General features: G+C 37.3%; 1 protein-coding gene across 1 annotated transcript; it reads right to left on the bottom strand.

Moving 5' to 3' along the window:
* Nucleotides 1-23,282: 23,282 nt before the first annotated feature.
* Nucleotides 23,283-57,609, bottom strand: ZBTB10 (zinc finger and BTB domain containing 10; the record flags this gene model as incomplete). The annotated part of the gene is made up of 6 exons (XM_082858868.1): nucleotides 23,283-28,227; nucleotides 28,504-28,676; nucleotides 28,872-29,048; nucleotides 34,067-34,165; nucleotides 45,155-46,043; nucleotides 56,626-57,609. The coding sequence occupies 6 exons, from the start codon at nucleotides 57,607-57,609 to the stop codon at nucleotides 27,922-27,924; spliced, it is 2,628 nt and encodes an 875-aa protein (XP_082714994.1). The 3' UTR covers nucleotides 23,283-27,921.
* Nucleotides 57,610-72,089: the final 14,480 nt, after the last annotated feature.

The following is a 72,089-nucleotide window of genomic DNA, read 5'->3' as shown; positions in this document are numbered from 1 at the left end:
AGTTTTCATCCTTTGCTGTACTTGGACTAGAGCAATGTTTTTCAAACTGCTTGTTAAGATCAACTAGTAAGTTGTGAAATCAACTTTATGAGTCACAAATGACATTTTAAAATGAAATAGAATAGAACAAATAGAGGGAATAGAATAGAATAGGATGGAATGGAATAGAATGGAACGGAAAGGAAGAGAAAAGAAAATATTAGTGAATTGCAAGTAGTAGAGTAAAGCAATATTTCATAATACTTTTTCTCAGTTGTATATATACATGTACATGCCTATTCTAAACTTCCATTTAAAATATTTCTTATGTGTGTCAGGGTCAAAAAATTGGAAAACTACTTCCCTAGTAGCCTGTGCAGGATATCATTAATGGAACTTCGAAAGGTAGACAGTCGTGAGAGAAATTGGGTTACGGTAAAGATCAGCAAAGTTTGAGCTGCTTATTTCTTTATTATTTTTGGTTATCATTTGGTATTTTTGGCAGCATTAAAGTCTTCTAAACAAGTTAATCTTCAACTCAGAGCCACAGTTCACTTCGAAACATCCATAAATACTTTTTGAAATAGGGGATGGATAAATCAACTATCCATATAGAATGTATTACTGTACCAATGTCTCAAAAACACACTACACAGGGCTCAATGTGGAAATAACGTGCATTACTTTTTTGAGTGAAAAAATAAAGTTTAATACATTTCAGATATACATATATCTGACACTTATTTGATTCTCAATTCTCTAAAAATGTTCTCAGGGTTGGGTCTGCCTTTACATTTTCTTCATCCATTAGCAGTTTCTTATATAAAATCTCATTTTATTTTTATATTATTTAATATAATCTAATTTCCTAGCTATACTTCTAATCAGATTGAGCCAGTGACCTTCACTGCAGCCTGTTCACTTTGATTCTCTTTGACCATGACCCCGTAGTTAGAAGTTATGTTAGGGACTTCCCTGGAGGCGCAGTGGTTAAGAATCTGTCTGCCGTTGCAGGAGACATGGGTTCGAGTCCTGGTCTGGGAAAATCCCACATGCCGCAGAGCAACTCAGCCCGTGTGCCCCAACTACTGAGCCTGCGCGCCTAGAGCCCGTGCTCTGCAACAAGAGAAGCCAACGGAACGAGAGACCCATGCTCCGCAATGAAGAGTAGCCCCCGCTCTCCACAAGTAGAGAAAGCCCGCGCGCAGCAGCAAAGACCCAACGCAGCCAATAAATAAATTTATTAAAAAAACAAACAAACTAAAACACCAAATCAAACAAAGATATCCTGCTAGTAGGTCTCCCAGCTTCCAGGCTCCATCCCACATCAAGCTGTTCTCTGTATTGCTATCTGTTGAATTCATGAATGAACTATACTGATAGGGAAAGTCCGGTTGTCACATATTAATATTCTGCTTATGGAAAATACATTCTTTTAATATTTCCTAAATCCAGATTGCATCTAGGAGAAAAGATGGCAGGTCTTGAAGCAGTCAAGACAGAGAATCAGACCAGACAGCTAACTCGAAACACTTTCAGACATGTAGGAGAGCAGTTTTGTGAGGTTTTCTCAAAGCTTACAGTAATTGTAAAGGGAAAACAAGGAATGAACACTGACCTCAGGTGTGATGAGATGTCTGTCTTTGGAACTATTTAAGTGCAAGCCACGTGATTATTGTTTGAGATGTGAGGGACAGAACGCCAGCACTGGGAGGTGAAGGGTGAACCCACAGCTCTGAGGCCCTTTTATTTCCTAGAATCTGTTTCTAGACGTTCTCCCAAAACACACAAACAGGCAAAAGGCTTTTCAACTCCCTGGCACTACTAAGGGCAGAGTTATCTGTTAAAGACATGAAGGCATTCAGGGAGCCCTCTGACAGCCACTGATTTTTACAGATGGTTAAAGTGACTCTCAGGGAAACACAGACAGCAGGGTTTTTGCCTTTACTGTTTTTCTTCTTGTGCTTTTAGAGACCTGTACAAGAAAAAAAGATTGAACTCTGTAAGCTTTGTATATGAAAGCCTCATAAAAATATTCCAGGGAGGGGGGAAAATGGGGAGTTGTTTAATGGGTACAGAGCTTCAGATTTGCAAGGTGATAAAGTTCTAGAGATCTGTTTCACAATGTTTTCTCACTTAACACTACTGAGTGCGTAACACTACTTTAAAAAGGCTAAGACGGTAAATTTTATGTTGTCTTTTTTACCACAGTAAAACAATATCTTACTGTGTGTGTTTTTAAAAGTACTATTTAAGTAGGAAAATTAGATTAAAAATTTCATTACTCTTCAACGGTCCCTAGAATCAACAAGGGATCACAAATCAAACCAGAGGGTTTCGAAGTTCTGTGCCATATGGCCGACATCCTAACAGTAATAATAGTTATGAGAACCCAGGCACCCAGGACCTTTAACGGTATTATCCAAGCTGCTGCCTGGGTGCAAAATACTATTAGTCACCTCACTCAATAAACAGACAGAGCTGGATGTAGCCCAGGGGCTAGTGTGCAATTTTCATGAGTGCTTAGTGCCAAATAACGAAGAGCTGTGAGCCAGAAAAGGAACTTGGTAAAATTTATAATATATAAAGGGATATGGCATAGTTAGTGATAATATGATGACCCCTTTTGCCACTCAAAGTAGAGTTAAAAGAGATTAATGTAAATTAGAAATTTTACCCCATTAAGTTGAAGTGCACCATGACACTTGGAAAGTTAATTTTCACAGCGTGTGATTAAACGAGATGATACGTGTAGAAAACATCCCGCCCAGAGCCAGACACAGAGCACAGATTTTTGTCTCTTCTATTTTATAATGTACCTAGAACAGTGCTTGGCATATAGTAGACACTCAACGCCTATTTGTTGAATAAATGAATAGTAAGGACTTAGTAAACGTTAGCTAACGATGTCTTAGATTTCCAACATGAAAGAAAAAAAGCACTCTCTGTGGAAGATGTGACCAAGCTGACAAAACTGGGACAAATTGCAGCTCAAGATATTGTGCAGAAGGAAACTTTCTAAAAATTCAGATGCAGTAAGAAAGACAGTGAAACCTATGAAAGATGATAGAGAAGAAGCAGCTTTTGGAAACCTGAGAACATGACAATAGGTGGTCATACACTATGTTGATGGATAATACTCTCACACTTAAGCCTGCAGTTTTCAGACTTTCCCTTTTCTCTTAGTGCCTCAATTTATTCAATATTCATTTGATACACATTTAATGAGTGCCAGGTGCTGTGCTTGCCCTAGAGATATGAACACGTGTAAAACCTAGATCCTGTCATTTAAGGAGCTCACAGTGAGGGGGGAATGCAGACACACAACTAAATGTCATAGTGTGGTAACATAACACAACGTAAGGGAGCCACATAGAAGGGTGAGATTCACGTTGTCAGCTGGTGTGAGGAATGGAAGGGGTAGAAGCTTAGGCAACGGTCCTGACCTGAGGGCATCAGAATCCCCTGGAGGGCCTGTTACAGCCCACATTACAGGGCCACCCTCCTGCGCCCCGCCCCCCAGACGACCCAGTGGATTCTCAGTGGGCCCCAAGAGTTTGCATTATCTAACAGGTTTCAGGTGATGATGCCTTCTCTGAAAATCACTGGCTTAGGGTAATTAAATTTAGTTGGCATTTAAACCAGGGCAGGGAAAACAAGATGTTTGGCTTTTTTTAGTTACAACAGCTGATTCAGGAATCAAGGAACCCAGACAGCCAACTTAGAGATCACAGTTCTGCCTGTGCTTTCTTGATCGTGAGAAGCACCTCAACCATTATCCTTTCTTGTGACAGTGTTTGGAAAAGGAGCTACAGTAGAGGCTTTTAGAAGTACCACTTCTGCAGTGAGAAAATACTATTTGTTGTCAATAAAACAGAAAAGAGGGGCAGGGCAGGCTGGTGGGGCCTCTTGGCTCCTGGAGGAGAGGGTGATAATCTGAATCTAAGAGCAGACAGTGTCCTGAGATATGCCATCTGATGACACAGTACTGGGTTATGGTGTTTTCCTGCCAGTCTGCCGGTGCCAGGACTCGGCCACTGAGAGGTCTGAGGAGACGGAGGTCCCCTCTCCATCTCATACTGGTGCAGAGTGGGACTCAGTCCAGTGTGATGGAGAGTGTCAAAGGTCATGTTTTATTGTTTAGCAGCATCACTCCACTCCGTACCCCCCCGCGGCCACCCCGAGAACTCTTACTTGGACCGGAGAGCGATGAGGCCACAGGAGGGGTTGGAAACCACTGTCTAATATTGAGCTCAGAAAAAAACAGAAATGCCAGAATCTGAGAGACACCTCAGGAAAGTTCCAGGAAAGATACCAGAAAAACCACAAGCTTGAAGGACTTCAGGGAGAAGAGCTGGAGGCAGACAAACCTGGGCTTGAATTCAGCCCTGCTCTTTATTTCCTGGGAGTCTGGAAAATTTGCTTAAATACTCAGCCTGAGTTTTCTTTATTTGTGATTGTTGGACATTGAGGTTGTTTTTATTTTTCACCATTGTGTAAAATACTGCAATCAATATCTGTACATCCTTGGATTAATCTATGATAATTTAGAAGAGATTCCTAGAAGCTGCATCACATCAAAAGTATGAATTTGATGCATGTGTTTAAATTGCTTTCCTGACAGTTTTCAGCGTTTTATGTATATTGACAGTATATGGGAGCGCTGGTTTCCCAGCATCCTAGATATCATGGGGTAGTTAATAAAAAAAAAATCTTAATTTCGTTGATTTTACATAAAAATATGCATCTTATTGTGTTATGTGGCAATGCTGTAATCACTAATGAAGCTGGGTATTTTTCACAGTTTATTGGCCATTTATATTTTCCTTCTTTTGTGAATTACCAGTTTATGGCCCATACCCATTTTTCTATTAGTCTGTTTGTATTTTCCTGATCAGTTTTTTTTTTTTTTTTGCGGTACGCGGGCCTCTCACTGTTGTGGCCTCTCCCGTTGCGGAGCACAGGCTTCGGACACGCAGGCTCAGCGGCCATGGCTCATGGGCCCAGCCGCTCCGCAGCATGTGGGATCTTCCCAGACCGGGGCACGAACCCGTGTCCCCTGCATCGGCAGGCGGACTCTCAACCACTGCGCCATCAGGGAAGCCCTTCCTTATCGTTTTATAAGAATTCTTTATACACGAAGAAGAGTTCATTTTTATCTGTCATAAGTTTGCAATCTTTGCCTTTTTATTTTTTATGATGGCCTTTTATATTTAGAAGCTTTTAGGTTTATGTGAATGGAATAATTTCTGATGCTCTTTGAAATTATTTATGGCATGTATTCCTAATGATTTGGGGGAAAAATGCATTTATATGTACACATAATTACTTTGGACCCTTATCCATGGAGGGTTAGATGTACAGATATTAGGTATATGGAGTACAGAAAAGCCAGAAATGAAGTCACTCATATATTGAGTTATAGGATTTAATGTTTAATGTAGAGACATATATACAAATCGACACAATTCTTAATTTTTTTAGTGATTTCAGATTTTGAATATGCTTTTATATGTATGTATCAGGTATTTTGGTGTTTAAATATTTAAATAAAACATTTCTTCACAGAGATGATGTAATGTACTTTTGCCTGGAACTAGCAAATGCACAATATATCGACAAATATTACATGCTTATATTTATTCAAGCTACCGCAACAAGGGAAATATGAATGAAGACTAAGAAATTTATGAAAATTTTTTCCAATGCCAGATAGGATGCTTATGTGTAGAGGGAATGATATTAAATACAAATGAGATAACTAAAATTAGACACATGTAGCACTGTGTCTACTATTTCCTTTTCCTTATTCTCTTTTTTCTTCCCTCTGGCTCAAGCAATCAGAACTGAGTAAATAATGTGTTGTTTGATATATTTTTTTAATGTGGTATGAATCCTATGAAGAGGATCCAGAAAAGCACAAAAAAACAGCATAGACAAATTAGTCCATCTCCAGGCCTAAATGTAGTGCTGCAGCTCAGCAGTCCTGACCAGTGGGCTCCTTGCATAAATCATTCCCAGGTTGACCGTCAACACATTGAGAAGAGGATTAAAAGGTTAGAAAGGAAAGCTTCAGAAAAGGTGAAGTCTGGGTTAAAGGGACTAAGGCTTCAGAATTGGCTCAGACCTGCTATTTAATTTCATTCCGCCTAAGGCAAATGATTCTACAAACACAGATGACATATAGCTAATAGTATTTGTTATTTGAGTGCTTGATAATGGAGCAGTAGAAAATAAATTTTTTTTTTTAGTCTTGCACTTTTTTCATTGTATAGGTCCAAGACTCATCTGTCACATGGATCCCATAAAGGAAAAGGGGTCATGGAGAATATTTTTCCTTATTCTCAGGTTAAAGAACCTGACGTTTTAACCAAGAAAAAGGAGCATGATAACTTGAGGATATGAAAGGCTATCAGTTTTCCTTCCCACCCCACAGAGGGCTGAGAAAATGAGGGACTGAGAAAGTGAGGAATAATGTCCTGGGTCTATGGACTGTTGAATTTGTACATAGACCAATACTAAAATAACTAAATAAATAAAAAGGAAAATCTAGGGAAATATTAAGATATACCAGCCCTATCTCATTTTAAAAACGATCTCCCTAGTTTGCAGAGAGTGGCCCAAGGAAGGACACCAACGGCACTGCTTGAAATGTATACCCACCTGTCACTGAGCCCAGGAGATGGGCTGCTGTGATTGGCCAGGTGCAGAGCTGGGGGTACGGAGGAAATGTTCTGGGGAACCAAGCTCAGGGGTTACCGTAATGCACCGCAGAAAGACGAAAGACAGAAGCAGAGCTGTGACGAGGTTTTTTTTTTTTTTTTTAAAGTCAAAAATTTTTAATTGAAGTGTAACACATACAGAAAAGCACACAAATTTTAACCCTGGTATAGTTTGATGAATGTTTACAAAGTGGAAACACCCATATAACTATCACCAAGATCAAGAAATGAAACATAAGGTTTGAATTTTGTATAAGTTCACTTAGGCCTTGATTGGCTTCATCTGAGTCCCTTTCAGGGCCGATTTCTATATATGCTAACTCAATAAATGTTTCCTCAAAATGGATAAATCATAATCACCAGTGCTTGTAATCAAAGAATTAGTTCAATCCTCTAAATAATAAATACAGAAATCTTTTGATTTTCATTATTTTTCTCTCATTCTAAGAAATATTCCTTAAAAAAAAAAGAAAAAAAGAAAAAGGATATGAAATGACCCTCAGAAACTTTATGTCTTCCCACCATTTATCAATCACCTGCCTGCTTTCAGTTCCCGTGTTTTGGCATTTTCTTCATCTCCTTACTTTCTGCAGTGCTATTGAATAAAGCCAATGGCTTAATAATTATTTTTCTATATTTTGCTGTATTTTTACTTTTATGTTTTTACTCAGAAATAAAGTTATTAGAATTATATCGAATAATATCTATTGCGGTATGTTTTAGTAAAAGGTAATAGTTCTATGGGTTTTTTTTCCCAAATACAGTCATACCTTGGAAATATTGCAGGTTCTGTTCCAGACCGTCACAATAAACAAATATGAATATCATAATAAAGTGGGTGGCGTTAATTTTGTGGTTTCCCAGTTTGTATAAAAGTTATATTTACACTATTCTGTAGTCTATTAAGTGTGTAATGGCATTATGTCTTAAAAAACAGTGTACATACCTTAATTTAAAGCTACTTTATTGCTAAAAAATGATAACCATCATCTGAGCCTTCAGCAAGTAAATAGTAGTAACATCAAAGATCACCATCACAGATCACTGTAACAAACATAGTAATAATGAAAGTGTTTGAATTATTTCAAGAATTATCAAAATGTGACGGAGAAACTTGAAGTGAGCAAATTCTGTTGGAAGAATGGCACTGATAGATTTGCTTGACGCCAGGTTGCTACGAACCTTCAATTTGTAAAATATGTAGTATCTGTGAAGTGCAATAAGACGAGGTATGCCTGTAATTATTTTCTGTGTAATATATGTTCATGTTAAAATTTTGAAAATAACAAAGGAAAGTATAAAGAAACTGAAAATCATTAATCCCACCACACAGGGATAACCACTTCAAACTTTATGATTTTCCAGATTTTTTTTCTGTGAATATATACTTCTCTTCTGCTTCACAAAATTCATAACTTCTGTCAGTTATGTATACTGCTTTTTTCTCACTTCAAAATCTTAACGGCTTTGCACTTCTAATTAGAAAACACACAATGAGGAATGTAAGTGAAATTAAACGTACCCGCTACTCAGTAGTATTTCACCTTGAGCAGACGGCAAAGGGTATAGAATCAGAGGAACTCTGCAGAATCAAAAATCATTTAAAAAAAAACAAAAAGGCACTGTGAAGTTCTAACGGCCAACTCCTAGATGCAAACCAATAGAGCTCATCTGGTGACTATAAATCTCAATTAGGAGAATAGCTAAAGAACTCCATGGATCTTTCAGATTGAAATTTTAGCCAGTTCCTCCACAAGCAACATATGGATCATCCATTGTGTGTTACAGTTCTACAGAGAAGCTATACAACTTCTGAATTAAGTTTAATCTCTTATGGGAAATTAATGAGACCATTTAAGAAATCATTTAAGATCGGAGCTAATAATTGAGATAGCAATCTGAGATTAATCTCTAGGAAAAGGGGCTCTCTTCCACAGCTCCTGGGTTTCTCTGCAATTGATAAACACGAAGCATGGTTTCGAAGGTAACTGAATCTGTTCAAAAGTGAAGTTAATTTTGAACATGATAAATTCAGGCATCAAGACTTGTAACAGGGAAGAGAATGTGGTTGTAAAATTGTTATCTGAATTGTTGGGGCTGAAATGAAGGCAAAAGCATACTAAACTTAAATCCTCTGACATAGATTTCTTGTAAATAAATCTCCATGCGATCTTACAAACAGCTTGGAGACTGGTTTACTTTAAGAGAAATATGGAAAGGAAAATAGGAGATTACTTTAATACATTTGAATTGGAGACGGTAGAAACCATAAAGAAAATAAAAATGATTTATTTGACTATGTTAAAAATGGTCTATACATTTACATTTAAAAATCTACAAAGCAAAAAGGTAAGATACCAGATAAATGAAACAATGTTTAAAAGTTTTTGTATGTTTATTGTATCACAAAGAAACAGACTTTTCACTGAGGGGTTTTTTGAATGTAATTAAGTTTGTTGGGCTTAATTTATTCTGAGCCTTTGACCATATTGGCCAACCAACTTGTTTCTGGTTGGGAGACATGGATCTTGTAGAGGTAGGCCTTTGCAACTACATCAAATAACTCTAACAAGGTTTTTACTGAATACCAAAAATTATACTTCATCAGGGTGGCAAATAAATTACAAGGATGCAGGCTAGCACTGCTCAAGGGCACTCATGGCTTGAAAGACTCACAAATGTAGGTTTAAATTCTGATCCTGCACTTGCTGGCTGGCAGGTTATTTACCTTTCTGACCCATAGTTTTTAATCTGTGAAATGGACATAAATACCTACCACACAAAGGTTTATATGATGATTAAATAAGGTAAGGTATATTAGGCCCTTGAGAGAGTACGTGGCAAACAAAACATTTCTAAATACACGGCCACTACTAAAATGCAATATTTCTTTGTGGCAGTCAATTAAGGAACAAACTATAAAAAAGGAGCATATATAATGAAGCTTAGGAGTATGGCTTCCACAGGACAACACTAAGGTAAAGTCTTCAGTACCAAGTCAATTTCGTCTCAGTAAAAGTATAAAAGCAATGGGAAATTTTTACAAGAAAAGGAAGAAATAGAATTTATCAAATACACTAGTGCATTCAGTGAACATGTTCAGTTTCTAGAAAAAGTGAAATTGTTGTTATTCTAAAATAGAAATGAAGGCCTCTGAATTTTATGATCTTAGGTTTGGGACAGAAACAGCAAGCTAAGTCAGAGGTATGAGTTTTTGCTTTATTCCTTAGGGATTCTCCATCAAGAGAACATTTTCCAAGAAGGTTAGCATCTAATTGAAAGAAATTTAGGTGTGACACTGATAGACTTTATAGCAGGAGATGAAAGCTGTGAAGGGAAGCATTCAGCTAGAGAAGGAGACTGAAGACTGCAGCCCACATCTGACCGGCCACCTGTTTCTGTAGGACCGGCAAGCTAAGAGGCGGGAGAAAGCTTTTACATTTTTAAATGGCTGAAAAAATATTTTTTCATGACATATTAAAATTAGATGAAATCAAATTTCAGTGTGCATAAATAAAATTTTAGTGGAACGTAGCTACACTCATTAGTTTAAGTATTGTCTACGGCTGCTTTCCCGCTACAATGGCAGAGTTCAGTAGTTGTGATAGAGACCTTCTGCGTGGCCCACAAAACCAAAAATATTTACTATCTGACCCTTTGCAGAAGAAGTTGGCTGACCACCGAACTTGAGATAAGCTGACCCAGAAAGCAATGTAGATGGATATTTTAATGATTTTGAAGTGGAGAAGGTCTTTCTAAGCACACAATCAAATACAATGCAGTTGTTAAAATGATGTAGACCCATATGTTTATTAAACATAAAAAGATGTTACTATATTTTTAAATGAAAAAGGGGCAGATTATAAACAGAGTACATAATATGACCACATTTTAAAAAATATAGAAATAGATCAACCAATTGATTGATGGATTGGAGATTGGAAAAGGTTGATAGTCTACAGATTTTGCCACCTGTAGGTATGAACACGGAACCACCAGACTGTTGCCATTTGTAAATCACTGACATGGTTATTTATCAGCGTATGTCCCTGAAAACCAGTCCAGGATATAGACATATCTGCATAAACATTATTTGGAAGAATATACAATACATGTTAACATTTATTTGGTAACACTGTGGGTAATTTTCATGTCTTTTTTTATTTACTCACACTTTTCTATATTTTTATATTTCTTAAACTAACAACATTATTACTCTTATAATCAGGAAAAAATACTGTATGTTTATTTGGAAAGAGAAATAAAGCAAAGGAGAAGAAATCAACCAGCGAATCAACTAAATAGCACCATTTCCATAAATTGTAAAAGAGAAATGATGTTTGTTTCCTAAAATAATAAGAAATGCTTTGATTCTTAATTTTTATTATATAATTTTCCGACTAAAATACGTGCTTATCAAAGAAAATTTGGAAAATATAGTAAAACATAAAAAAACTTCCTAAAGATTAAGATATTGGTATATTTATTTTTTACACAAAATTGGACACATTGTCCATTGTTTGTAGTTTGTCTTTATTTCTTAATATTTAGATAAGGTGATATGCTATTATATTACCAATGTTCTTTGAAAGCGTTATTAATGGGTAATAATAGTTAATAATAATTAACTAATAATTAATAGTGAGCATCTACCATAATTTATTTATTCCTACATTCTTGGAAATATAGGGTTTTTAAAAAAAATTCTTTTCTCCTATAAATAACACTTTGAAAAAGAAACTTGTCTAAAAATCATCTCTGCTGTGGCTTAGTTTTCTGGGAGTGCATTTTGGGGGCATGAACGTTTTTAAAACGACTCTTGAAACATATTACTTAGTTGCTTTCCAGAGAGCCTCTTCCAATAGTCCCAATCATCTCAACTTACTTCATACCTGCCAATTTAAGGTATTATAATTTTTAAAAATAAATCATCCATTTTCTAGAATGTTTTAATTTCTATTTGAAAACTAGTTACACTGACTTATTTTTGTATGTTTGTTTGCCGTATAAATGACATTTTGATGGCAAGCGCTATTATCATAGAACTATACTGATGACAGTTATCTAATAAATTATGGGCCAGAAATTTTATTGAAAGTTTTAAAAAAAGGTTTTTTTTAACAATAGCTTTTTAAAGAAGAACTTTATCTATGACTCTTTTTCTGCATAATTTTTTTTCCCAAAAAAGTGGCGGCGTTCTATTTGTCTACAAGATGAAAGTATTCTGATCTTACAGTATTTTAATTTCAGTTGGTAAAGTGGTATAGAGTTTTTAGTATTCATATTAAGCCTAGATCATAACCATTCTTCTATTAAATCATTAAGGATAAAAAGAACTATATTCAGTTTATAGCTCATGGTATTTGCCATTGATCCATATGTTTGTAAATTAACATTCAAAAGGATTTTTTTATTTCTGTGGAATATTGTTCATGCAGTTAGTATGTGGTAGCATCAGGTAACTGCAGTGGCATGTTTGTTTACTTTTTTAAAAAAGTTTAACTTTTAATGTTTAGGCTTAGATGCTTTCATACACAGTGAGTTAGAAATATCAAGGGGAAAAAGTTTTGCAAAGAAACACACATAACTAACCTTTCTCACCAAACCTTAACTGCTACCAATCACCATTGAATATAACCCTGGTATCATTTCCAGTCTTAATTATAATGTTTTTTTATAATGCTTTCTACATTACAGAAAAGCATGATAATGCCTTCTACATTTCTGTACATCTTATCTTAGTATCACACAGTTCTTAGGTCAGTTTTTCTATCTCTACTTCATGTGGGCTACTAATACTAACTAAAACTCTTCCATGTAATTGAATCAACGGCTTTGGTTGTCTTTTTTTTTTTTTTTTAGCAAGCCCTGATCACCTAGGAATAGGACAACTTACAACTGGTTATTCTCTCATCTGACAAAAGTAAAAACCAGGAGAAAAAAGGCATGTGGAGCTCACCGTACACTGCAACTGTAGAATAACTTCCTAGTTAGTAGCACTACCCAAGTGTCACTGAACCCACTCACTGTGATTCACTCGCCTGCAATTTCTAGTTTTACAAATAATTGGAAAGAGAATGTATCAGAAATAGCTTTTAGGGAGAAATTTTTATTTATGTAGAGAACATTTTAAGACATATTCAAATATTTTTATGAACAAGGATTTAATGGGTTCCACGATAATCGTCACATGAAGACCATTCCAATACACTAATGTGTAATAATTTCACAGAAGGGATGTCTATCCATTTAAGGAAATCTAGATTTCAATAACAGTGAACAACAAAAAATGACAAGTTTTTTGTGCATTGAAAATTATAAATTACTTGCTACTAACTCTCCATATATATATACTGTATTGGAAAAATTGGTTGGAACTGACAGGTAATTTCATAGCAAGTTCCTAAATATAGTCTTGGACCACTTCGATGTGTCTTGAGCAGGAAGTACTATGAGTCATTTTAAAAACGTAAAAGGAAAAAGTTTAATTGCACATAGCTTCCCCTGGTAAGATAGGGCACAGCACAGCAACTACTGGTTACCTCCTGGCGAGAACAACTGAAAAATCAGCTGGGGGTTGGGCACGTGTGTTTCTTTTTTAAATGTTTGGGCATCCACCCAGCCCTGTAGCTACGACATTCCTGGGCAGGGTATGCTGGTAGTGGAAATATTGATGGGTATCCAAACGACTGAATTCTCCACTCTACAATACGGAAACTGGCGGACTTTGCCTCAAACATAAGTCCTCCACCCTCTTCCTCACCACCTCCACCCCACATCTAACATATTAGGTTAAGAATATAAATTACTTTAGGTCTTTCTTCCAGCAGGCACTCAAAGAGAAGCTTAAAAAACCTTAACTATCCTAATTTTGAGTGTTGTATATAGTGTTTATAGTTATCAACTTATAAATTTATACAAATTACAAGCATATAAATAGAAAAACAAATAGCCTCTATTAGAAGTTGGCAAGAATGAGGATGGTACAGTTAGGGATTTTTGTTTATCAAAATTAGCTTCACCGTGAAAAATTACATCTAGGATCAAAGATAATTTGGTGTTTTTCTACTACCAATATCCAAACCAGCAATTGGCAACACTTTTAGACTTAGGGGAGAGTTCCTGATCAGAAGTGTGAGGTCACAGATATCTCATCTCATCTTAAAGTAGGGTAAGAAGATGGGTCTCGTCTTGAATGCCAACACCAATGGATTAGGAGTGACTGCCCATAGCACCTTATGGAGAAGGATTCTAAGGCTGTGTTGGTGATCAGGGAGAAACACTGTTTTCAGCCATTAGCTCTGTCTGCCTTAAGCGTGGGAGCACAGGGCGGTGGCACACTTACCTTGTATTTACCATTCCTGACTTAAGACATTAATTGGCGCACCCAGATTTGAATCAGAGTCTGTCGCTTAGTAGCTGTGATCACTTGGGCAAGTTATTTGATCTCCTTAAGTCTCAGTGTCCTCATTTGTAAATAGGAATAATAAAAATGCTTAATCTTACAGGGTTGTTTTAAGGATTAATAGATTAATGTTAGAAAATACTTAGGGTCTGGCACATGATAAGCACTCTATAAACTAAAGCTACTATTGTTATTATTAATATTATCATCCATGAATGTTTTGAAATCAAGTCCGTGGTTTAAACATTTTTTTTTAAAGTACTGGGCCCTGAAAGCATAAACAAGTAGATAAAAGTGAAGCTGTTGTAGAGCTCTGGCTGAAGGCCCAAGGGCCCTACCTACTCTGCATCAGCTAACCCCACTCAGAGGCATCTTCAAAGAACTCCTAGGATCCCAGAGCATAGTTTGCAAATCCCTGAAGAAGGTTATTTAGAAGTGAAAACAATGCTCCTCTTTTGAGGTTTGCTCTGCATTTGTTAGCCAGTTAGGCTTAAATAAGAAAGGTCATAGTCAGGGCAAAATGGCCAAATTTAAGGCAGAGAGGAATTCACTAGAAAGAAACTGTTCCTGGTGGTGAGGTATTAAGAATCAGGCAGTAAATTTACATGGTTACCATTAGAATAAGAAATATTTAATTGAGATTATTTTCGGCAAATAGAATAGGATTAAAATTCACTTTCAGTGATTTCAAGGATGAACTGGATCCTCGGTTTCATATTTATATCGTAAAACATGGCTAGCTTTAGTTAAAAGAATTTAGCTACAAAACAGTAACTTCCAAGAGTCAGCCAAAGATCAGATGAAGGTAGCAAAGGGGCTAAAGTAGGAACTCAAAAGAGTGAGTGGAGAATGTATGGAACACCTGTCAAGCACCAATGCAAACAGGCGAAAGAAATGTGCAAACAAAATGCTCACTTTAAAAACTCACGTTGTAAATAAGTTAATTAGATTTATAAAAAATGAATACTGTGACTAGCAATTATCCTATAAAGTATACTTTCTCGTCAAGGATGTATTTTAAAATAGAAATGTCTTGGTGTGTTTGAATAGCTTATGCTAATTAGTCACTGGAATACAACAGCATATATGGTAATTTAGATCACTGTTTACTAAAGAAAGAACAAAGGGTCTCTAATAGAGCTAAAGAAATAGACATGATCTAAATGATAATAATTATCTAATATACCAAATGGACTGGATACATTAAAGGAAAACATTCTTTAATTATTTACCAATTTTCTTGCTCAAACAAGTGAAGTTCATATGAAATTCTATAGTTTATTCTGAAACCTTTCTATATCACATCTACAGATCATGAAGACTTTTGCTTGAGGAATACTCTTTTCAATATATTTTGCCTCATAAGACTTATGTAAGTCCCTTCTCTAATGACCATAAATGAGAAAGCCACATAAATGTGTTATAACTTTACTTTTTAGAAACTTTGGAAAGCTTTCAACTCTGAAACTCAAATATAAAAGGCCTCAAATATGTGCCACACTCTAATTATTAATCCCACAATGAAAATACTTTGAACATACTTAAATTATTATGATGGGACTCAATTACATAGTACAGTTTCAATTGCTTACAATTTTTCTTTAATGGCATGATTAAGTTTTGCTTTCTGTGTGTACATATGGCTAAAAAATAAATTGACAGTCTTTCTTAGAATATACAAAATGTCAGATTTTGCCTTTGCAGTTGCCTCATTAATCATCTCCAACGACAAATTATGTTAATAAAGGTGGGAATATAAGAAAAAAGATTCTATTAAAATGCAGGAAGTTAATAATAGGATGATATATTGAAAACATTCTCAAATCTGATTTTTCAAGTCACTTCATTTCCATTATATATGCAGAAAATGGACTTTTACAGTGGCAAACCAGCTAATGCAAATTTACTCATTTTTTGCTTGCAAATAATATTACATCTGCATCATTTAAGCTTAGTTTCCCAAAAAACAGCCATTGTGAGGTCTAGCAGGTTAGAGTCACAATGATACTATAAAGAAATTGCTCACATTAAACATAAAAGTTATAACAAACTGGCACGATGTCAGTGAGTTATAAATGCTTAAAGAGTAAAAACATCCCCCTTTTTCCCTCTCATATTCGTAAATGGCTAAAATTGCAATGAAATTCATCACCTACACAGGCAAAATGTCCTCGGATTCTCAGCTCACGTTCTTGGATTTTGTGCTGAAACAAAGATGAAGGATATGGTGGTAACTTTCAAACAGCATGCAGTAAACCTCACAAAAATGCATTTTGGGTAACTATTTTTATGGAATTTCCTGACTCATAATTTTAGAGTTCAAACATTGAGAAGAAATATTATGCCAATGAATACTCAATAATGTTTAGGACTTAAACTGGCTACCTAATGAAGACAATATTCTCATTCTTCCATCTTGGTGACATAAACGCACCAGGACTGTACTCATAATCTTTTTCAAACTAAGTATAAAAATAACAAAGTAGTCATAATTATAAACCTATCCTGCGCTTAAGGAGAGGGATAGCTTGGGGCTGAAGGACCTGAAGTTTTATAAGAATTTAATAAGAATGAAATATTTATCACTTCTTTTAGAATATGATCTGAAATGCAAATAAAGGAAAAAATAACTCACATCTTCCTCGTAATACATTTTCTAAAGGGAGTTCAATCATTAAATTTATACATGTTAAAACTGTACTGCATTAAGAAATCAATTAATTATGAAACTCTTGAAAGCCTAGGATTAAGCAACGTTTAAATTTTTATATCAAGCTGCAAACTTAATCTTATCTTGGAGAAGCAAGTTTAATCTTATGTTAAGTGTTATATACCAGTGCCAACAAATTAATATTCTACTTTACAAGAAATATTTCTGGGTGCTTTTCTTTAAAATCTTGATTTGAGCACTGGTTATTCATATTAAATATTTGATTCTTAGCTTTAAAATGAAGAGAGAAACATTAAACTGGAAAAGAGTGAACACTATGGATTTCTGACATTATATTAATACTTACAGGAATGAAAACAGTTTTCTAGCAATGGAAAAAATTTAAGGCCCTAAGTACTCCTCAAATATAGTGTACACCCCTTTCAAGTTCCCACAGTTGCATAGACCATTATGTGAAAGGATGTGAATCCATGTGGCATTGGGAGGTGGAATAAGGAGACTTCAACTCAACTCAGTCTAGAGAAGAACTAATAAGATGGATCTCAACCTAATATGGCTGCTACGTGAGCTGGAAATGAACTGATGAACTGATGGGATGAGTTCAAGCAGAGGCTGGATAAACAGGTGTGGTTTTTCTCAGGTTCCTTCAGTTCGAAGATTTTATTAGTCTGTATAGTTAACAGAGATACATACATGTTGATATGACATGATAAAGTCTACTAGACATCACCTCATCAAATAGTGTTTACATGGCTGGCATGCATTAAATAGCTTCAGAAAAATCAAGGTTATAATTTTTCTAAAGGTGACTTTGCTATGCTCATGATGAGACTCCATACACCAAAAACGTACATCTAAAGACCCCCGAGGTCATCCATGAGAAATTAAAGAACAGTGACCCAAATTAGGATGTGATCGAAAATCCTCTGTGCATCAAACAACAATGCATGGTGTCATTTCTACAAATCTTTGTGAACACTGAAGAGAGGTCAACCAAGTCATTGTGATCATTTGAGACTAAGAACACGAAGGGAAAGAACACTGGGAGAGTGCCCTGCAAAGAATTAAAAGAACACCAACGTTTACAGGGTCCAGGGGAGGGCTGTGTGAAGGAAATCAGTCATTCAGTCACAGTAGCAAATGCTGCAGAGGTGAGGATCGTGGCCTTTAAGAGGGTAGTTTCAAATATTTAAGTCACAGTCTAGGTTGCAGTGGGTTGAGGAGTGAATGGGATGCCCAGATAGGAACCTGCTGGATTCTCAGAGTTCCATCGTATGTCCTTTCTGGATATATTTGACACTTCTGATGGGACAGTTACCACATAAGATAGAAGAGGTACCAAACTTTTTCTAAATCTCTTAAAATCAGACCATCTGTTTTGATTAATTTTAACCTTAATTATAAGGAAAAACTGTTGGAATTATTTTAGGTCAATGTTGAAATTATGTTTTAATAGAAATTTCGACTCAGAAGAATTGCGCTCAGTATTTGGTTCATTTGCCATGTACTCGGGTCTACTATTACAAGAGTCTGAGCCACACAACGGAGATCGTCCTCAACGGGACTTACAATGGGGAATTATGTGTGTCTGGAACAATGACATGGGCTTCTGAATCAGTTTGATAGTCTTTAGTTTGGGGAATTTTCTTCAGTGTGATAGAAAGTGTTTTTCAGGGCAGATACTTTGGCTCAGTTACTCACAAGCTTAGCATTATCAAACTGTGTCCAAGAAGACTGACAAGTCCAATTTACCGACACCTTTTGTAAGTGCAGATATTAATGAAAATCTCCCAAAATAGTTTACATTCTAAAGGCTATGGAAAGTCAAAGTCATAGTGCTCAACTAAGGTTGAGGTCTGATATAAAAGAATCTTTTAACAGAGGATAAAGATAGGATTAAGTGGCAACAGAAGGGTCTAATTTAGAAAGGTACACATTTTTATCAGCAAGTTAAGTCTCCTCTTTCAAGCTCTGAATGTATTTCTGAATTGGACATATCCTTTCTCATTTAGCAACTGGGGTTTCGGGGGAGGGAACACTCTGTGGACTGGGGTATGGTATTTAACTGAATTCCTGTTAAGGTCTTATTGCATAATCACAGACAAGGTAGTATCTAAAATGGTGCCATCGAAGTGTTAAATCTTGTTGCTGGATTTGTAATTCTGGAAAGGAAATAATTCACTGATGTTAAGAAGGCACATCATTCTTCAATGAATATATTGAAGTATTTACTGTTTGGCCCTATACAGAAAAGGTTTGCTGACTCCTACTACAGATTATTAGACTCTTGACCGAAAAGCAAACTGTAAAATACACCACACACACACGGAACGTTAATGACTGGAATTTTGAACATTGACTAGGTTTTTGATATTAAGAGATTAATTTTAGTGAGGCATAAATATGACTATGCTAAAAAAAAAAGCACATCAAAATTGAGCAAACAAGCGGGGGGAAGCGGGGTGGGGGGTGGTAGGATGAATTGGGAGATTTGGATTGACATATATACACTTATATACACTGATATGTATAAAATAGATAATAAAAACCTACTGTATAAAAAATAAAATTCAAAAAATATTGAGTAAAGATCTTATAACTTTCATTAAGAATAACTTGAGGTGGGGCTGGGGACTACGGAAGCCTGTGATTTCAGCCTTTGAGAAGAGGTGATATTCTTTCCCTATTCAGAAAATATGTGGAATGAACATTAGCCCCAAGTTCCTACAATTTTACTGAACTGCTTTGCTGGATACGAAACCTCTAGGTCAAAGTCTTCATCATCTAGGTCCCCCAAACAGTAGGTAGACTCTACTAAGGTGTCCGTTTCCCTGAGTACACAGATGGGTCTTCCGAGAAAACAAGAGCTTGTCTAATCCTACAGACTTGTCCAGTATAGCTGAATTGGGAGGCACCTAGAAAGTAATAAATTTTCAAGGTGAAAGTATTCTTTCTCCTCTTTATTACACTGAAGAGGGACAAAGCAAAGTGCTGTGTATGCATTACTAACTTAATCTGCACTGTTTTATATCTTCACTCCACACCTCTCAATCACTAACTTTCGTAAATTGCTGAAATGAAAGGCCTCTTTGATAAAGTTCCCTGATTGTCTAACTTTGCATCTTTTCCCAACCCAAATGTCTTGTAAAATAAGAGAACTGAATATACACTGTGATCCCATTATCCATCACAGGTAACTTTTCTCACAAATTGGTGTTCAGTACATCTGCCAAATACATGTATGACCAAAGAGGAAAAGAGTCCATTGACTGAAATGGGAACTTACATTTTGAGTGTTGCGTAAGTCACCAAGTAGTAACAAAGAAGGGCCAGCAAATAGACTAGGGTGCTAAAGAGTCAGCGACCTTCAGAAGGCACAAATAGGGCAAAAGTTTAGGATGATTAATGGCTCAAAAATAACTGCCTGAAGTCTAAGGTAGGATTCTAATAAAACACCCTTAAGCCTATGAAATAATAAAATCTCAGCGGCCATGGCTCACGGGCCTAGCCGCTCCGCGGCATGTGGGATCCTCCCGGACCGGGGCACGAACCCGTGTCCCCTGCGTCGGCAGGCGGACTCTCAACCACTGCGCCACCAGGGAAGCCCAATAATAAGATCTTTTAAGGAAGCAAATCAAAGAAAAACTATTCCTACATATATAAAACTCTAGTTGTTTACCTAGAACTAAAGTAATTCTTAAAATAATTTCTTCTCATTTCCTTTGCTATAGATGAGAAGTATAAGACCCTGGGTTAGTAACTCTTGGACACTGATCCAATTCCTATAATTGCCATTCTTTGGAATGAGCTAATTGTTTTAAGCGGCAATTACTTGAAAATTTAGTGTGGCAAAACTTGCTTTGGAGAACCACTCATGTCTCTTATGTAAATACCACCATCTCAGTTTAGGAATCTAGGTGCTACCAAAATCCAAGTGGATGATATAAGAACATGGTACAGATAAACACACATTTGTCTTTCATATGGTAAAATATAAATGCAACACCCAATGTTCCTCTTCACAAATACCAAAAATTCGTATCAGTAAACTAAAACATCAGATCCAAATATCTTTATTGATGCATTGTTGCAGTCTACACTACATGAAGGAATAAACTCCAGTAGGGTTTTCCCAGTTTTTTCACATCTTCCTTATATACACTGAATATTAAGACATTTAGATGTTAGTGGTGGCTATGCCAGTCATTAAAATTTTGCAGCAAGTGGCTCATACTTAATCTTGCCACTTGTTATGGAGATGGTGTAGGTTAAAAAAGAATCACAGAAGACTACTTGCATTGAGATGTCTATGGTAGTATTAGCCAAAGGTTGGGTTTGGTCATTGTGCCTTTGGGTATGGACACCTATGGTGGTGTTGGGATAAAGGGCCCCGAGGGCTCAGTGTGATCCCTGTGCATGGCACAACACAAACTACTTCTAAACAAAATTAGCTTGAGAGCTACAAGCCACGAGATACTAGCAGGCAAAAGCCTTAAAAATGTTGAGGTCTTTAAATAATCATTCACTTAGAAATAATTCCGAGCTCAGACTATGTGCCAGGAATTTTATCTGAATATAATTTGTAGTCTCTAATGTGAAGTTTTCCCAAATGTTAGATACTTATTGAATGAGTTTGTTATGGGGAAGATAACTGAAATGAAAGCTGAGGAGCCCTGGTCTAAACTTGACTGCAAAGTCCTTATAGTTCCCTCTCTGGGAATCAATTCTGTATTAATTATCTCCTAAATCTTTATATATTGTCCTCTCAACAGCTGTTGGGACATGTGTCAAGAAGGCTGTCTTTTGCATGTCTTTCCCTAAGACTCTAAAACAGACCTAATGATGCGTGGAAAATTAGTATTTTCTTATTGCCAAACTGATTCTACTGGAAAAAAGAAAAAACATTCAGAAGGTCGTATTAATAGCACGTAAGGCACCATGCAACTATGGAGCCTATCTTTTATTCACTTTAATTAACTGAATAGATTTCCTGTAGTCCATTTTTAAATTTTCCTTAGTTCAAAATTCACTTAGGACATAGACTAAGATCTGAAGGACCTCTAATTTTCTTATCTAACTATATAGATAGATCCAATAACTGAATTTCCTACACCAGCTTCCAAACATTGGTCTGTGATGACTTGTAGTGAAAAAGAAAAGCGCTCAAGTAACAATTTTTTCCATAAAGATAAACATGATTTTCTAAGTTTCAACTGTGCTCATTTTGGTGTCAAAATATCCTTCACGAGATATTTACACAAAATTTTATCAACATTCTAAGCAAAACAAAAAGTTGATAACTACAATGGTCAAAACAAATTACAACAAAAAATCCACCTTGAAATAGAATTTTTTGGTCAATACTGCCTTAGCCAAAATGCTTCTCAGGTAATCTTTCATTTTATTTAGGACATCTCCAGTGGTGAGGGGTGGGGGTTGGTTTTTTCCGGGAGTAATCCCACTGCCTTTTTTTTTTTTTTTTTTTTGCGGTACGCGGGCCTCTCACTGTTGTGGCCTCTCCCTTTGCGGAGCACAGGCTCCGGAAGCGCAGGCTCAGCGGCCATGGCTCACGGGCCCAGCCGCTCCGCTGCACGTGGGATCTTCCCGGACCGGGGCACGAACCCATGTCCCCTGCATCAGCAGGCGGACTCTCAACCACTGCGCCACCAGGGAAGCCCCCACTGCATCTTTATTTATTAAAAACTGCTTTTTAACCTTGAGCACTCTGAGCAGTTCCAATCCTAATCCCTTGGAACCGTAGAGAGTCTATCTATATAAACCAATAGAATATATCTAATTCTGCCACATGACAGTTCTTTTAAAAGTTTAAAGATACTAAGAATTATATGCAATACAGGCATCCCATCCAGTAATTCACTGTTTTCCAAACTAAATCAAAACTCATTTCTTTAATAATTAAAAGTCTGGATATCTAGTTATTCTATGATTTCCTTTGGGCTATTACTAATACCAGCACCACAAAAACCTTTTAAAAGTATGTTTTTTCTGTATTATTAAAAAGTTTCAAAGACTTGAAATTTATATATTTACTTATAATCCATTAATCCACTAGTATGCAGCAAATATGAGATGAAGTAGTTCACGTTTGCTTTTCAACCCATTTCCAAAAGTATGTATATTTCAGGAGGAGTATTTCAATGTTTTCTACAACCTGTAGAGAATTCCAAAAAAGTAATAAAGATGAAAGACAATATGTGGATTACAAATCACTGCTATTAATTAAAGCAGCTCTCCAAGCATTACTAGGAGGTAGTTTGGGTCTTTTATGCACTTCACATAAAAAGAGACAAACCAAAAAACCCTTAATATTCTGCAATTCAAACTTGTAAACCTTAAGTCCAGAGGTATCTGAATTATACATAAGTCAAATTTTACAAAGGTGTTCCCGACCCCAATTAGTCTAAGTTAGTATACGTTAAAAGCAAGGAAATCTGAATTAAATGTCAGAGTCAACAAAATTCACAAAGCCAGAAGCAGTTCAGTGCTCACAAGTTTATATTTTTAGGTTTGATAAAGATTCTTGTGTATTTTCTAAATACACAGACAAAACAGTTGTGGAAGTTTACATACATGTCTTAGGACACTTATACTAGGTAGGTAAATTACATTAAAAAATTGGTCTTCGTAAAAGATCTTCCCAAAGAGCTTTTACAAACAGCAGGCAGAAGAAAGTGTTCTTTTATGTTTACAGTGTTTAAAATGCTGATTCTCCCATTTCATAATGGCCTCAACCATCCCTCTCCTAAACCCAAAATGTTTTTCTCAATAGCCAGCATATTCCAAATTTTAAGTACCCAATGTCATAAAATTCAGAGCTAGAAAACATCTTTTAAAGTGTGCTTATCCCTAGTACGTTTTAAACTACCTTGAACAGTTCAACTTCACTTGAAAAGTAGGGATACAGCAAGAAAAAAAAAAACCTTTCCATTTAAAATCCTAAAGTGACTAAGAAAAAACACCTGTTAGTTCTAAGCATGTATATTATGTACCATAGTTAAGTTTAAGGATCCGGGTGACTGAACGGCACAAAAACTGGGGTTCACATCTAGTTCTTCAGTTAAAAATCATCCTTTTAAAAATGAAAATGCTATAGCCAATTAACAGCATGTGCTACACTGAGGTTGGGTATCTTGTTTATAATCATGTGATACAACAATTGCTGTACTAGGAGGAAAAAGTATTAAGGATATTTGGGGGAGGAAGGATTAGACATTCAAATTGCTAACATAGCTGTTTCACAGGGAAAAGATGTCTCCACAGACAGACCCCTTTACAAGAGCTAAAATCCTACAAAAGTTGGGGCAATAGAGCCTCCTAAAAAGAGCATGGGCTTCAGAATCAGACCTGGTCCAAATCCAGCTCTACCACTTAGTAACTGTGTTACATGAGTCAAATTAAATTAAGCAAATTTCAATGGAGCCTTTCCTCTTCTATAAAATGGAGACAATAGCACCTACTTATAGGGAATTTGATAAGATAATGTAAAGCGCATGGCACGTGCAGGCACTAAAAAAAATGCTAGCTTTTGGAATTATTCAGAAAAGTAACTTTTTCATCCTATGTTAACATCCTAAAAACATAAATAAAACTTACTGGTTTTAAATTTTATGATTTTTAAGACCCATCTTCCATCACACTTTCCCCTATTATACTACTCCAGTCATCTTCAGGCCTTTTACAGCACATTGTATTACTACAAATTTCTAAGCCCCGATCTTTTCATTCCCTATTTTCTCCCTATTCTCCACCCCTTTCCCCACTTCTTTTCGTCTTGGTTTTCCATGTATTATTAAACAACTAAGATGTGTCATGCCCCTATTATGCACCAGGCAGTGTTCTAAGCGCTTTACATGAATTAACACTCTTCCTTCATTAGGATGGCTCTACCAAAACCAGTTCATGTTTTCCCCCCAAATTGCAAAGCTACTCATTACTGTTCAGTTTCCCCTTCCTATAATGTTTTTTTTAGCTCTTAATTGCTATGGTGTTAAAATTTAGCAAAGTATCTAGTGAATATGAAAAATGAGGGCCAATAACAATGAAAAATCAGGGACCGTATGAAGTAACTGTCTCTGAGACTCGTAAGAAAGAATACATGATCTTGATTTATGAGGGTCTGTTACTACAAAATGAATAGGAAATGAACAGTTTATACTCTTCCTCTTCATTAAATAAAAGCTCTAAAATATTTTTCATTTAAAATATAAGTTACAAGAGAAAAATTCAGCAAATGCGTAACACATAATTCCGCCAGGGCTCCACAGACAAAATTTTGAGTGTTCCATTGTTACCTCTCTGAGACCAATCATAAGTTCTTAGTATCTATCAACTTCCTGAAATTGTACTGTAAGTCAGAAAAAGAATATACTTAAAAAAATAGAAACATCCAGTAGTATACCTTAGTACTAAACTATTTTTTTTAAAAAGATCTGGAAGGGAAAAGGCAGTCCCCTCGAGATCATGAAACAAAATAAGTTAGGCAGTCAGCAAGTAGAAAAATCTGTCAATTCTGTTTCTGGTAAAATGTTTACTTTAAAGACGAAATTTTTATATAGGCTGAGGCTAATATATTCAAGAGTATAAACATTTTTCCTTTGGATTACCTTTCTAAAAACAAACTCTTAAAGTATATTTCAGTTGACTAAAAATATAGCCAAATCTGTCACAACACAACATAAAAGGTAATGGACAATAATTATAGAATATTTTAAATTAACAGTAACAAGCCATCTACATCAAACCTTGTTTCCAACTAAAACCAAAACAAAAGCACAACAATCCCGTAGTGTACCAAGAGTGTATTTCAATTTACTGTATGCAATCTAACAAAAATTTGGTCATAATTTACCAGATATACATAAATGATTTAAGTAGTAAAAGAAAATTCAGTTTAAAGAGAATAAGTTCATATCTTAAGGAAAAGTAAAAGTACATTAAGAATGTAAAGCCAAGTCCAGTTTCTATGCAATAAGTGAACTGTAGTTCACTTCAGTGAATCTAATAAAGCAGACTTAGGTGATTTTTAGATATATATCTTTTCTCTTTAATATATATTTATATATAGACAGATCTACCAATTGTAAACTATGGTTTATTTTAAAGGAGAGGGATAAATGGGATGAAAGAAATCTTTATACTATACTTACATATTCACAAAGCAGAACATTTTACGTTTAAAATACTTTTCCATTCATAGTATCTTTGCCCAACTAACGTCTACTTTGGACCCAACCAGAATTACATTTTACTCATTTGTCTAGAACATTGAGAAAAAGATGTACTCTTCAGTCTTAAACAAAAGTCAAACCAAAACTATCCATGTCGGTTTTTCAGTTTTGTAGAAACTATGATAAAGTTTAGGTGACAAATGATGCATCTAACCATGTAACTGTACTGTATCTTTCTTTGATTTATCCAAGCAGAAGCATCAGTGTCTAACATTAAACCATTTTTCTACTGAAATCAGAGACAGTAAGAAAGCCTGTCTCTTAAAAAACCTATCATCTTTTCAACTTTGATGGGATGGAGCACCAAAAGGATTATGTCTGCCAAAGTGTACTTTGCAATTTTCTCCACACGACTAGCATAATTTAGTTACCTGATATAAAATAGGAAAATATACTCAATTTCTATTTAAAAGAAAGCTGAAAATATGATATCCCTCAATCTTATATAATATACAATATGTTCCTGATAAATGTTGTGCATGTTAATATCAATTACGTGAAATGCTGCTGTGAGTCAATCAGCTAATTCATCTGTCATCAGGCTAAACAAGTCTGGCAATTTCAACTTAACACATCACCCCCTTGTACCCTGAAGAATTTAGTTAACAGAATAAAAATTGTAAAGCCTCTCAATGCTTTATTTGTAAGATTTTTGCAGATTGTTGAATCATGGTGACTACTAGAAAGACTATATATATATATATCAAGATGTAGTGACTTCGAGGAAATGAAAAATAAATTAACTAAATTATCTATCATAATTTCAAACACTGAATACCCCAGTAAGTATGAAACAAAAGAGAATGCACTTTTTGTGTTAATTTTAATGATAAAAAGGGCACAGGAGTAAAAACCTGATATTTCACTTATATTGCATAACAAGCTAACCAAAACTGGACATGAAGGATAAATTATAAAACAAATCATTTTATCTATGACTTTTCTTTCGATTAGATTTGTCTTTTCAAATAGGACTGAGGTATAGTACACCGGCAAAAATAAAAAGAAGCGAACAAGAGTAGTGCCAAAGTAACAGATACCCAAAACCGAATGCCTTGTCAGAAAACGTCATATAGTAACCATTTATCAGATTAGAGCAGCAGGAGAAAGTTACTTCTAAATCATAATCATTTTAGTGGTATTTGTCAACCTCACCATGGTACTTTGCAACATCATTCTTCATTTGTAAAGTAGTATAATTCATGTCAAAAAGGAAAAGGGGAATGGAGGAAGTCAGTTAGTTCATTCCAATAAATTACCTCTCCAGTTCGTATAAACATGCCCATCAGCACAAAATTGAGAAATAATAGCTAAGACTAGAAGAGACTTGGTTTAAGTTATGAAGCAAATTAAAATGGAAAATACAGAAAAGTAGAACCAATGGGGTTGAAAAGGCCCCTCACTGAACATCTGTATTAAAAAAAATAAAATTAATAAAAATAAAAATAGAAACAAAACTCTACTAGTACAAACTAGCCTGAGTGGTTTGATGGACAGAGTAATTAGGTCAGCTGTCACTGTACTCTTAATAATGGATTTTCTTAATTCATGTTAAAGTGGCACATGAATGTAAGCTTTTTTAAGAACAGGTACTATATTTCCATAGGACCCAAATAGTTACTGTATATCCTATAAATAAAAAATATTTTTACTTTGATAACTGACTGAAGATGTGTGGACTCCATGTAATCCAACCACAAGGTTGTCTGCTGTACAGTCCTGTGCAAATATAAAAAAAAATTTTTTTTGCTATAAGGCTTTGACCCTACAGTTTTCACAGCAACATAACTACCATCCAGCATGTACCATATTTTGCAAGCCTTCAAGTTCAACAGTTCAAATTGTTGATTCATATTATGTCCAAATGCAGCATCCTTGAGGAGTATAGTAGGTCAGTTAGTCATCTAGAGACATACAAACATCTCCGGACTCATCCCATCGAGATGCATCATTCTGATCTTCTCCATCATCAGCCAGCTCTTCATCAGCTTCTCCACCTCCGTTCCCCTCATATTCTTCATCCCGAGGGAAATCTGTATCCTGTCCCTGATCTACACCTTCTTGCCCTCCTGGTTGTGATTTATCTGCACAGTCTACACAAACACCATAGCGTCGAGATCCATGTCTTATTCCAACACTGGCTGCTAACATGAAGATCTTCTTACACACCATACATTTGTATTTTTTATCCTTTTTATGCACCTAATTGAAGGGGGAAAAATCCAATGTAAGGATAGTACAGACAATATAATACATTTGAACCATTCAAATTAAACCTCCCATTTAACAATGAGTAAATACATCATCTTTCTGTATAAAGTTCAGTACTGGTTCATAAATCACATTCACTGTTTAAAGCAATTTACTTAATATAATCTACCTTCCTTAAATTTGCAGGTAATAGTGTTAAAATATCTTAAGCTTCACCGACACAAATATAGTTTATCTCAAAGATCATTTACATTTAAAGTTACTTACCAGGGAATGTCTTTTTACATGTTCTCTGCGAGTAAACAGTTTCCCACAAATATCACAGCTAAATGATCTGACTCCCGTATGAATGAGCAAATGCCTTTTTAGTGTTCGTCTGTATTTGGCTACATAGCTACAATGAGGGCATTTTAACTTGTTCATGATTAGAGATGATTCACCTTTGAGAATTAAAAAACAAACAAAAAAAGCACTTATTATATATTAAACAGAAAACTGCTATCAAAAGCTTGTCTATTCTTGAGAACAGGGATCATTATAGGGCTACTACTATCTGAGTTTTTTAGAACCCAGAATGTGGAAGCTTTTAATTGATAAAAAGTATTAAATTCTATAGATATTTGACTAATACTTGCCATTTTCCCAAGTTTCTTGTTTTGGCCAAGATTCAGGCAATAATCCATACTTGAAATCGTTAGAAGCACCTGGTATCAATCCATACTTGAAATCATTTGAAGTACCTGGTAGCAATCCATACTTGAAATCGCTTGAAGGGCCAGGCATCAGGCCATACTTGAAATCATGTGAAGGACCTAAAACAATTGAAAAGTGATCCTGATGTAATGATGGTAATTAAGATCTGTCTCTTATGAGGATTAAAAAAATCTACATTTTATGATAGAACAGCTTAATATAAAATAGCTGAATTAAAACTATATTTTAGTCTAAAACTGAGATGGCCTCATACCTTATTATCCCAATTTATAATATCCTGGTTGGCAGGCTATTAGAATAGAAAACAAACTAAAGTTTAAAATATAATTCAACCACAGAAAAAAAGATCAGTAAAATAAAAATACTATTTAATGGTATGTGGAGCCCACATGAAACTACCCTTTTAAATAGCTGCTGTTTCTAACTATACTATCACTTAAGACCAGTAGCAGCTGTGGAATGGGAAACCCAGCTGTGGAATGGGATCGTCTCCTATCAGTAGAGAAGAAATGGGCTAAGGATGAAGAATATAAATATAGGGTAATTACAAATGTAAAGTTCTTGTATTATTAGACCCTTGTTTGTTGTTTCAGATGCACTGGTGCAAGGTAACGGGGAATCTGGGGGTTCATCAACACCTCTCTACTGTCACCCTTAAATAAATAAAAGTCTGGAAAGTAGACTCAATGAGCCTTAGGGAATTTGTGCCTGGGGATCTTCAGACAAGCTAAAGTAGGAATCATCTCCTCTGCATTTAATTCCATCTTCAATATGTATGTAATTCCTCGGATCCAGGAATCCTCTGGCAATGTGAAGATATCCAGAATCCCCCATAACTACTGCCATCCTATTCCAATCAACCATCAACTGCTGCCTCTGGATTATCTTCAATAGCCATCTGCTTGTCTCCCAGCTCACACTGTGCTGCCTTCCTAGAGTTTATTCTAAACAGCAATCAGAGATTCTTTCAAAACTTTAAATCAGAGCAAGTACTAACCATCTTACTCATAGTACAAGCCAAAGACTTCCAATATACTACAAAGCCTTACCTGACCTAGCCCTTGATTCCAAACCACCCCCTTGGTTACTCTATTCCAATCATACTGGCCTCTGTGCTGTTCCACCATGATAAATTGGCTCCCACTTTAAGGCCTTTGCACTTACTCCTTCCCCTGCCTAGAACACTGCTTTCTAGGATATATGCACAGCACACTCGTGCAGCAATTTAATAATTTTCCTCCCATATACACGATTTTATAAAACAATGCTTGCCAAATGAGTTTTCTAAGAATTCAATTTCCTGTATCTACTTGCCAGATACACTGCCTCTTTTAAAAATTAAAAGAACTTAAGATTTCCCTCTTAAGGAAAAATTGAAAGTATCAATACCCAACAATACAAAAAGGTCTTAAGGTATTTAAAAATTGCAATTCATTACTACTATTGTGATTGTTTTGTACTTGGAATGCCTTCACCCACTTTTTTCTTAATGTTAGGAAAGCCCTCTGAATCCATAATTATATAATTTAACTGTAATACTGCTTGGGGTAAAGTTTCAGAATCCTAAAGTGAGACACCATATCTATGTGTGTGTGACAGAGATAAGGTTGGGAGTAGTAGCCTGTGAAAGTCCATCAATTTTCAGTTTCACATTTCTACATAAAGTTTGAGTTTTATGATTCATAGCTCTTGTCCAAATCAGTACAAAACAAAGTAAGTTCTAAGAGCAAGGACTGTGCCTGTTAATCACCTCAGTATTTCTAATGTCCAAAACATACACCATTCAATTATTTGTTGAATAAATGTATCTAGCAAAGTGCTAACATGTACTATTTTTTACTTGCTCAAAAAACTTGGAAAACTAACCTCATAAATCATGTTAAATATGCTAATATCCAACAAAATATTATTCACTGCATAAGAATAAAGACAGCAGCCCTAAAACAAGTGATGAATTGATAACTCAAGATTCAGAATTGAAGATTTTTAACACTTGCAATGTTTCTCTAGACCTACAGTAAGATACAATAAAAAGCATCCATGGTCCAGGTAAGAAAACCATATCTGGAATACAAAATGGTAATTCAAATTAAGAAAGCCTCATCTCAAACTTCTTTCATCTCTCCAGATTCTTATAACCAGTACAAATTACTTTTAGGAAGTATAAGAGCAACTTGAACCAAGGTATTGCGCCTTTGAGTGGGAGGGAGAAAAAGGATACTTTGGAGTTAGGGGATGCAGAAAATTAAAATACAATTGTTACAAATAAAGAACAGGAGACTTCAGGCTTCCCTGGTGGCGCAGTGGTTGAGAATCTGCCTGCCAATGCAGGGGACACGGGTTTGAGCCGTGGCCTGGGAAGTTCCCACATGCCGCGGAGCAACTAAGCCCGTGCGCCACAGCTACTGAGCCTGCACGACTGGAGCCTGTGCTCTGCAACAAGAGAAGGCCGCAACAGTGAGAGGCCTGTGCACCGCGATGAAGAGTGGCCCCCGCTCGCCACAAGTAGAGAAAGCCCTCGCACAGAAACGAAGACCCAACACAGCCAAAAATAAATAAATAAATTAAAAAAAAAAAAGAACAGGAGACTTCAAAAACAAAAGAAAGCCACAACCCAAACAAACCAAAATTTAAATACCCAGAATTGGCAGTACCAACTGACTAGTATCACGGCAGTACCCGCCCACCCAAGAAAATTGTGCCAAAGAATTTAGAAAACAAATATACAGTAAAAGTAAACACACAAACAGCAAACTTCAGGTAACTGTTTTGGATTGCAAAGGATAGATTTAATGTTCAAACAATCTGTTAAAACACCCATTTGAAAACTGAAAAAGGTATTTCCTTTGCAATTCATAAAACTGAAGGATCATTAAGGTTATTCAGTTCTATAATTGTGCTTACTGTTTAATAATCTTCTGGGTACATTATTCCATAATGGCAAAGTAAGAAGAAAGCACTTTTTTTTTGACGTCAAAACCGTAACACAGGGGCTTCCCTGGTGGCGCAGTGGTTGGGAGTCCGCCTGCCGATGCAGGGGACTGGGTTCATGCCCTGGTCCGGGAGGATCCCGCATGCCGCGGAGCGGCTGGACCCGTGGGCCATGGCCGCTGGGCCTGCACATCCAGAGCCTGTGCTCCGCAGCGGGAGAGGCCACAGCGGTGAGAGGCCCGCGTACCGCAAAAACAAAACAAAACAAAACAAAAACAAAAACGTAACACAAGGGATCTCAGTTGCAAAAATACTATTTTTTTTTTTTTGGCTGCACCATGCAATTTGCAGGATATCTTAGTTCCCCGACCAGGGATTAAACCCATGCTCCCTGCAGTGGAAGCACAGAATCCTAACCACTGGACCGCCAGGGAATTCCCCCAAATGCTCATTAATGGATTAGAATGTCCCCTAAAGAGAAAGGACTCTAAATCAAGGATTTGCTTTTTGAGAATGAAATAAATTATATGGACCATCCTCCACTGAATATGTTTATGTGCACAAATTTAAATTTTACATCTGAATTCACATGCCAAACTAAATAAACCCATTCTTGAACCAGATTTCTAAAACAAGAAAGCAAGTGCAATAAAGTACTCTTGGCACTATTAGTGATTTTCTGTACGAGAGACAAGTGTTCAAAATTCAATGCATCTAATCTGTAAACTGCTAACTTCAAAATCTTTGTAAATTCTTTTCAACAGTTAGGAGAAAACCACCTTAAGGCAGTTTCTTCAGAATTATGGCTTAATTTTGGTCTGTGCACACTGTATATTCGGAAGTCCCGGAGAGTTTTCTGTAAAACCACAGTTGTCCCGGTCCCCATCAATTGTTTATAAAGATTTCCAAAGCTACAGAAACTGAATCACTGAATATCCCATATCCTTTTATGTATCTTCAACAAATGTTAGTTTTGTCACATGTGCTTTCGCTCTATGTATACATATACATACCTTTGTGTACTATTTGAAAACAACTTCTATGCTTCATCACTTCACCCCTAAACACAGCATGCATCTTTTAGAACTTCCTCCTATATAAACCATAGTGCCTTTATCACATCCAAGAATTTTAAAAATTGTTAAGACTATCATTTAACCCAGACTACATATTCACCTTTCCAACTATCCCCCAAATGCCTCTTCATTGTTTTCTTTTTTGGATCAATGATATAATAAAAGATTGACATAATGCTGGATTTGGAGAGATTTGTCTTTTTTTCTCCTCATGATTAAAGTCGAGTGAAACATTCTGGCAAGTATACTATAAGACATAGGTGATGGTGCCAGCTAGTGCATCATACCAGGAGGCATACTAAATTTAATCACTTGGCTATGATCATGTTCATCAGATCTCTTTATTGTAGAGGTATCTTTTCTCCTTTGGGAATAAAAGTAACCTGTGGTATGATACTGAGACCACGTGAAAATGCTATTACAACAAAACTGTAAAATGCTATTACAACAAACTTACAACAAAATGCTATTACAACAAACTTATCCCAGTCATCATAGGATAAGCCCATCAATGGTGGCTTACTATCCAATGATGACCTTGAATTATTTCCCATGGACATTGAAAAATAGGTGTTTTTCCAATTCTATCATTCTTCTATGTTTATTAGCTTGGAATTCTTCTGTTAAGAAAGCTTTCTCCCTTTTTAATTTACCTATATTATTCTTTGGAATATTCATGGATTCTTTGTATTCATGTGCACTTCCCCCAAAGTAGTTGTTATAAATATCACTATTTAGAATTAACGTTTTCTATAGTCATCAACAACCACACTATTATTTTACATCAAAGCTAATTAAAATACATTAGTCAACCATTCTGATAGTTACCATTCTTATTCCATCTATACACTAGCAGAACGCCACAAGCCACAAGTTTTAACAACTCTAAATAAATGACTCCCTCAAACAAGAAATACCTATCCATTTGTATTTACCAGGCTTCTAAATTCTACAATCAACATAGCTGCCGAAGACTGAAAGTGTTTATACCTAATACTTTCCTTTAAGGAAAAGAAACTGCAGTAGGTCCTTAATAAACACATACACAAATACCTCCCAATCTTCAAATCCTCTTAAAGGTACTCCTGCTAAAATTCTATTGTACCTACCAGCATCACCTCCATCTTGACTGGAGCCGGCTTCAGCCAATAAATTTGTATTCACATTCCTATCACAATCTGGCCCTGAGAGTAGAGCACCATCCAGATCTGAAAAGGAGACACAGAATAATCTGTTATTTACAACCACACAATAGCCATCACCCAGAACACAACTCTCTTCTTGGAATTGTTTCTTATGCAGACTAAAAAGAGGATATCTGCAAGTACTGAATAGCTACTATGTGCTTATCGCTACAAGGCACAAAAGCATACATAAGACATGCTTTTCAACCACAGGAACAAGTGCACACTCCACAGGAACACCAGCACACTGGATTAAGAATGAGCTTTAGAGCCTGGCTCCATTTGTACAAGCATGTGCCTCAGTTTCCTCATATGCATCTACCTATATCAGAGATTTGATAAAGAAATTTAATTAGTTAATGCAAGCCAAGTGTTACAGTTATGGTGTCTGATACCCAAAAGATAGCTGCTACTGCTAGTATTAAGCACTAAATGTATAAAACATTGTTTCTGTACTGGTTCAGAAGTGGAAAAGACCAATTAATACTAGATTAGTAAAGGAAGACTTCAGAGAAGAGGCAATTCCTAAGAGTTAATCCTGAAATATGGAAAAGCAGCATAAAGGGCATACTAATGAGATAGTACTCTTGGTTCCAATCTGTTATTTCCCTTGAATCTGTTCCATCTCTTCTTTTTCTCTACTGCTGCCTTAATCCAGGCACTCATCATTATTCTGGATTAATCAGAGAATTACTTCAACAGTTTCTTGGTCTCCTTGCTGCAAAATACAGTCAGTGTTCACTCTTCATTTCCCACAACATTGCCAGAAAGATCTTTCGACAACATAAAACATGTTGCTCCTTTACTTAAAATCAATTCACCAGTTTTTAGGATAATCTTCAAACTCCTTAATTTAGAATACAAGGTCCTAATATTCAGGTTTCTATTTATGAATCTAGCATCATCCCACTGGTACTATCTACTCCTCAAATTAAAGTCTCAGAAGACATTTTTCAAATGCCACTTATAATAGGCAATCTCTCCTCTACCTCCCATTCAAGACTCATCTTTGGTGTCACCATCCTATACTACCAAGAATTCAAGATGGAGACTAAAGTATGCGTTACTTTCATTTCATTCAATAAATACTGAGTACCTTGGAGGTCACCTGGTGATCTTAGAGTGGTACTGGTGGATCAGCTGGCAAGTAGAAAGAGTGAGAGTGGCCTGTGCTGTGAATGGAAGACGAATTAGAGATACAGTACAGACAATCTGAGAAATGTGGCTATAAAGGGCAAGAGTGAGATATAGGGTAAGAGTCTGGGTTTTTTTTTAAGATGGAATAAACAAACATGTTTAAATACTAAAAGGAATAAGTCACCAAGAAAGGGAGAAGACACTGAAGAAATACTGCAAAAAGAAGGAATTATCAATTTTGTAAGATTCCTAAGGAGTCTGGGATCCAGAAGCATTAAGACAATCAGTATATACAGAGAGAAGTTTGAAGACAGGCACTTAAAGACTAAATGTCTACTGGCTTTTATTTTCTCTGTAACTTAGAATAGTAGAACGTGAGGTTACTGCCTACAGTAAATGGGTTGGAAGTCAGAAGGAACAGTAGACACAGACTCCTTTCCTGTTCCTTGAGAGCAGGGATACTACCTAGATTTTATTTTCCCAGTATTTATCATAATGCATGACAAATAAAAGGCTTTTCAACAAATGTTGTTAAATGTTGGCTTGAGTAGTCTGCCCTTTACAACCTGTGTTACTAATTTAGACTTATGAAGAAAAATTTCTCTGGAGTTCCCTGGCAGTCCAATAGTTAGGATCCAGCAATTTCACTGCCATGGCTTGGGTTTAATCTCTGGTCAGTGAACTAAGATCCTGAAAGCCACATGGTGCAGCCAAAAAAAAAAAAAAAAAAAAAACAACTCAGTTTTCTGGTATATAATAACACTAAAACATTGAATAACTGAAAATTAATTAATTGAAATTTAGTGGCTTTGCTTTCCTATGAAAAGTTAAATGTATTTCAATAATCAAAAAGTAAAATTTAAATCACTATTTAAAAAATGTCCCTTTCCCCAGCATCTTATTCTAAAGTGTACAGTCTGTTCTGAGGGCACTTCTTAAAATTCTGCCAAGCAGGTTTGTAAATACAGAGTGTTTCTATTTACGTAATATTCTATAGTGATTTGTTCAAGGCTTTCAAGTATTAGGATTTAATTTGTGATCTTTAATGCTACATGGACACTAACAGAGAATACGTCAACCTAAAACCTTAAAAGATGGCAAATGTATTCTTTCTGTGTACAATAACAAAATCATATCCATACTACAGATGTTAAAACCCATTTGAAAGGTACCAACTACTTGGTTCTTGATACCAAAAATAAATCTTAAAATAGATGAGCTTGTCCAGGTTGACAACAGCTTTCAAAAACCATGCTTAACTTAGGAATCAGTATATCAATCACTGCTGTACCTTATTTGAAATCAGCCAACCCACCTAGCAACTTATTTTTAATCAGCTGAGTTGATGTGAGTAAGATAGAAGCCAGGAAACTAACCAATCATTTGATACAAGAATATATTCTGGGACTTCCCTGATGGCGCAGTGGTTAAGATTCCACCTGCCAATGCAGGGGACACGGGTTCGAGCCCTGGTCCGGGAAGATCCCACATGTCCTGGAGCAACTAAGCCCATGCATCACAACTACTGAGCCTGTGCTCTAGAGCCCGTGAGCCACAACCACTGAAGCCCGCGTGCCTAGAGCCTGTGCTCTGCAACAAGAGAAGCCACCGCAATGAGAAACTCACATGCTGCAATGAAGACCCAATGCAGCCATAAATAAATTAATTAATTAAAAAAATATAGATTCTGCTTCACCAGGAACTCTTGGTCATCATCTTTTTCTCAAAAAAATATAGGATTAAAAAATAAACTCTAATATACTTTGCTTTTGTGACATTCATAACCTTCCTATGGAAATCTTTCTCTTAATGTAAACTTAGCAAAAAGGGCTGAGACCTCTTTGCAAACAACGAAAGACCTTTTTTGAAGAGCTATTAAACCATTAGTTTTATAAGATAATAGGAAGTAAATGTACACTATGTAATACCATTCAAATAATCAAGAGCTAAATGCTAAGCCACGTGCAATTTCTTCTATTTTTACAAACATATTTTCTTCAGTGAACAGATAATAGCTGACATCTTCCCTAAGAGAAAAAAAAAACAGGTTTTATAAAGTCCTTTTGTACATGCAATCTCATTTAAATTTCACTACATATTTATATAGTTACGAATATTCTTATCCTCAACCTTTAAGAGGAAACTAAAGCTAGTGCAGAGTGCTGCACTGTTTGTTAACTGTATTACACTGCCTCCTGACAACAGGAGCACCAAACCTGGCACTAACCAGGCAATTAAAAAAAAAAAGTACAATCTGCAATGCTGGAAATGAGAGTGCAGAAGTATAAACATCTTAAACTTACTTTCCTAGTGATACTTGATATCTACTGCTAAATGCGCAAAAACAAAACTACCTACGCTCTGTGCCAAACCAGCCTTCACTTTATTAACCTCTTTAATAAAAGCACCTCCAAAATTTTAAGTGTACCTAGTTATTAGCTGTCATTGTTCTTTAACTAATACATTTTTGTCTATCTTCAAAGCAACTTCCTCCTTAGAATGCACTTTTTTATACTTCTCTGATTAACCATGAATTGCATTCTTTAAAAAAATGACATCTTATTCATGGGTTTTTTAAAAACCTGATTACCAAGCAATGCAAAGAGAATGAGATGAAAAAAGAATGGTGTAAATCTCAGTCTCTACCTTCTCCCAAATTTATAACAATCATAACTTGATTTTCTTCACAAGGAAAGAGTAGCAATATTTACCCACTTCACAAAGTTGCTATGAAAAATAACATTAGTAAATAAAAATATTGCATTAATTATAAAGTGCAACATAAATCATGATGTCCTTAAATGAGTTTAATCTTGGTGCATGTGGCTATAGGTTTCTCTTGGACCACACTGGGCTAGCATCACTTCCAAAGCATCTGGTGCTTAGTACAGCACCTGCCTGTAAGTGCTAAACAAAGCTAGGTTGGGAGGTCTCCCTGACCGTTTGCTTTTGGTTCCCAAAATTCCAAACGTAAGGCAGGTGCAGACTAATCCAGATTTTCTTAAAACACAAATATTCTTTAAAAGAATGAAATATGAGAGAGGACATCAGAAATCAAGGTTCTAGAAATAACTACAACTCCATCCTACAAAAACTCAGTAAGGTCTATTCAACTTTTGTTTTCATGTAAATGTATACTAGCAACAAATTTCTCTTCTCTGAAGACGGTTTCAGAAAACTAAATCTGATTTTTTTTCATAAACAGTTATAGATTTTTTTCTCTTCATTCACTGTGTTCGAGTTTTTTTTCCCTTTCAGTGGAGAGTAAATTCAGTTGCAAATGAATTATACAAAGCACCCTTGACAGTTCTATAGCAGCCTAGAGACTCAACAAATAGCAGTTTCCCTTTACCCCCAAACTCGATGATTCAAATGACAGACTAGGCTCTACTGTTTCTTCTTCGCTTCTATTCAAACAAGGCTGTTATTTCTTCCATGACTGGGCCTTAACAGGTCTCCCTGGGACACTCCCCACTCCAATTCATGAACAACACCCTCCAAATGCCTTTGTGTTAAAGGCAAATATATACAGCTCGGATCTCTAATTTAAAACCTCTCACTGCCTCAGAGTCCGTAAAATAAAATTCACAATTTATTACCATGTCAAACAGAGAATTACAATCTGGCCCTAACGTTTGACCCAACCTCATCTACCCCTACGACACTGCCCTTTCTATTTTTTCACCTACTTACTCCAATTTCTTGCCACCTTGCACCCTCTCCTGGCAAACTCCTATATAATACAAGATCCAAATCTATGAAGCTTTCTCCAACTCTTACGAGCAGTCAGGAACCTCCCCCATTGCACCCTCTGCCATACTTCTGATTTTAACATTTATCACACTGCACTGGTATGTTTCTACCCCACAGCCATCCTACTGTGAACAAGTTCTCAATCTTGACAGCAATATGACCTGACCTGTTGCTCAGTTTCTTGCGGATTTAAATAAAAATTTTATTACCAAATTTCCTCTTATGATGTGGAAAGTTTGGAGTCCCAGAAAAGTAGTAATATGTGGTTATAAGATAAAATTTCTGGTCACCCCAGAATATTAAACCCCAGAATATAATATAATATAATATTTTGGTCACCCCAAAATATTATATCAGAAATAAAAAATTTAGTCTTACAAAAATTTTCAGGGGTTGACACTTACAGGGTGGGTTTAGACAACTTAATACCATCAACAGATAGAAGTCACAAAAATGCTTTTATAACTGATCCACACAAGGCTTCTTCAACACACAGCTTTAGTCTGGCCACACAAATTCTATTTCTTTAAGGCTTATAACTTGAAGAGAATGATCATTAGTGTAGCCATCTCTTGGATCAGATATGGCAGACAGGGAAGGGAAAGGAACACAAGGCAGAGGAAAGTAAAGGAGAAGGAAAAAACAGATGGCAGAATACTCCTATTACCATATAGTTACCTATTATCATCCTTTTAAGATTAAATATTGAGGAGTCTTATATATTAGTATATTTTGCAGTCCATTAGCTAGTGGTGGACATTCATTTTTTAAAATGAGCCTCAGGCCTTCAAACTACCATTTAATACCCAAATGTAACAGTTTCTAGAGAAAAATGACCTTAAATCACTTGTAGTTCATCCTTTGTAACATACTCAACCAAAAGGATGCCTGTAACGTAGAGCAGTACATCTGGAATCCCTTAAGAAGAAAGAACTAATCCAGGTCCATAAACCTGTTATGTAAAACACTTGGGTTAAGATGTACAATGCATAAATTTTCAGATTTTAGGCAAGTAACAACTACAACACCCCCAGTGGATGTAGGGTAGCAACCTGTAATCAAAACGGTATTTCTGCAACAAAACATATGGATATTCACATTTTAGGAAATAAGTAAAAAATATAAATAGGCGGTTTTGCTGCCAATTGATTATCAGGTTTTGTTGCCAAAATGATTTTTAAAAGCTTTGATTTATCGCCTCCAAGATTTCATAATTATGAAATTTTCTTTCCTTCTAATTAGAGATATTATGTGTGATAAACTCAAGCCAAGTTAAGTGGAAACATTTTAAGTAGTTCATACAGTAACTTTATATGGCATGGCCAAAATATTGGAAAATCTCAAATCAGATGGCCAATTTTCAAAGTTGTAAAAATGTTTATAAATTTTAAAAAAAAAGATCATTTAAGAAAGCATTTCAAGATTCTGCAACATCTGAAAGTGATGCCATGTATCAATTATCACCCCAAATATAGAAGGGCGTAAGTGCTGGTAATTCACTACTTCAAGTATGACTCATTAGGATATCTTAAAGATATATAATTTGAGCATTCTTTTCTCAAAGTTGTTTTCTAAATACTCGAATTAAATGCTTTTTAACCAATAGACAATTACACAAATTAAAGATGTTAAAGCTTAAACCTCAATTCAACTCTACTTGTAGGAATTAATAAAAATTCACAAATGCCACAAAGCTGTTTTCCTATCCAAAGTACAGATGAGAGAAAGGAACTTTTAGATTGTTTAAAAGAACCCTAAATTATATCCTTTGATCAACTAAAACCACCTTGCGTCTGAGTATTTGTACGGCATCATGAAAAATTCAATTATCTAGATGAAATTTTACCAGCTTTTATTAGATAAAAATTAATTCTATAATCTACTGTTGCATTTACTAGAAAATGCTTTTGAGGAAATTGCCAATTATACTACTTAGTGTCAACTATACAAAACCCCACTGGAGAAATTCCTTTCAGAATTCAGTACCAGAAAAGTTTGTCATCCCACAGAATTGGTACGTTTCCTCACTTTGAAGGGTTTCTTATCATCTTAGAACCAACAAAAAGCAATTTTAATTAGGCTAACCATATTAACACCCTTGGCTAGCACACTTCTTTATTGCTATATTTTATTTGTATTTTGATAATTTGTTTCTTGTCAGTCATTCAAAATCTTTGTTCAAAATGAGGTATGTATTGCATGCAGATATAAAATGTATTACGTACAGAGTACAGTTATTTACAATGGGGCAACTTGCCAGTGTGACTGGCACAAATAATACAAAAATACAGATTCAGAAAACCCAATGTTCCATGAGTCCAGAGTAGATCAAAGATGGGATTAACATACCTGACTTGTTCTAACAGTACAGATGAACACACTGTGTAAAATAATGTAGGCATTAGTTATTTTTGCCCCTACAATTTAATTTCTAATCTTAAGATTTACATGTACTTTATTTATTTGGCTGAAACTTGTTTTCTGGCTGTAAATCAGGAAGATGAGGTTTTGAAATTTTTACATTATCAAAGGAACTCATTAAATGACTCCTTTTTTTCCTATTTTATTACCCAGAACTGTTTTTCTTAACAGTTTTAATTATCCAATAAACCCCAATAAGACAGTAAAAAAGACAGAAGTTTCTAACTTTTCTGGAGTTCCACTTCCAAATATCTTCATATTATCAAAAATGATTTGAAGGGAATCCCAGTAGTGAGTCAAATAATAGGTATACTAGCTTCTTTAAGATTAAAAAAAATACCATCTGAATACAATCCCTGATAAACCTTCCTATCTCAGTATCTCAATTATATTTCTTTATGAGGCATCCAAACACCACCTTCAACATTATATGACAAGAAGACAACAGTATTTAGAGCTGTGATTTACAAATAGTAGGCTTAAGAATCTGGGAAGTCACAGTTCCTACAAGAGACCCACAAATCCAAATATGCCAAGCACTGCTTATAGACTAAATGGATAATTCACCACGACTTTTCACATGTTTAGGTATAGAATTTTAAGTACGTTTAAAAGCATTTATTTCACCGGAAAATTTCACTATTTTTTCAATAAGTGAAAATGAAAAAAAGTATAACCATTAATGTGGAATTCATTAAAATGTTACAAGTTTTAAAATGGGCCTCATTTTTTAAGACTGGGTCACTAGTTTATTAACTGCCAAGCTTCTAATGCCAGACAGTCCTAAACATGGAACCTGCCTCTATTTTTACTAACTGAATGACCTTGAGAAAGGCCTTAACCTTGGTAAATACAGACCCACTGTGTTCTTTACTGGTCAGAATTTGCCTGGAGAGTTCTAGTCAATTCTGTGCATCAAAATTTCAGGGTGAAACAAACTGTCTATGGCTGTTAAGAAGGGTGTAAAAGGGTTTGGCATTCACAAGGTGGGAGGTACAGCACTTAGCCTAGAAGAAGGGGACTTCAGGGGAATTTTTCAAATGTTAATATCTGAAGGGTTATCAGGTTGATTAGAGAGATTAGAGGTTAGGCTCAGATTATACTACTAAAAATGGCAGAATTAGGAGTTAAAGAGAAGCAAATTTTAGCTCAATATAAAGTAACTTCCTAATAATAATATTCATTTTAACCCTGGAACAGGCTGCTTCAAAAAGTATTCTAAGTATTAAAACAAAAGGTCAGGCTGAAGCTATAATAAGACCACCTATCTAGAATTTGGCAGAAAGTACACTGCACTGGAAAACTGATTTTAAATAATTTCAATAGTCTGTAAGGGGGACTAAGATGACCATGCGAGCTATGTGTTTATATTTGTCATTTTTCATAATAACCCTATAAAATAAATAGCATATTCTAAAGAAGAGGAAACCGAGGGCATGAGTTTAGCTTAATTTGATTATGGTAACATATAAGTGGCAGAGCTCACTTCCCAATCCTGATTCAATTTGGGCTTTCCTCTACATCAGCAGATTTCAACCTTGGTTCACAACAGAATCACCTGCAGAGTTTATAAAAGTTTCAACAACCAAGCCACATCCCAGACCAATTAAATCTATATCCCTAGCAGAAAGATCCAAGAATCATGGTGGCCTGTAAAGTTCCCAATTAATGCCAACATGCAGCCATGATTAAGACCCACTGCTCTATACCAAAAGTTGGCAACACTAGAACACACCCATGTTCATTTGTTTACATACTGTCTGTGAATGCTTTCATGCTACAATGACAGACTTAAGTAACTGACTTTATGACCAACGAACCCAAAAATATTTACTGCTTGGCCCTTTACAGTAAAAATTTGCCAGCCTCTGGCTCTGTATCATATTATGTTCTAGCTCTTACAGGACCCATTTTCTGCCACTGAATGAAGGTGGATTCAGAGGCACTAAAAAGTTGTGAAAAGTTTTAACAGTTGGAATGTAGCACATCACTGATACAACCAAACTTGTGAGTTAAGCAAGGCTCATCAGATACTAATGTGGTATCAACGACATAACAGAATTTTCATTTATAAGATATTAGAGATAAGTTAAAAGCATACTAGACTACCAAAAATTAATTTATGATAGACCTAGTCCATTGATACAGCTAGGGGTGCTTGCTAAGATAATCACTAGCAATGTTATTTTTGAAAGTATGCACTGTGGTTCAAATTACTGCTTTTCTTCTCTTTGAATCACTCCAATTATGTGTGGCATTAATTTTAAGAATGGGGTTAGCTCTAATTAGTTTTGTCAATCAACTACTATACAAAAAAATCTGCTAACTCCTTATATTGCATGTTATCTATATAAATTAAAAAAAAAACACTACAGGTTTCCCACCATACTACTAAATGATTAATTCATGCAGAAAAAGACAACGTAGCTCTAATTCTGAGAACTGCTTCAAGGTCTTCTACATTAAAAATTAAGACAAAACATAAAGTGCTGCTAAGAAAGTCTACTTACCATTAATACTTTAAAGAAACTACCTCGAGTTTTATTGCTAAAGACTTGATAAGTAGGAGGGGAAAGATCAGCAAATAGTATTCATTACACATGCATACTGATTTTCACATGATTAAAAATTTCTACCAATGAAAATTAAACCCAAACCTAAACAGCCAGAGGAACCATTTCACAGGATTATGGCATTTTGCCCTTTGGGAACTAACAACAATGATTCTCTTTAACAGAAAGTACTCCATCCCCAGATGATCACCATCACGTAACTCAGACACTGAACAGTTTTAGAGCTCTGAAGCAACACAAGCAATAAATACGACAGTGGTAGAAAAGTCTGGGGTCCACATAGGAAAATCTCAAACCCACTGGGCTACTTCTTCAAATAAGTTAAACACAGACAATCAAATTAAACGTAAAGAAAAGTTTCAAATCTATTTTCACTCTTCAACAATGGTCCCCCACTCACTCCATTTTTTTAAAAACCTACACTACAAATGTGATATGTTGAGGTTCTTATATATATTCCTTTGGGAATATATTGAAGAGAAAGGTCTCAGAGGTCTCTCTCTTACTTAACTAATGTAAATGAGAATGAAAATGAGGTAATAGTGGGACAAACTTAAAATATTCCGGCTTCTGAAAGATTTATGCGGAGCACAGAACAGTAACTCTAAACAAAGTAGAATAATCCCATTAACATTTGCAAACTTCTATAAAACAATTATATGTTTACGAAGAAAATTGAGAGTAAAGAATGTTAACTAGATCTCAAAAATGTCCTGAAATGACAAACGGATCACACATTACAACCAGAAGATTTTACCTTTTCCAGTACTGGGTACAAAAAGTGATCAGAGGCTAAAGATCAGGAAAATCAAAGAACTATACATGGTGTCCACATTCCATAAAATATGGGCAAATTCCTATATTTAACACAACCTTTGAGAAACTCACATCTACATGCTTAGAGAAAAAACTAAGACACGCCAAATCTTACATTTAGTATAAGATTATGTAAGATATAATATGTGCTTGTTTGAGTGATTTTCTCCCTTTTATTATAAAGACTCAAATTTTAGTATTACTTATATGTATTCTTTTTATAATGAAATAAATACTTTAAGAATACACACAAGATTATATCCAACCAGAATAAGAATGAAAACTGAAATACCTCTGTATATACAATATTTACCTGGTTCTTCCTTGATGAATGACAAATCTTCTTCTGGATAGGCAACAGGTGGCTGCATCACTGAGCAATCTTCTAAATTTGTTTCATTATTAGGTGGTATATTATAAATAAATCTCTTCGTAGCTTGGGTTTTCCTCCTTGTTTTGCCAGTCTCTTGAATTCCCTGGGAGCCCATATTATTCCAAATAAACACTTTTGTTTGACCTTGAGACTCATTTTCTGTCAATTCAGGTGAACCATCCTGGACCCAACTACTGTCATTCATTTGGTAGTTTTCTATTTGGCCCTCGTCGACGTTACAACCATCATTTTCAATTTTTACATTACTTGCCAAATTGGTAAGATTCCGTGTTGCCCAAAAACTGGCAATTTTTTGATCCCGTGATGAAGACAGGCCATCTCTGTTAACTGGTTTTCTATTATTATAGTCCACAACTACAGACTCTGGAGCTTCTGATTTAATGCTTATATTTAAGGCATCTTTAATGAAATTTCGGCAAGTTTGAACAACTTCACTCATTTGAAGATAGCTGGCCACTGTCATTACTTCAATGGCATTTTGGCTTGTGAGCACCAGGTTACCAGAATACAAGAAGTCCAAGATGACTGAAAAACCTTGAACTGCAGCAATATCTAAATGGGTAGTATTGTTTTGGTTAGGGCTTTCTTTGTTTGAAAAGCAATATAAAGTCTTAAAGAAACGGCTGCCTGCAACCAGGATGTTCTTATGAGCTTTAAAGATTTTTCCGCTCACCACAATGCTGACATCACAAAGAATACCCTTCTTCCTCTGTTCATTTAGTTGTCGAAGAAGTTGATAGCAATAAGAGTTCTCATTTGGCCTACTATTAAAGTCACAGTACCCCTCCTCTGATGGTATTTCTGACTCCTGTAATAGATGGAAAACATTAATATTAAATTCTATTTACTTTTTAAAGCCATCAGACCAAAGACAACAAATCATTATCAGTAACTTTTTAAAAAGCACTATGAAATACACTAATTTGTTAGTAATCATTACATATTGAGACTGAAGTGTTGACAATCCCAAATATTGAGAGGAAAGGAGTGAGTGAACAGCTTAGCTTGCTGCAAGCCACTGTTATCATAAAAAAAAAAAGAAAGAAACATCCTGAGGATCAGCAGAATTTCATTTAAAGAATATGTATCACATATCATGTTATCTTTTCAAATATAGCTGAAGACATGGATTAAGAATTATTTAAGGGACTCCCCTGGTGGCTCAGTGGTTAAGAATCCGACTGCCAGTGCAGGTTTGAGCCCTGGTCCGGGAAGATCCCACATGCCACAGAGCAACAAAGCATGTGCGCAACTACTGAACTCATGAGACACAACTACTGAAGCCCACGTGCCGCAACTACTGAAGCCAGCACACCTAAAGCCTGTGCTCCCACCACGAGAAGCCAGCGCACCACAAAGAAGAGAAGCCCCTGCTCGACGCAACTAGAGAAAGCCCACACACAGAAACGAAGACCCAATGCAGCCAAATATAAAAATAAATAAAATAATAAATATGTAAAACTCTTGGCAAACATTGAGTCAAATAGTTTAGGTCAACAAAGTTAATTAAATCTAACTAAGGTTAAAGTTAGGACCCTAATAAAAAATGTGCTTCAAACTACAGGAATAACCAAGTATATAATTTCCCAATCAATTTTCAAAATGACTTATCTCTTTAGGATCATAAATACTATCCATCAGGTAAAATTCCTGAACTCAAAATTCTTAATGTTTATAATCTTCCCTCTTAGCAATCTTATAAGTACTCATTACAGTTCATTTTAGCATCACTAAAGCTATGGTAATTTCCTATAAAATAACATGTGATATCAACAGAAAAAATAAAGGAGTGTGATCTAGATTTGGAATGCTGCCTATGCTAGTTATTAAGCGTGTGTCCTTGGGCAAGTCACCATGCCTTCTTAAACTAGAAAGCAGTAAGTACTACGAATGTTTCTAATTAAGAACTTCAGGACTTTACTCACAGAGTGACTAGGTGTCTATTCTCTCAGCACCTTGCTCAATAACTTCGTAGATAACTGAAGTAACAATTGTTTTCCAGCAAAAAAACGTGCTTAGACATTTCTAGTAGAAAAGATAACTGACAATGCTGACCTTATTTAAGTGTTAAAGATTCATTACTTTCTTTGGCACAAAATATTAAATACAAGTCATTACTATAAAATAATGAGATACATATATACAGATCCATGAATATATGAGCCTGGGAAAAACATGGAAAAGATACATGCTGGGAGGACTGATATGCTTGGAGAGGAAGAGAAGGAGGAATTAGGGGAAAAAAGGGTGTAGGAAACAAAGCTGTTAGGACTGCAAAATATTTCTCATTGAATATTTTAAATGGTGGTGAGATTCCTGAAGCAATCCCACATCTCCATTTAACCCCACAATGGGTAGGGCTAAATTACAGAAATAACAGGTTTCATTCTGAGTCCTGAACACATGAGGTCATGCATATAACAATCCCAATTCTCTGAAACTAAACCAGATCACATAATCTAAGAATTTTCGTGCTGCTTCCAGGTATGAGAAGTCAACTGAAAGAACCAAAACACTAGAATTCCGGGACACTTCAGTATTTCACAATAGTGAAACATTACAGATAACTCTGCAAATCTGGAGTACAAGATCACGACAGAATGAAGTGCAGAAAGTGGAGAATTTCCATTGCATTTCCAACTGACCCTTGGCAGCATCCCTATCACTTCCCAGAGCCTCAACTGCATACTTATACTTCATACTTATACTTACTGCATACTTATACTGCATACTCATACTTCATACTTATACTGCATACTTATACTTCATACTTATACTTACTGCATACTTATACTGCATATTTATACTTCATACTTATACTTACTGCATACTTATACTGCATACTCATACTTATACTGCATACTTATACTGCGTATTTATACTTCATACTTATACTTACTGCATACTTATACTGCATACTCATACTTCATACTTATACTGCATACTTATACTTCATACTTTTATACTGCATACTTATACTGCATACTCATACTGCATACTTATACTTCATACTTAAACCTCATACTTACACTGCATACTTACACTTCATACTTTTATACTGCATACTTACACTGTATACTTATACTGCATACTTTTATACTGCATATTTATACTGCATAGTTTTATACTGCATACTTATACTGCTTACTCATACTGCATACTTATACCTCATACTTACACTGCATACTTATACTGCATACTTATACTTCATACTTTTATACTGCATACTTACACTGTATACTTATACTGCATACTTTTATACTGCATATTTATACTGCATAGTTTTATACTGCATACTTATACTGCTTACTCATACTGCATACTTATACTTCATACTTATACCTCATACTTACACTGCATACTTACACTTCATACTTTTATACTGCATACTTACACTGTATACTTATACTGCATACTTTTATACTGCATATTTATACTGCATAGTTTTATACTGCATACTTATACTGCTTACTCATACTGCATACTTATACCTCATACTTACACTGCATACTTATACTGCATACTTATACTTCATACTTTTATACTGCATACTTACACTGTATACTTACACTGCATACTTTTATACTGCATACTTATACTTCATACTTTCACACTGCACTTATACTGCATACTTATAACTCTAAGCCCACGCCCACATTCTTGCTCTGTCAGACCAAAATATTCTAAATTGGCTATACTCTCCTCCTGGAACACCCAATCCTAAGCAAAACCTGCTAACAGCCACAGTTGGAGTAAAGTAATCAAGTTATTCATGATTAAGTCCCAAATGTTTGCTTTGAGGGGCTGGAGGAAAGGAAGTGAGGTAAAAAACACATTTTAACTTTTAGATTTTGTACATAAACCAGTATGTTGTGAAGTTTCAAACTATTTAGCAAAGGGGATGGGAAATGTTTAGGACTTGTATGAATATACAAAGAACTAAACCAATACTAAAAATATCTAAAATAGTTACTGCTGTAGTATAATTTTCTACAGAAGCATCATACTGTTTACTTTTACTAAAAGACTTTTTACTAATTTGCTTATGGCTCTCTATTCACTTCAGCAAATTTCCAAACTGCATCTTTCTTTGATGCAAGCCTAAAACTAAGCTTTGCTATGCATGCCATACCTGCCCAGCAAAGCTCATTCGGTTCGAAGTTCTAACAGGTATTGTAGTAACAGTATGAATACTTGGAAGAAGCAAAAATTTTAAGCACTGATCAAAATTTAGCAGCACATCATGAAGAGTCTGTGAAGCAGTGAATTAGCATTTACAAGTCAAGAAGTGCCTAAAGTTTATACACTAGGCAGTTCAAAACACTTTAAAAAGGAGGTGGCTACGTCATAGCAGTTATTTTAGGCCATGGTGACTGTTCTGAATTTTCTGGGCCAGTCCTAATTTCTGTAATTCTCTGCCATTATCAGACCAAATGTCCTAATTTTTAAAAATAACTTAGACAAAAGCCTATCCATCAAAATATTTGCCCATTCCATTTTTGACACAAACTATACAAAACCAAACACGCTATTCAACCACTATTTTTTCTCATTACTATTGTGCAAGAACAGTAAAGTTACCTGTTTTTACAAGCAACACTAGCTGTTTCTCCTTCAGTATCGATCAGAGCACTATGCCATGTTTCTGTAGCACCTATTAAACATGCTCTTCACAATGAAGGGTTTACAAGTCAAGAGTATATGTATTCAACAAGTGGGAGTATTATTTGAGGATATGGGTAAAACAGAGCAAAATATGCACTAAAATAAACTGCCAATATTATTTGCTGAACCAAATAAATTCCTAGTACTAAAGACAAAAATCATAATAGATCCCTAAGAAGTCATCTCTCTCTCTAGTTCTTTAACATTCTATGTCCATTCTCAGTATATTTATAAACATGAGATATCACTGATAAGTAAAAATATACTGATAAAAAGGTTTAAATATTTCCAAAACTAGTCTTTTTAAAGACCAGTTGGAAAATTTTCTATTCCCTTGCCCAAAAAGGAAAACACGACTTAGCCCAGACATTAGTCTAAACTAGATAAACAAGGAGATTTTAAGGAAATGGACAGTCATACTTCAAAAATCAGATAATTTGCTATACCAGAGGATCTGTAAATATGAAAAGTCTTCCGTTATTTTATTTGTGAAGATGCTCATACGTAAAATTATAATTTTAGATCTGGAAGACACCTTAATTAACTTTTCCAAAATTAAGAAAATATAGAAAAGTATACATTTGGTTAAAATCCTCACAGCTTATTATCTTCAAATTTATTTCCAGAGAGGCCAAAAAATAGTAAATATTTTACTCAGAGAAAAAGCTGCTAAAATCTTGAAAAATCCTGACTTTACTCACTTATTTAATAAGCATGAAGTGAATGCCTACTTTAGACAGGTTGTACACTGCAGACCCAAAATGAATTAGTTCCCAACCTGCAGTTATCACTACTGAGCAAGATTCTTAAGGTACTGAAGAGTATAACAAGCATGTTATGAGAGCAGAGAGGAAGTGCATCTAATCCAGTTTTTTTGGAGGTGGGGGAGGAGATGCTTTTTGAAAGAAAGATCTGAGCTGAACCTTAAAGGATGCAAGAGTGGAATGGCAGGACGAGCACTCTAAGCAAATGAGATGGCATGAGAAAAAGAACCAAGATGGTCTACAGATCCTCACAATTCTAGATTTATGAAAGACCTTCAAGGTGATCCCAAAAAAGCCCAAGAAATGCAAATATGCTCTTATGAATGTTTTTGGAGCTAAGTGTCTATAAGTTGCATCAGATTATCAAGAGATTTGAATCCTGCACAAGATTAACCACTGCTATAGGTGCCTACAGAGCTTTAGAAGTAGTGATCTGACTGAATTCGCAGATAGAGATGACTGTGGCAGCAAAGTGGAGGATAATTATCAGGGGATGAAGACTAGAAATACTATGACCAGGGGAATCTATTGTTAATAGTGCAACACACTGCACTTGCCAAGAAACAAGGACCTTAATTAGGTAAGAGAGATAATAATGGGGGAAGAGGTAGAGACGCAGAGCCTGGAAAAAAGTTTGGAAAGTAAAATCCGTACTTGAGTGATTAACTAGATTTCAAGGTAGGGGTGGGGAGGGAGATCAAAGGGTCTTCACAGCATTCTAGCTGGGGGAGCTAGATAATGCCACCAACCTGTAGAGAATCCAAGACCACACTACCCAGTCTCCCCACCCTTCTGAGGGGTACAATGGGAGAGGGAACTTCAGTTGCAGTGAGCTCATCTGTAGTCAATCCATAAATTTAAAAATGCTATTTGGCTAAAAAAATCAAGTAATTAGTATTTACCTCCATACCCAGAATTACAGTCCTCTTTTGATAAATGGATTAGTAGAAAACACAATTTCCAACAAAAACATCAAAGTGTAAGCTAAAAGCATTAAAACCAAAAATCTTTACTACTTTTGCTGCAGCAACCCACTGGAACAGTATACTGAAAGATTTCAAACATCAGTGTCCACTTACAAACCCAAATTCAATTTCTAGTAATGAGGACAAACAAGGCCACAGCGAACATGATGCCAAATAGGTGCCTGCTAGTAGTACTGACAAATTATGTAACAGTCAGTAGAGAAAGAAAGGAAGATCTCCTTTGCAATCTTCTATCACTTCTCTGATCTCCTTGAGAGATGGCATCTTTCCTTGCAATTTAAGTACTATCCCTAGAAATTCTAAATCTATAGGCCTGGGGTATTAGCCTTCAGGTGATTACAACTTCCAACCAATTTTAGATGCCAAAAATATGCTTTATTACGAGCTCTCCTCAAAACCCACACATACACACTACACAGGTGCTTCTAAACAGCAACTTACACATATTTCATCATGGTTCTCCCCTGCTTAAAACTGCTAAATAGTTTGCCCATTGTTAGCAGAATAAAATATCAATACAATCATTTCAACATAAAAAGATCATCCATAACCTGGAGTCTGTCTACCCATTCAAACTTGATTTTTCATCCTGCTCAACAACCAAATCATCTAACTTCTCAGACACATCAAGACATCAATTTCCACTATGCTCAAGCTGCTTCCAACTGCAATGCCTGGAATGCCCTCCCCTCTTCAACACTTATTCACTTAACACAATTAAGTCAGGAGCCAATTCTACAAGCTTCTCCCAACCTTCACAAATAGAATTGAAGACTTTCCTTAGTGTCTTAACTGTAACTTGAATATACTTCTAACATGGTAGCTATCATTTTATGTCCGTCTCTCCTTACTAGAGTACAAGTTTCTTGAGGGCAGAAAAATGTCTTATTTATATAGGTTTATCTTCAGTGCCTTGTATCTACCTAATATGTGTACGTAAGTTTAAGAGGGAGAAACAAGCCAATTCTAGATAAACTGTAACAGATAGTAAAAACCACAAGGGAAAGGAACCAGCTTTTACCAAATCAAACACAATGAATGACTGTTAGAACCTATTTAAGTATTACACAAACTGATTACTTAATGGGCCATAGGCTCCACAGTCCTCTGTAATACCTGTTTCTCCTTCCTAGTGAAAGGTTTTTTCAGTCTTTCTTCCAAAATCTTTAAAACAAACAAACAACTTATTTTTGCCAAATGCAAAGAAGGCTGGTAGATCTGTCTCACCTTTGCTTTTGTTGCTCACCAACATATTCCAATTAGTAATTTTAATCAGATCACTGATCTGAATTAAATATTTACTTTCTGGAAAGGTTAACTAAATTTATAACAATAACACATTTGAGTGCATGTTTTAAGCTTACTAAACTGGAAAGAGTTGACAGAATGTGTGATTTAGGCTACGAAAATTTCACAACTGGGTAGAAAGTGATCTGAACCAAGATACAGTGGTAATCACTGTTATTAAAGCAATTTTAAGTCCTCTGGGCCGAATGGTCAAATCCTACATGAGCTAATCACTGAACCTGACTCTTAAGATATAGGCAGTTGTTACTCAAAACAGAAACTACATGTTGTCCCTTACATCCTTATAAATACAAGGGTATTTCTGAAATAGAAGGCTCCAGAACAGATTCTGAAAGCATATTTATGGACTCTCCCATGAGCAATCCTTAACAACCAACATCCAAATAACAGAAGAATATCAAAGGTTTTAAGAATGTGCCACAGGGAATTCCCTGGCGGTTCAATGGTTAGGACTCCACACTTCCAATGTAGGGGGCACAGGTTCGATCCCTGGTTAGGGATCCCACAGGCATGAGGTACAGCCAAAAAAAAAAAAAAAAAAGAATGTGCCACAGTTTTTTGGCCACCACCATGGAATTAATGGAAAATAACTTTTCTCTTACGGAAGGCATAAGAAACAAAAAGTAAAGTAACCGTTATTCACATACTGATTTGGCCAAACTCAAAAAAACAGGCCTCCATGTGCTCCTGATTACGTTTAAATAAGAGAGGATAAACACACAGATGCGTCTATGTGCAAAGACTGTGGAAGTAGATAGAAGAAATTGTTATTGGGAGGTGAGGGGTAACTAGGTAAGAGGGAGACTCATCTATTATTTATCCTTCTATACTTTTCCAATTTTTGAAAATAAGCATGTATTATTTTCATAATAATAAAACTATCTTGCTAGTCCTCTGGGTTTAAAAAAAAAAAGGGAGGGGAGGATAAAGGGAGTGAACTACACCCTAGCCTCAAACTTAATTCTTGCCGGAGGAACTCCAAAACTCTTATTTCAGCATTTTTAAGACAGGACAAGGCTAATGCAAGATACTTCTTACGAAGGTAAGAAAAACTGCATGTATGATGAGAAACTCTCAATGTTCAAAGAACTGAATGGCCAGAGTCTCTAAAAGTATGAAGAAGAGAACTGGTTTGCTCTCTAGAATCAAGAGTGATTCCATGAGATAAAGTGGCTCCCAAACTGAGATAACTGGTAACACTGAGACATGAGGTACCAAGTCCCCCAAAAAAGTGTTGTTATAGTTACCTACAACGAAAATAAGTAATGATGACAATAACAGTTATCATTTACTGAGTGATTACGTGCTGGCATATATACTTTGCATACATGAGGAAACTAGAAGTTAACTAACTCATTTTCCTGCCAAGAAAGAGGATTAGGACTCAGGTCCCCCTTCTTTAAGCTCAAGAATGCTCTTACAGATTGTGTTATACTGCCTCCTACAGGTAATCAAAGGCTACATGGAATGGAAAAAAAGTGATTAACTCTGCCCATAGGAAAAAATAAGTCAGTTCTTGAACCTGACACTCATGTAATAACAAGACAAAAGGATTCTATAGGTGGTACCTGGGGTCAATCACAAGGTAACACCTCAAACTAAGGTTAGTTAGAATGAAAACAAATAACATCCAAAATCCAAACCAGGGAACCAATAAATAGTCATGTTAGACAAACATGACTACTAAACTTTATTACTCTCAGTCTAATGAAATAATGTCCTAAGAGAAAAAAGGTGGTCTAAAGATTATATCTGTAAAAAGGGAGTTTAAGGGGGCAAAGGGTAAGGGAGGGATAACTCACGGATTAAGTTTAGAAAAGGTTTTACCTAGGAATGAATTCCCTAATCCAGACATATGCCTAGGGGAGAAGGATACACCACACTAAGTCTATCATAAAGTTATCCAACTAATTCCCCTTCCTCTGATTTCAGGTTCACTAAGCAGCTAATTATAATTTGTACTCCCATTCAGATCTGCCTACACGTAGACTACGCTGAAGAAGATAAGAGTAACTGGTCCACTGGATTAGGAAAATTCATTGATTGTCTTTTTAAATGTTTCTAAATAACCAACTTACCATTTAGAAAAGCACACTTTCATTTTCACAAGCCTTCCACCTCTCCATCATACTACTAAATAACCTCAGGAATATATAAATCTTTAAAACCTCTAGACTCCTCTTCTGAAAAATGGGAACAGAATAATTACTTGGCAGAGTAAGGGACATCTGTATTCGGCATACAGAAGACAAGTTTTGCAGTCCAGTGCCCGAGCTCACAAAGCTAGTAATTGCAGAAAGCTGAGATCTGAACCTAGATTTACTCCAAAACTTTTTTTTTCCATTGCAACATTCCTTATAGACTTCAGTCTCATTTATCACGAAGAACTGTAAAACTTGGGACAATTTACTTAACCTTTCTGGGCCTTATATCTTTAAGTGACCTTCCTTCTAGGGCTTAGGCAACTAAAACTTGTGCAAACCCTGAGAAAAACAACCCTATGCTTTAACGTTAAAGCCTCAACTTCTGAGAAACTTCTGGGCTACAGGGTTATTGGATAGTGCCTAACTAACTCCAGTATAAGTGTTCTGAACAGCAAGATCACTCCAATAAAAACACAAAGGGACTAATATCCGAAAGGTGACTTTCTAAAATCAATGGCTAGCAATACAAAGGAATAAATTCCATCCACCACCACAGGTTGTCTAAAAGTCTTCGAAGCACTGATCAACATCTGTTTGGCTTGAAAAAGGATTATCAAAATGGTAAGACTATTATCTTTAGACTAGAAATATTAAAACAAGAGCTAGGAACAACTAAAGTATAGCTTGTTTTATAACTAAGAACTTATGATTTTAAGGAATCCGGTAAATACATGCTCTACCAGTCCAAATCAACTACTTGGTATAAGTAACTTTACATTAAACATCTCAAATATTCTAAGTTTAAAGTAAACTGCATTTATAAGAAACTTTTTGAAAAGGGGGGATTACAGAAAATCTCAGCACAAAAATCTGGGTAGAAGGAAACGAAAACTACCACAATTTACCAAAAGTATGCCTTTGGAAAGAGAAGTTCAACAAGTTTAATGGAGATGAACTTAGTAAAATAATCCACGAAAAAGGAGTTATGCACGTAGCTTCCCCTACATTTACATACTGCTCTCATATTTCACATTATCCTGATATGATAAAAAATATTTTTCTCCGCTGGATGTTCTCCTAAAAGGGGTTGCGTCAAAGATTAAGGAAATTGTTTAATTCATTCTTCAAAGAGTTACCAGATTTGACTTCCACCGGCAAGCTGAAAGACTACCAACATAAAGCAGCTTTCCTAAAACCACAGCTAATAACATTTTGACCCCACAAAGCTAACCTTACAGGGTTAAACCCTTCCACCTCGCGTATTAAACTTTCCTTTTGATTCAACCTGATGGGCAAAGAAATCTGCGTCATGAAAAAATTAAAACAAATTCAGCGCTACGATTAGAAAATTGTTATTCCCCCCTCCCCCGGTAACTTTTGAAAACTTGTTCCCAGGTTTTCTAACCCCCCCACGCGTAAGCTCCCGACACCTCTCTCCCAACAGGAAAGATGTCTTCACCCAGGAAAACGGGGTTTTCAGCTGATAAACCTTTCCCCCGAAGCAGACGCAGAATACACCGTACCTGGGCGTTGGCTTCGTGGAGTTTGTGCTCGGTAGAGACGTGGTGCCTCAGAAGGAGGGTTTTCTTGTAGTTGCGGGTCCCTCGCGAAAGCTCGTCGTGCCCCACAGGAGGCAGGTCCCCGCTTACCCCGTCCTCGGGGGTCTTCTGGCACCAGCCGCAAGACATAAGGCCAGTATCCTTGGAATAGCGCAGCCAGGGAAAATCTTTGAGCCAGGAGGTCTGAAAGGAGCACTGGAGCTTCTGCATTAGGGACTTGGGCCGCGCGAGCGGGAAGTGCTGGACAGTCTCTCCTTCGCCAGCTCCCACTCCGCTGCCCTCCGCTTCGTCCCCGCCATCGCCGCCCGACCGCCTGCTGCTGCTGCAGCTGCCGCCTTCCGCCCCGCTGCCGTCGCCCAGGCTCGCCCCCTCCTCTTCGTCCTCGGTGCTGTCGCTCAGGGACGCGCCGTCTGGCATCAACTCCTTCCCCTCCAGCGCGTCCAGCTCCAGCTCCACGGCCGCGGGCCCTCGCCCATTGAAATGCCTCAGGGGCCACGCCGAGGTCTCGGGGCGGCCGCGGCTACTGCCATTGTTGCCGAGCCCCCCGCCGCCGCCGCCGCCGCCGCCGCCGCCTCGGAAGGCCAGAGTCCGACGGTTCCTTTCCGCTAGCAGGGGGCCCCCTGCGCCACCGCCGCCCAGCGAGGTGGGGCCGCCCGCGTCTTGGGGGAGCAGCAACTCCTTGGTTTCCTCGGCGGCGGCGGCCACCCCGGCAGAGGCCTCCAGGTCTTGGGGCTCCAGGCCCTCCAATTCCACTTCCTCGTCGGCCCCCCGCCCATTGAGCTGCTGCGGCGCTGGCGGCTGGGGTTGTCTTGGCTGGGGGAGCTGGGGCCAAGCCGAGGCCTCCCCGCCAACGTTATTGTTCGCGGAGCCGCCGCCGCCGCCGCTGGCGGTGACCAACCCGCCTCCTCGGAACGCCAGCGTCCTGCGGTTCATTTCACTGAACGACATGGCGCGCGCCGCCGCCGCCGCCGCCGCCCGGTGCCCCGGCTCGCGCCCGGCCTCGGGCCGCGTCCCGCGCGCTCCCCCTCCGCTTCGCCCCCGCCCCCACCCCGGGCGTTCCGGTCTCGCGGGGCTCGGCCTCGCCCTCCCGCCCGGCTCGCGCTCGCTCCCCGGGGCTGCCTCACGCGTCCGCCGCCGCCGCCGCCGCCGCCGCCTCCCGCCGGGCCGCCGCCTCCGGCCGCCTCCTAATCCTCCACCCCCGCCCCGCTGCGCTCCGGGCAGCGTCCCGCGCGGAGAAGGGGGCGGGCGGCGGAGAGGTGAGCAGCGAGCCGGGGCGCGTGGGGCCTTCGAAGTTGAGAGGCGTACTGCGGGGAGACCCTCCGCTGCCCCCTCTTTAAAGCCGCGCGCACAAACCGACCCTCCAAACAGATATCCTTCCTCCGGCGCGCCGAGGAGTCCCAACCCGCTGCCGGCTTCCGAGGCGCTGAGGGCAAGAAGCACGTTAAACTGCCGGGCTCCGCCACATAACGAACCGACAATAAAGCCGGCGGAGCGTTTCCGTCCGACCAGGCCCCGGCGGAGGTCGAATGGCAAATGAACAACGGACCGTGCGCCCACAATGCACCGGGGTAGCAGTAACCGCTGGAGGGGGAAAGGGTGGGGGCCGAGCTGGGGGAGGGGGGCTGGGCTTGGGGCTGGGCTGGGGTGGGGTGGGGTGGGGGCGCCAGGGGACCGGGAAAGGGGCCGGGCCGCGCCTCCAGCCTGGGGGCGGGGGTGCGGCCGCGGGGAAGGAAGTCGGCCGAGGAGCGGGGCACAAAAGGCCGGGCGGCGGGCTGGGGGTCTCGGGGAGGGGGCGGGCGTGTGCGGCCGGGGCCGGGCTCCGCGGAGGACTAACAGCTGGCGAGTGTCAGGGTCTGGCCGTCTCCCCGCTGCCCGCACGCACCTACCCGCGCCCGGGAAGCACATTTTCCTTCTCTCGCCACGAGTTCACCTGGGACTTTGGAAATAACTGTGCGGTGGGAGCTGCGCTCCAGCCTTGTCATTTGCTGGGGGTGGGTGGCGGTGCCCAAGGAAGTGAACTTATTTTGTTCCTTCACAAAGACTGAACCAGGCTGTGCCTTTCACGCGAGGAGGTTGCAACCACGGACACCTCCTCGTCTGATGTATTGTGTGTGCGAGGCAGCACCTCAGGCCCAAGGCAATAATCATTTCACAGAAAATGCACCGCCCCGAGTGTCTTATTGCTGTGATGAAATGGAAATTTAAATAAAAGGTCGAACACGTGCGTTCAGTGGGAAGTATTGACATGGGTGTTACATCACCAGCAGCCAATCAGATAACTCCAGTCGTGTTTATACTTCTACAACCACCTTGTGAGTATTACAGTATGTCATAACGTTATAAATATTAGGCAGGGTTTTCCCCAAGAGTGGGGAGGAGTCTGCTTATACAGACGCTGCGTGCGACTCCGAAGATCGTGTGTGTAAAGGCAAGAATTGATTTGTAAGACTTGTTTTTTTTAACTGTTTACACTGCATTTGGAATTTAGAATGATTAGAAGAACAGATGGAGCTGGAAATGAAACTCTTACAGTAATAATCGTAGTCAAGTTTTTCAGAAGATTTTCCATCTTAGAGCCCTTATACTCCTATTTAAAATTTTTTAATATGCTAAATTTAGCAAAATCTAAAGTGCTTAGATTCATTTTACTATTTTGAAATGTGAAACAAACTTGTAAAAACACAAGAAGAAAAAATAAAAGGAAAAGCAAAAAAACCAAGAAGTGTGAAATCTTAAATTATTTTTATTCAAATATATTTCAGGTTAAAAAAAGATTTTCAAACTATGGAGGAGCTTTTTACTCTTTTAAGAAATATAATAAGAGGACTAAATGAAACAGTGTATGTAACCTTAAAAATAACTCAGTAAATTAAAAATTAAAAAATATATATTAAAAGTTTAATCACAAACTAATGTAAAATATGTTCAAGATAATTATTGAGTGGGAAAAAATGATATGTTACTTCTTACATTAATATATGTCAAGACATGCATGGGGAAAAAATACAAACTCTACAGTTGTAGATTATCCTGTGTTAGAGATTTTAATCTTCTACATTACATATTAATGAAAATTGTGTATGTTTAATAAAGAGCATGTGTTACAATTTTTAGGTTCTCTAGTCTTGTGATTCAGAAATTTTTTCTTTTAAAATAACGTTTAAAGCTTTGAATATACCATGTGGGATATGGAATATGCTATGTTTTTCAAGATTAACTTTAATGAAAAAGCCAGATTTTCCCAGACATAAAATACCATTTGTCTTTATATATATATATATATTTTTTTTTTTTTTTTTTTTTGCGGTACGCGGGCCTCTCACTGTTGTGACCTCTCCCATTGCGGAGCACAGGCTCCGGACGCACAGGCTCAGTGGCCATGGCTCACGGGCCCAGCCGCTCCACGGCATGTGGGATCTTCCCGGACCGGGGTACGAACCAGTGTCCCCTGCATCAGCAGGCGGACTCTCAACCACTGCGCCACCAGGGAAGCCCTGTCTTAATTTTTTTTTTTTTTTTTTTTTTTTTGCGGTACGCGGGCCTCTCACTGTTGTGGCCTCTCCCGTTGTGGAGCCCAGGCTCCGGACGCGCAGGCTCAGCGGCCATGGCTCACGGGCCCAGCCGCTCCGCGGCATGTGGGATCTTCCCGGACCGGGGCACAAACCCGTGGCCCCTGCATCGGCAGGCGGACTCTCAACCACTGCGCCACCAGGGAAGCCCCTGTCTTAATATTTTTAAATGGACTAAACACATGCATGCACAACCAGACTCATATGTTATTGATTATATAGATTTAGTCAAAACAACTTTCACTTGATTCACTGTAATTTTGGTATCTGTAAAAATGAGCAGTGTTGTATATCAAACAAAAAATGTGACTTCTGCCTTATAGATGAAATGTAATTTTAATGTAAGGAATGATGATACTAACTTGCCACAAAAAGATTTTGGCTTTGAGTTTTTTTTTTCAGTAATGATCATATTGCCACCTGTCCATATTGTCACCTGGCCACCAGTGATCAACAGCTTGAAATTCCAATATAGGTCCTCAGGTTGGTACAGTTTGTGGTTTTTTTTTTTTTTTTTTTTTTTACCGTACGCGGGCCTCTCACTGTTGTGGCCTCTCCCGTTGCCGAGCACAGGCTCCGGACATGCAGGCTCAGCGGCCATGGCTCACAGGCCCAGCCGCTCCGTGGCATGTGGGATCTTCCCGGACCGGGGCACGAACCCGTGTCCCCTGCATCGGCAGGCGGACTCTCAACCACTGCACCACCAGGGGAGCCCCAGTTTGTGGGTTTTTAAAAAATTTTGTCCAGCTTTGTTTTAGTTGGAAAGTTTAGGACAGTGGAATCTATGATGACCTAATTTGTACGTTGGAGAAATGAGAGGATTCTGCCTGCTTGACTGTATGTATTATGTGCTTCCATGTAATATATGGAAGAATGTTATAATAATACTGTGCTTTGTCCTTAATACATTTTTTAAAATTCCAGGCACTTTGCAAATAAATATATATACACTATTTATTCAATTTTAACCACCACTGCCTCCTCCATAAAAGGAGGGAACAGTTACTGAAGTTAATTGCTTATCTAGGGTTAAGGTGATGGGAAGTAAAATGTACTTAAGAATTTTAAATTTTCAACTTTAAAGATTATTTTCATTCCCATACTGTTAAATTCATATCTTTGCTTCTTTTCATCGTATATGCCTAGTACATAGTAGGCAATATATAAGTTTATGCTAGTATTATTATTTTTGCTGATTCCGATAGCACCAGAATCACCAGAAATGCTTGAATCCATAAAGTTGTTAATTGTGTCCGAACTGTATTTTTCTCAGACATATATCTTACCTTGTATTTTGTAAAATTCACATCATCTTCTGTCTGGAATTATGTTTAAACATGCACCAATGAGGAATGAACAACACTAGATTCAAGTGGTACAGATAAATGACTTAAATTCTAGGGCCACTGACCGCCTAACAGCCAAACAGTGGGAGTGTGTGGTGTATGTGTATGTATTTATATTTTTATCATTTTATATGTATAAATATATACTCAGGTGTCTTCTTCTAAACCCTGAAGGAAGATCGAATCAGAAACAAAGTTCAAGAGGATAGTAATCCACAAATGGCTACGAAAACCCTGTACAAGGGAACTTTGAGTAACAAAAGGGGATCTCCTGTTCTGTAAATGGAGTTTTTAAGAATTCCCCCACCCCTTCCAGCCTCCTAGCAGCAAGCCAGGATCTGTTCTCCCCTCTAGCCCCTATATTTACTGTTGGGGTTCTACCATATTTAAGGGGATTCCCCCTTATGCTTACCAGGGGAACCCCTTCAGAATGGGGCACCCCCCAACCAATTTGTCCCCTAATTTCACTTTAGGCTATGTGGAACTGCTGCAGGTTACCTTGATAACTCTTCCACTGTAACTCTGTGATGAGGCTGAGCTCCTAGACCTGGTTCAGCTGATTTATGACAGTCGAACTTGACTGTCCTTTATTGCCTTGGTAAAGGCACTTTGCCTCTGTCAGCACTTTGCCTCTTTAGGTTCTAGGGACAATGGTCTGTGATTCCGTCTGTGGCACTGACATGAGTCATCCACCGGAATAAAGTACCTGAGAATAGAGACTCTGTATTATTCACTCTTATTCTCCCCTACCCCTGCACCAACCCAGCACAAAGTAGACAATTAATAAATGTTTACTGGATAATCATCTTCCCTTGCAATCTGTTTTGGTAGGCCACTTTTTTCTTTTGTTTCTTCTTTCCCTTAGATAATTAAAAATACTCTTTTTAAAGATATTGACCTACCATTTCCATTGCATTTACATTAAAAGCAGCAATAATCATATAACACACGATGGGTTCCATCTTTTTTTTCCTTAAAAAGAAGGAAATCCTGCCATTTGCAGCAACATGGATGGACCTTGAGGACATTATGCTAAGTGAAATAAGCCAGACACAAAGGGAAAAATACTATGTGATGCCACCTATGTGAGGAATCTAGTCAAACTCATAGAAGCAGAAGGTGGAATGGTGGTTGCCAGGGCTGGGAGGAGAGGGAAATAAGAGGTATTAGTCAAAGGGTACAGTTTCACTTATACAAGATGAATAGTCTTAGAGATCTACTGTATAGCATAGTGCCTATAGTTAACCATACTGTACCGTACACTTCAAATTTGGGGAAGAGGATAGATCTTAAGTGTCCTATCACAAAAAAAATCAGTAAACACACTGGGCTGTAGGAAACTTTGGGAGATGATGGATACATTTATGGCATAGGTAGTAGTAATGGTTTCATAAGTGTATACTTATCTCCAAACTCATCAAATTGTGTACATTAAATATGTACTGCTTTTCATATGTCAATCATACCTCAATAAAGAGGCTTAAGCAAAAACAATGATAATCATGGAGTTGAATATAAATAATATTAGCACCATTTTCTATGTTGCTTACAGTGAATTACAATTTACACAACTTCCTTGTGAGTTAAATCGGGGTAGGTATTATTATCTTCATTCAACAGATGAGAATACCCAAGTACGAAAAGGTTAATTCACTTGCTTAAATTATTGTCATTGCTTAAGTTATTGGATGAGGCAAAATTTGCCTTTGCAAGTTGAAGACAAGGATAATGCTCTCTAGTCTAAGGCCCCCTTCGCTACTAAAACACAAATAACACACTTAACGATGTTGTATCTGCATAATTGTAGGCTACACTAAATTTTAAATATTTTTATTGTTCAAATACTCTCATAGAAGAAAAGAAAAAGAAAAAAGGTCATCAGTGCACAGAACTAACCACTACTGTGCAAATACAGTCGTCTTTTTTTGTGCCTAGCCAAAAAGTTTTTTTGGTGTTTATGAATTGGACTTAGCATATTTCTGCTTTTAGTTTTTAATATGTTTTAATATGATTAAAATTTTTTTGTATTTTAATGGATATAGATATACCATAATTGATTTAACCAGTCTTGCATTGTTGAACATTTCATTGTTTACAGTTTTGGGTTTTTTGCCATTATAAATAACTCTTTAGTGAGTATCCTTGAAACTAAAACTTTGTATCTTATTCCTTTAGGATAAATTCTAAAAGGGGAATTTCTGGCAAAGGGAATGAACATTTTATAAAGTCCTATTAGTATCACCTGATTGCCCTCCAGAAATGTTCTCAAAGGTGTAAAAAGTACCGAAAGAAAATGTTATTAGGGAGGTATTTTTATAATACTGGGGAGTGAAAGACCTAGTTCTAAGCAGAATACACTGGCCAGAAACCTTAAAGGAAAAGATTGTCAGAACTGACTATATAAATTATAAAACTTTTGTTTTCCAAAGATGTAATAAAGATTTTTTTGGAGTGAACTAGGAAAAAGAAATAGGGATATATATGACAGAAAGAGGCTTAATATCACTGATATCCAAAGGGCTCTCATAAATCAATAAGATAAACACATATCTAGTAGAAGAAAAAGAAATATGCAAAGGACATGTATTAGAAAATCACAGAAGAGAAAATACAAGTGGCTAGTAAACTTATGAAAAGACGTGCAGATCTGGCCAATAATCAGAGAAATGTGCATTAAAAACACCAGGAGATGAAATTTTTTAACCCATCAGAGGTATAGGAAAATGAATACAATTGAGAATGGGGATAGGAACAACTTTTCTGGTAGGCTATTTGGCTATAGGTATCAAAATATAAAATGTGTATATAACTTTTTACTCAGCAACTTCAGTTCTAGGAATTTATCCTGGACAAGTATTAAAATGTCTGTGCAAGGATGCTCATTGAATCACAAGGATGTGTTTATAAGCCTAAAAATCTTGAGCTTCCATCAGTGTGGGGTTGTTTACATACCTTATGGCATGCCTATAATGAATTATTGAGCCATTAAAAAGGTTGATGTGATATTATGTAAGTCCAGGGCTTATTATTGAGTGAAAAAAGCAATATGTATATTAACAGATATAACAGCAATAATTAATGCAATTAATAGCTACTGAGCACCTACTTTGTTAAGTACTGGGCATATATTCGTTACTGAACAAAACAGCCATGCTCCCAAGAGCGTATATATACGTTTGTATGTGACTACAAGCATAAAAAGTAGTTTAAAAGGATGTACTTTCCATACTGTCTTATACTGATATTATAATTTATATTGAGTATATAATCCAAAAAATAAAGCTGTTTTCGGTTTTGGGGGAAAAGTTAACTTTGATGATATGTTTTTCCCCAGGTCTTCTGGAAAATACTGTTCTTTCTTCTTTTTCTCCATGTATCGTGAACCAACTGTGCCCTGGCCCCCAAAAATAAACACAAAGATTTAAAAGATAAAAACCAGTGATTCTTTTCTTAGAAAATTCTAAATCCCTTTAAAACATGATTTATATTTCAAAAGCTTGTGTTTACATGCATATGTTCAGGGTAGCATCTATCTCACTAAACCATACATTCTAGCCCTGCCCTCTAATCCATTCTTACTGTGAAGCCAGTAATCTTTTTAAAATGTCAATCTGATTTTATCACCCCACCCACATTAAAACCCTACAAAAGTTTTAATTTTCTGTTGGTCTACATATCAAAACACTTTAAAGCCCTGCAGAGCCCAGCAAGTCTGGCTGCCTTCCACCTCTCCAGGCTCTCCTTCTTCCTCTAACCCTCTCCTCCAGAAGCTAGCCTCCTTCTGTCCTTCAGGTTTGCTTTGAGCCCTGTCTGGCCTTTGAACTGTTCCCTGTCTATAATGCTCTTCCTTCCCTTTTTCTAATGAACCCACATTCATTCTTTTTTTTTTTATATAAATTGATTGATTTTTCTGGGTGCATTGGGTCTTTGTTGCTGCATGTGGGCTTACTCTAGTTGTGGCGAGCAGGGGCTACTCTTCATTGCAGTGCGTGGGCTTCTTATTGCTGTGGCTTCTCTTGTTGCGCAGCACGGGCTCTAGGCGCGCGGGCTTCAGTAGTTGCAGCACGTGGGCTCAGTAGTTGTGGCTCGCGGGCTCTAGAACACAGGCTCAGTAGTTGTGGCACACGGACTTAGTTGCTCCATGGCATGTGGGATTTTCCCAGACCAGGGCTGGAACCCGTATCCCCTGCATTGGCAGGTGGATTCTTAAACCACTGTGCCACCAGGGAAGTCCCCCCACATTCATTCTTACATCACTTCCTCAGGGCAGCTTTCTCTGACCACCCACACTCCCCAACATTCAAATATCCTGTTGCAGATTCTCCCAGCACTTTTTCCTCTCCTTCACAGCACTTGTGGCAACAGCCGTTTTTAAACATGTCAAAATTGCAGTTTTTATTTTTGTATATATATATATATATTTGTATATATATATATTTTTTTTTTTTTTGCCACACCCTGCAGCTTGCGGGGTCTTAGTTCCCAAGCCAGAGATCAAACCCGTGCCCCCTGCATTGGGAGTGCAGAGTCTTAACCACTGGACTGCCAGGGAAGTCCAAAATTGCAGTTTTTAAATGTGTATGATTATTTGAATATTGCATACTCCGCTAACAGACTGATAGCTCCATGCAAGCAAGGACCATTTCTGGGTTTGCTCAATATTGTATTTCCAGCATCTAGAAACAGTGACTATGACATAGCATACAATCAGGAAGGATTTGTTAAATGAATCAATATATGAATGTGCAGATTGACAGGCACTAGGTACACACAACCTTGAACTTTCAACAAAAGACTAAAACAGAGTTTTACTGAATAAACTAGTAGAATAGAAATATGTTATGGTAGGTTTTAAGTGTTGATAATATTTGCATGTTATACAATGTAAGGCATTTCCATAAAATATGTAGTTGTAGAAAGGTTGTTTTGAAATTTTTTTTAATTAAAGCTAGTGCATAAAAATTCCAATTTCAACTACTACGTCATTAAAAATTCACACAAAACCGCTTTATCTGTGACGTTATGCTTTTTTTTTTGGCTGCATGGGGTGTTCGTTGCTGTGCATGGGCTTTCTCTAGTTGCGGAGAGCGGCGGCTACTCTTCGTTGCGGTGCGCGGGCTTCTCATTGTGGTGGCTTCTCTTGTTGCGGAGCACGGGCTCTAGACCGCAGGCTCAGTAGTTGTGGCGCACAGGCTTAGTTGCTCCGCAGCGTGTGGGATCTTTGCAGACCAGGGCTTGAACCTGTGTCCCCTGCGTTTGCCGGTGGATTCTTAACCACTGTGCCACCAGGGAAGCCCCTGAAGTTATGCTTTTAAATTCTATATTTAATGATAGCTAACCCTTTTGTGATTGCAGTGTCTATATTCTAATTAATCACAAAAACGAGTTAGTTCACTCTATTCTCAGAGAGAGGAAGTAAAAAGTAAAATGCCTCCTTTGTATATATGAGTTGCACAAAAATAGATTCTTTTTACAATATGAATTTTTATATAGGCTTCAAAGGATGAGAACTATGGAGTAGAGGAGGAGGTTGATACTTATTTTTATTGAAAACTGAATTATTAAAACCACATATAGAATACTGATTTTTGTAGGAGTTCCATCCCAAATATTTAGTTTACAGATACTGTTTGATTCACAGATTCATGTTCCTGCTAGGCTGATTAACTAGGCTCTATTCAGTAGCCATAGATTCCACAGTAACCCACCTTTTTCATAAATTTGCAAATGCAAACCAATTACCTTCAGAAGGACCAGGTGAGAAAACACGGAAGACAGAAAGATGGCCAGGCCGTAAAGGTACAGTGTCATGAAGAAATACCCTAAAGCAGGACTTTCTACATAACTCCAGGCAATAACTTCATAGGAGGCTTACATTCTGAATAACGTAACTCCTTTCTCCCAGAATTTGAAGGTCATGTCAAGGTCAGAAAATACCACACTTTGAAACTAAAGCTGAGAGAATCAATATCAATCATGAGATCGGTCTTTACAGAAGAAACATACCATCCCAAAGTGGTGATTAGGGTATCTTCCATGTGTTCAAGATTGAGGGTACATCTCAGGATTGGAATGTAACTGCTTCAAAGAAAACACTTAATACTTTCAGGTCTAGTCCAGTGCCCTTCAAACTGGGGTGTGCTTAGCCCTGGAGGTATACACAGAATTTCCAAGGGATATGTGAGCACATAGATGGTTTTTTGATATAATAAGCTGTCAGGCTTTCAACTTCCATATGCATTCATTTTTCAAAACTGAACTGCTGGAGAATGTTCCTCTCAAGCTGGTTTTCCTTTCCCACCTCCCTTTTCACAATAACCTTTCTTCCACTTCACCAAAAGAGGCAAGCGGTCCGCCCATCACTGATCTTCCTGTTTTACCTTGCCCAAGGATGGAAAAAGAGCACCAGAGACAAATAGAGAAAGTAAATGTCATAATTATTTGGTAGCTACGCTTTTGCAGCTCTAATAGATTCCAGCTTTTACTTTCATCAAAACTCAATAAGGCCCTAATTGAAGTGTCAGTTGATCATTAAAAATAATTTTCAACGATAGATCACTAGGGGTTTTTTGCATATATCTTGGAAGGAGTTTAAAGAATTTTGTGATGTAGTTGAAACAAAACCCTTTCTATTCCCATCATCCATATTTTTTTGTGAACAAATGTCCTCAGTACGTATTCAAAAAAAGAAGAACATTTTCACTGTAGAACACAATGTTTTTTTGGTTGCACTGCTCGGCTTGTGGGGATCTTATTTCCCCGACCAGGGATCGAACCCATGCTCCCTGCAGTGGAAGCACCGAGTCCTAACCACTGGACTGCCAGGGAATTCCCTAGAAAACAAATTCTTGGCACATTAATTAGTTGAAAAAAACTCAGCTAATTAAGGAATGTATTTCCAGTAAATGTTTATGTCATATTTAATATCAATATATTTATGTTCCTTTGACCAGATATGCACTAATAATTATAATGGTAACTCATTTCAGGATATTTTATAACATTTAGCGTCATAGAAATTTTTAAAATTAAATTGATAATAGACTTCTGAGTATAAATATTATAAAACTCTGTGGGGAAGTAGAATGGAAATAAAGGAATAATGTAGATTTTCCATCTGTGTGTTCATGTATTTTTTTAATGAGATCTTTCTTCCTTCTTTTTTTTTTTTTTTTTTTTTTTTGGCTGCATGGCATGCGGGATCTTAGTTCCCCAACCAGGGATCCAACCGGTGCCCCCTGCCGTGGAAGCACGGAATCTTAACCACTGGATCGCCAGGGAAGTCCCATTAGATTTTTCTTTTAATTGAAGTATAGTTGATTTACAATACTCAAATGTACAACAGAGTGATTCACAATTTTTTAAGATTATACTCCATTTATAGTTATTATAGGGCTTCCCTGGTGGTGCAGTGGTTAAGAATCCGCCTGCCAATGCAGGGAACACGGGGTTGAGTCCTAGTCCGGGAAGATCCCACATGCCGCGGAGCAAATAAGCCCGTGCACCACAACTACTGAGGATGTGCTCTAGAGCTCTCGAGCCACAGCTAATGAAGCCTGCACGCGTAGAGCCCCGTGCTCTGCAACGGGAGAAGCCACCGCAATGTGAAGCCCACGTACCACAACAAAGAGTAGCCCCCGCTCACTGCAACTAGAGAAAGCCTGCGTGCAGTAACAAAGGCACAACTCAGCCAAAAATAAAGAAAAGAAAATAAATAAATGATAGTTATTATAAAATATTGGCTATATTTCTTGTGTTGTATGAGCATGTATTGATATATTTTTTAAATTTTTTGGCTACCTTGGGTCTTCATTGCTGCTCATGGGCTTTCTCTAGCTGCAGCGAGCAGGGGCTACTCTTCGTTGTGGTGCACAGGCCTCTCATTGCAGTGGTTTCTCATGTTGCAGAGCACAGGCTTTAGGCGTGAGGGCTTCAGTAGTTGTGGCATGCAGGCTCAGTAGTTGTAGCTCTTGGGCTCTAGAGTGCGGGCTCAGTAGGTGTGACACACAAGCTTAGTTGCCCAATGACATGCGGGATCTTCCCGGACCAGGGATTGAACCTGTGCCCCCTGCACTGGCAGGCAGATTCTCAACCGCTGCACCACCAGAGAAGTCCCCAGTAGAGATATTTTTAAGTGAATGATTGTGGGTATCAAATAAATATGGTGTAAAGATTCCATTGATTGGATTTTCTAAGAAGATATAATTGTATTTTTTAGTGTCAATATTTACAACATGCCAGAAATGACATTCATTACAACAATTTGAACTTACAAGGAAAATATCTCAGATGCTACCTTAAGAATGCATAAAAGGAGGGCTTCCCTGGTGGTGCAGTGGTTAAGAATCCGCCTGCCAATTAAGGGGACATGGGTTTGAGCCCTGGTCCGGGAAGATCCCACATGCCGCGGAGCAACTAAGCCCTTGCTCCACAACTACTGAGCCCTCGCACCACAACTACTGAAGCCCGCACACCTAGAGCCCATGCTCCGCAACAAGAGAAGCCACCACAATGAGAAGCCCACACACCCCAACAAAGAGTAGCCCCCGCTCGCTGCAACTAGAGAAAGCCCGCCTGCAGCAGTGAAGACCCAACACAGCCAAAAATAAATAAAAAATAAAAAAAAAAAGAATGCATAAAAGGGTAATTAATTCTTCAAAATTATTTTGGGGAGGACACTGAACTATTTCAGCATTTCCCAAATGCTATTTTTCACCAGTTGGTGGTAAAATGAAAAATAAATACAACCTACAGAACTTTTCGTAAAGTTAAATTTGTTCAGTTTAAGACTGTTGATTATTCTGAAATTATATCATTTCTGATGTTTTAAGCTTAAGGTATATATTTTGAAATTAAGATGTTAACAGATGGTAGCTTTTTTTTAATGCTCTTTATTGCTCCCCAAAATAGTTAAAAAAAATTTTTTACTAACTCACAAAATTCAGAACTCTGAGAGAACCACTGGTCTAACAGAATGTAAAGGGGAATATTTTATAAAACAGAATATTCTGGAATTGTTGAGGAATTGAGACAGCCAATTTACCACCTAGTTTAATGGACACAGCAACAAGCATTTTAAAGTTGTTTTTTTCCTACTGCCTGCCAAACACTAGAATTTAATAGATAAAGAAGATTGTCCCAACCCCCAAGAAACTCACATTTCAGTGAGGGAGATTAATATGTAAATTAACAATTATAACAGTTAAGTATTGATAGGGATATGTACAAAACGCTATGAAAACATGGAGGATAGAATGACTGAAAAATTGAATTGCTAAGGAATATAGATCCTTGAGCAGGGTTTTGAAATATAGATATGAATGTCGCCAAAATGAAAGGAAATTTATCATAAAAGTAAGGAAATTTTTAGTCGTTCAGTGTGTGTGGACTATAAAAATGCTTGAAGTGAGATTTGAAAAGAAAGGAGGGGGAAAGATCAATAAATAGTTTGTATTTTTTCCTGAAAGCAATGGGGAGAATGAAAGTTTTTAAGCAAGGAAATGACTAAATCGGATACTTTTTTTAAATCTATTTATTTATTTTGGCTGCGTTGAGTCTTCGTTGCTGTGCGCGGGGCTTTCTCTAGTTGCGGTGAGCCAGGGCCACTCTTCGTTGCGTTGCGCGGGCTTCTTATTGCAGTGGATTCTCTTGTTGCATGCAGAGCACAGGCTCTAGGCGCGCGGGCTTCAGCAGCCGTGGCATGCAGGCTCTAGAGCCCAGTCTCAGCAGCCATGGCGCATGGGCTTAGTTGCTCCGAGGCATGTGGGATCTTCCCAGATGAGGGCTCGAACCCGTGTCCCCTGCATTGGCAGGCGGATTCTTAACCACTGCGCCACCAGGGAAGCTCTGGATACTTCTTAATAACATTTAATTCCTAATTGTCGCTCATCCAAAAATCTGATCTTTAATTGGGCCTTTTATGTAGTCATCCACTAGGAAGAAATTCCCTTAGTAAATGAAATGGGTTATCCTGCCAGATAAATGTTCCATTGAAAAACAGTGAATTGGCAGTCTCTTCTAAATTTGATTGGTTTGAGGTAGTGTCCAAAATCTCATAGATTTTAAATATAGCAATCAAGCCCAGTTTGGGGATGCCCATACCTGAGCTGGAGATCTGAGGTATTATTGAGATCTAGTTATTGCCACCTCTTGAAGTCCTGCCTGAGAAGCTAATAAGACTTCTAACGACATCCTGTACAGTACCCTGAAGAGTACATACCTATCAGCCTCCCACCTCTCAGGTATACTGAGAATTCCACAGTCACACTGGCAATAATTTCATAAAAGATAGTGTGATACTTTAAAAATCCTTAACACAACTTCCAGAAATGAAGATGAAATTCTTATAAACATATGCGATCAACTAACATAAAATTTGCCTCAAATTTTGAGTTATTGCTCTTGTAACAAGAGCCATTAAGAATAGCCATGCTGTCATACCTGTATTCTCATCTGGGTGGACCAGATGGTGCGGGCGGAGAAGGAAAAATCCCTAAGTACCTTTGCCTAGACA

The sequence above is a fragment of the Leucopleurus acutus genome (genome assembly GCF_964270905.1).
Source record: "Leucopleurus acutus genome assembly, chromosome: 17".
In the NCBI taxonomy this organism is placed as follows: domain Eukaryota; kingdom Metazoa; phylum Chordata; class Mammalia; order Artiodactyla; family Delphinidae; genus Leucopleurus; species Leucopleurus acutus.
This window is presented reverse-complemented; position numbering and strand designations above follow the sequence as displayed.